Source organism: Danio aesculapii, chromosome 3 (genome assembly GCF_903798145.1).
Source record: "Danio aesculapii chromosome 3, fDanAes4.1, whole genome shotgun sequence".
Classification (NCBI taxonomy): domain Eukaryota; kingdom Metazoa; phylum Chordata; class Actinopteri; order Cypriniformes; family Danionidae; genus Danio; species Danio aesculapii.
The window spans coordinates 46,278,524-46,350,612 of NC_079437.1; the positions used below are offsets into that span (position 1 = coordinate 46,278,524).

Genomic DNA, 72,089 nt, shown 5'->3' on the forward strand with positions numbered 1-72,089 from the left:
TAAAGACATGTAAAAAAATATTTTTTTTGTAAATATAAAAAAAAACTCATTAGTAATTAGTAATATGCATTGCTAAGCACTTTATTTGAACATATTTAGATTTTGTCAACATTTATATTTTTTCAATATTCAAATAGTGTTTCAGCTAAAAAATGTCCTATCCTAACATACCATACATTTTCAAAAAAATTACCCTTATGACTAGTTTTGTGATCCAGGGTCACATATGTCTGTGTTCAGTTCTGCCTTTACTGTATATTTCCCAAGTGTGGGTCTGCGTTATAAATACTGTGCCTCAAACATCTTCCCACAGGAATAAGCAGTTTCTCAGCACTCATTCTCTTGCTGTCAGCAGTGTATAGATTGAGAGTAGAATAAGAGGAACCGCTCTAGGTTTCAGGAGTACAAGATAAACACTGGCAGAAAACAACTTGACTGACCTAACAGATGTTTTGAATGCATTTGAACTTTTAGATGGTTTGAACTCTACGGGCTCCATTTTAACAATCTAGGCACAAAGTCTAAAGCACATGGCGCAAAAGCATTTTAAGGATGGAAAAATTTGCTCTGCGCCATGGGAACATGGTCTAACAGGGTCGTACTTATTCTCTTAATGAGTTATGGGTGTGTTTTGAGCATATCGTGCAATAAACCAATCAGAGTCTCACCTCTCTTTCCCTTCAGGCGCCATAGTGCATTTGCTATTTACATAACAGACTTTGTAAGTAGAAAAACTGAATAGAAGATGATTCACTAGAGAATGCTTCGCTAACGAGAAACCAGTTCAACAGAAAATCATTCATTCATTTTCTTTTTTTGGCTTAGTCCATTTATTAATCTGGGGTAGTCACAGAGGAATGAACCACCAACTTATCCAGTGCATGTTTTACGCAGCAGATGCCCTTGCAGCTGCAGCTGTGTTCTTTACGCTTTACTTTGCTACTTTACTTTTGTGGTTAAGAAAACGGTGTTATACGCACTCCACTGAAGACATCCATTAGCCTATTTTATTTTGTTATAAAAATTTTAATCCTCAATGAAACAAAGAAATAAAAGTGCAAAATTAGAGAACTGTTTTTGACATTGATAGTAAGAAAAAAAAATCTTTATTGAGCAGCAAATGATTGCTGAAGGATCGTGTGACACAGAAGACTATATATATATATATAGAAGAATTCATATATATATTTTAATAATTTTTTTTGACATTTAGGATTAATTAAATTGGGTTTGTTCTATGGCGAAAGGGTGAAGTAAATACAATTTCATATATATATATATATATATATATATATATATATATATATATATATATATATATATATATATATATATATATAAGTAATGACAAAAAGGCAGTAAAAATGTTTTGTTGAAGAAAAAATTTTATATATTTATGTAGTTCGAAGACACTACAGATATAAAAAAATATAAGGAGTATACATATATATATATATATATATATATATATATATATATATATATATATATATATATATATATATATATATATATATATATATATATATATATATATATATATATATATATATGAATAATATATTTATTTTCTCCATGACTTGTTGAATATTTTTAATTTTAATATATAGGACAACAAAACTTAATGGTATAGTGGTCACAAAAAACACAAAGTTCAAAATACAATTCCATTATACAATACTTCTATGGTTATTTCTTATATAGCATTTTTTATCCAAAAACTCCTTTGTATTTTATTTTAGTCTAACAAAAATAGTCATTTAACTATTACTTTAAGGTAAACATAACTGCGCACCCTAAATAGGTCTATCCTTTTTTTCACAGCTTCTTCAAGTAAAGCCAAACTTATATTTTGACGAGCATTAGACTGACGTAGTTGATGTGTGTACGTAATGACGACAGTTTTTCTCAAATAAAACAATTAAAAACCAGTAAAATGAATGTCTGGAGATTAAATTTAAAAAATAAAAGTCATGTATTGGGCCTTTGTACTGCTTATATGTTGATTTAATTCCTTTCTATTTGTATTAATGATCAGTACATTGTGTTCTGTCAGTGTGTCATCCTTCCTCTTTCAAAGCAGCATCTCTATGCTTTCACCTCTGTGCTCTTTTTGAGTGCTTATATAGCGTTTAATTTTAACCAGGAACTACCCAACATCCACCTCTTCCTCAAAGAAAACCACAAGACCAATATGGTGTTCTGCTTCACACTTTGTGTGTTTTTTTTTCTGAGAGCAGAAAAGTTAAAATTAATCATGATGCGATCTTATGTTTTAATACATTTTCCCGAAATCTACTACTGTGACATTTAATGATGTACACAACCATTTATTGTTTGTTTTATGAGGAAAATTATTGTTATTCTGATTGCTTTCTCCAGATTAATGCTGTGGGTTTTCACTTTTAATTGCATTTCTAATGCAGTGCTTGAATGGTTTCGGTGGTTACTTGGGTGCACTGGTTGGTTGGTGGTTGCTAAGTGTTTTTAGTTGATTCAGGTCAACAGTACACAAACCTCAAGTGCCTTTGAATTTGACCTTTAAATATATGACTTGTGTCGATAAGTCTGTGGGATTTTTTTTAATTGTCCACCAGGTAAATGCATCTAATTGATTAGAAATGTGATTATATAAGCGATTATATAATTGATTATAAAAGTGTTAACATTTCTCTGCTCAAAACAATGAATGATATCCAGGCCTGTAGCCAGCCTGGTGAAAGGAGTGGTTATTTTTTTTTTCCAAAAAAATATGAACCTTTTTGCATGTTATTAGCCTCATTTTCTATTTAATTGTGAGGTTTAAATACTTTTAAAGCACTTTTGTTAGCTGCATTAGCCTGACCATTAACCAAACATTAACATTAAAAGATTTATAAACATTAAAAGACTTAGAAGAAAAATAATATGAGAATAATACTTATTTTTCAAATACAAATTATTAAATAACATATCATTAGAAAAAAAAGATTTTGTTCATGTTTTAAATTAAAAACAAGTCTTTAGAGGAATTACCAACCTACGTAACACATGACGTCACATGGGTTCCCGGTTGAAATTGCAAACATGTCGTGTTGTGCGGTAGGATGCCAAATTCGAAAAAGTAGAAAGTAGTAAAGTCCAAAAATAGAAAACTTAACTTTTACCGTACCACACTGCTTTTAATGCCAACCGCAGACATCTTTGGCTAAAAGGAAGCTGAATGAAGTGAGGACCTAATTAAAATTGCTTGACTCTGCAGTTCTCATTTCATATAGGTAAGTTCACGCTATGCTAAATCATACACATTACTCGTTTTGATTGCAGCAATGATTTCAGCAAAAACAGTTACACATGGTTAATTAAACTGGGCACACTGTATGCGAAGAATGAAACGTGAAAGTTTAAGTTCACATACCCTGCCGTAAGTGCAATTCGCTGTCAGAATGGAGTTTTTTTTTGCTTGTTGATGATTACCCAGGCCTTGTACAGTTCTGTCTTTTTTCCTTGTCTTTGGCTAGGCAGAACCTCGGTTTTTAGCACTACAAAGTTTTGAATCTGGTAATCATGGAACATTAATTCTTGCATATGACCACACGGAGCAAAAATGTTGGCATAAAAAGACTTTTAGGCCTTTAACTTCTCTCTTGTAAAATTACTTGGAGTTTCATGAGAGTTGTATATTTCGGGCTGGATGCTTGGCCACTTCGTCTTATCAATATCCATTGGGAGGATGCTATCGCAAATGGACCTGTCAGACGAAAGCTGCTCCCTTTAACATAAATTTTGCCAAATCACTGTGCTTATCACTGGCATTATTAAGCATTATGTACATTATATATAATATGCAATCAATATAACTTATATCTAAGACAACAACAAACTCTGTACTGCATCGGATGTCATTCCCTTGCTGTAAATGCTAACGCTCCCGTTTTTTTTCTGCAACCTCACTGCACGTGCATCCTGAATGTTTACAAACATGGAAATTTCTCTATTGTCATTTATAAGGTGAACACAAATTTTCCAGCACATTTACAGTAACTTTCCTCAGTCACACTGAAGCAACAGCTAAAAGAGGATTGCTCTTGGTCTTAAAGCCTTCTTCAACAGTTATTTTCACAAATTATGATAGCATAGCAGTCAAAATAGTACAAATGAGCTTTTCTATGGGACAAATTTCGGACCTTTGTCAGTGAAGGGTGGTTCTTTCAAACCACCCGAACCCCCCCTGGCTATGGGCCTGATATCATTCGTGCCAAAAACACAAACACTGCAGGTCAGAGTTTGACAATTACCGATATTTTGTTTAAAGTATAGGCTATTTTGTTACTAAGTGTGAGCAGTGGTATGCACTAGCAGTATCCATTTAGTGAGATTAGCACAGTTAATAGTCAAAGGCCTTGTTTTACAGACATGGTTCATACTAGAATTAGGCCATACTATGACATTTAAGCAATTTTGTATACATGTGCCTTTAAAAATGCTTGATAGAAAACAAATGTAGCCTACTGATGCAAGTTTCTTAACGTTAAAACTGTTCAGATTTACATTTTGTCTTGGGACTAGACTTCAGACGAGGAGTAGTACAATATGTTTGCGTATTTACTGTTTACCAAACAAAACTCCTTCCTGTTTTCCTGCAGGTTATTGACTTTTTGAACATTTAGAGTGAGGAAAGCTTAGCTTATTTAGTTTCACTTCAAATTGTATCTTCTCACCCACAGAGAATGTCCATCCTTCATTCCTCTCGTCGAGTGGTTGGGATATACGAAGAAAGGTAACCTTTAAGCAGCTTGATAACATAAAACCGCAGATAAAAAGAAAACACGTTTTTCAATCTCACATACGTGACAACAGTGCCTCCTACAGGCACTCAACTGTCAGAAAGATCTGATGTTTTACAGCCCCTCTGCTTTCATGTCACAATAGGGTGTACCGCTGGGTCATTCCTACTATTTAGTGCAATTTCAGAGTAGTAACCAAGATATATTATAATTATATATTATAATTTCAGTTGAAGGAGCACTTATTAAACCATAAGATAGGACATTGTCATATATTTTAAAACGTGTTTAAAATAAATACTGTAGTTACTGTAATATTTACATTTTCTAAAATGTCCCTTATTTACCTTGCAATATTAGTTTTTAAAAGGTATTACTAAACAAGAATCATCTTAAAAAGACATGTTATGATTTATGGCACATTGTAAATTTAATGTATTTCATTTAGTATAAAAAAAAAAACTTCAATGCAATTAAGTCCCATTTTTAAGTGACTTCATTTTGTTAGTTCTTTGGATGCAAGTAACAGGAAAATACGTGTATATGTTCATTCTATTTAATTAATATAAATAAACGACATAGTTAACAGGGTGAACAGAGAAGAAATAGGGTAAACATCACAATAAGAACTAAGGCAACTTGTTTGCCACACCCTCCTTCAATTATAAATAACAAAATGATGGTTACTGAATTATCAAAAGAAAAAACAGCAACATTTTTCAATGTCATATGTAAGACATCACATCAATTGACAAAAAAGCCAAATGAAATACAAGAAACAATTTCAAATTTCATACAGATAGTACAGTAAAAAAGTGAAATTAATACATGATTGCATGTAATATTTATCATATTATTTACCTGTTATTATATCGCCTGTCCTCAGGTCTTTACACTGGCCCCCAGTTACATTCATAATAGATTTTAAAGTATTATTACTGGCCTATAAATCATTTAAAATCCATATAAAATCATATAAAATCTATAAATGGCCTAGGACCTCAATACATTACAGATATGCTCACTGAATACAAACCTAATAGATTACTCAGATCTTTAGGATCATATAAACTAGACATTCCAAGAGTTTAGTCAAAACAGGGTGAATCGGCTTTCAGCTTCTATGCCCCTTTCTGCTGGAATCAGCTTCCAGAAATGATCAGATGTGCACCATCAGTAGGCTCATTCAAATCAAGACTGAAAACACATCTGTTTAGCTGTGCCTTAACTGAATGAGCACTGTGCTACATCCGACAGATCCCACTATTATGTTTTTCTCTTCTTTTTTTCATTCTTTTATAACACATTTTATCTGTTTTTGTGTTTTTTTTTTTTTTTACCATTTTTATTATTTGTTTTTATTTCTCTTATACTTGTTTCTTTTATTCCTGTGTATGTAAAGCACTTTGAATTGCCACTGTGTATGAAATGTGCTATATAAATAAACTTGCCTTGCTTTGTTTTATTGAATGTATTTTTTTTGAATTTTTTTTTTTTTGTGGAAGTAAAGCTGAATTTTAGGCATAATTAATCTTCAGTGTCATGCAATCTTTTAGATCTTGTATCATGATCTGCACAAGAATAAACTATTATTAATTATTATTGTTGTGTTGTCAGTTTTGGAGACATACAATACTATTCTAATGTATCATATATACAGTTGAAGTCAGAATTATTAGCCCCCCTTCGAATTTCTTTTCTTTTTTAAGTATTTCCCAAATAATGTTTAACAGAGCAAGGAAATTTTCACAGTACGTCTGATAATATTTTTTCTTCTGGAGAAAGTCTTATTTGTTTTATTTTGGCTACAATAAAAGCAGTTTAAAATTTTTTAAAACTAATTTTAAGGTCAAAATTATTAGCCCCTTTAAGCTAATTTTATTTTCGACTGTCTACAGAACAAACCATCTTTATACAATAACTTGCCTAATTATCCTAACCTGCCTAGGTAACCTAACAAACCTAGTTAAACCTTTAAATGTAACTTTAGGCTGTATAAAAGTGTCTTAAAAAATATCTAGTAAAATATTATTTACTGTCATCATGGCAAAGATAAAATAAATCAGTTATTAGAGATGAGTTATTAAAACTATTATGTTTAGAAATGTGTTGAAAAAAAATCTCTCTGTTTAACAGAAATTGGGGAAAAAAAATAAACTGGGGGGGGGGGGGGGGGGGGGCTAATAATTCAGAATATATATACATATATAATTTTATTTATCAAAATAAATTGTTTAAGAGTGACAGTAAATACTTTTATTATGTAAAAAAACCCCATTGCAAATAAAACTATTATTTTTTATTAAATTTTTTATTTTGGTGCCCTGCATCATCTCTGCATCATCTCTCCTCCTGGCGGGGTCAACCTCGTATTCCATCCAAGGCGTGCAGGTTATCTGCCTCTCTCGGGGCCAGAGCCTACACAGTCATGGGCCAGGCTGCTTCAGCCTTGCATGCTATGGCCACCTACCACTGTTACCAAGCGCAGGCACTGGCCCAGCTGCAAGAGGGTGGTTCCGACCCAGGCTAAGCTCTGCCTACCACCAAGTGGGCTGTTTTTGACAATGGCCACATTAGTGGTCTAGGAATGCCACATCTGGCTAAACCTGGCACATATGCTCGACGTTGACAAAGTTTGCTTTCTTAACTCGCCCATACCCCAGGCTGGCCTGTTCGGCAACACCTTCTGTGAATTCACCCAGGAGTTCACAGCGGTGAAGGAGCAGTCGGTTGCGATGGGCAGAGTCATCTATCAGCGGGACCGTAAGACCGCTCCCCTTGCCGAGCCATCCACATCCACTGCTCCTTGCCGAGGGCACCTGTGGCCTCAAGACCTTCTCCGCCGCCTCCGCCTGCACCTCTGGTCAAGCGGCAGCACTGAGCACCCCGCAAGCGTCCAGCGCCCTCGTCCCAGGGCGCCATTAAGTCCGGCAAATGGACAGCGTAGCGTCCCTGAGACGGGCCATCCGGAGAAGAGGGAACTTGCTCTTTCCATGTCGGAGGGCTGGGCTCTTTATCATCAAAAAACATCAAAGGCATTTTTCAACGCCACCAAAAACTCAAAGAAAGAGCATTTTTCCCTGCCAGTCTTGGATGCTATGCCTTCCAGCTTGCAGGATTGGTGCACCTCGCCAATGGCTTGTGGTCCCCTTTCTCTCACACTTCCAGCCCCTCCTCCGAATTCTGGGTGCGAGACAAGAGTGAATCTCTTGCCTCTTGTCTTCCTTGGGACCCCAGCTCTCTCCGGTTGAGCCCACCCACTCCGCGCTGCCCCGCTGCTGGTGCGTTAACGATCATGTGAATGAAGCGAGGGCTCTGCCTGCCTGGTTAGTGCATGCCAGCCCATCGGCCCATCAGACTAAGCTACGCGATTCAATTATGAAACGGCCTCCCAAGTTCACTGGTGTGTATTTCACCAGGGTCAGCCCTGTGTCTGCACCTGTTTTCTGAGAGGAGAATGCACTCCTCCTGGCAGTACAAAGTCCTCCCCTTCGGGCTCTCTTTGTCTCCGCGGGGTTTTCACCAAGCTCGCGGAGGGTGCCCCAGCGCCCCTTCAGCTCGTAGGCATCAGCATACTCAATTATCTCAACAACTGGCTAATTTTAGCCCACTCGCGGGAGCAATTGATTATGCACAAAGACAGGGTGCTTTGGCATCTCGACCTGTTGGGGAAATCTCATGTCTTAGCTCACTAGCTGTCTGCTCCTCTGGAGTCATATGTGTGCTGAAATTGCTAAGCGGCGTTCATATTCTGGGCGAGCTCAACCGAGCGGCCAATGCGCTCTCACGGCAGCTTCTAGTTCCGGGAGAATGGAGACTCCACCCCAAGTCCGTCCCGTTGATATGGGCATGCTTAGGAGAAGCCCAGGTCGACCTGTTTTTTTCCTCAGAGAACACTCATTGCCAGTGGTTCTTTTCCCTGACTGAGGGTTCCCTTGGCACGGATGCACTGGCTCACAGTAATATGCGTTTCCCCTAGTGATCCTGCTCGCGCAGTTACTGTGCAGGGTCAGGGAGGAAGAGGAGCAGGTCTTGTTAGTTGTGCCTCTCTGGCCCAACCGGACCTGGATATCAGAACTCTCCCTCCTCACGACGGCCCTCCCTGGCAGATCCCTCTGAGAGGAGATCTCTCTCAGGGACAGGGAACCATCTGGCACCCTGGCCCAGATCTATAGAACCTCCACGTGGAACCTAAAGCACCCTCTACGAGGCATGCCTACGCCCTGAAGTGGAGTCTATTCACTGAGTGGTGTGATTCTCGCCGAGAAGACCCCCGAACTTGTCAGATCAGCGTTGTGCTTTCTTTTTTTTCAGGATAGCTTGGAGCGGAGGCTGTCACCCTCCACATTGAAAGTTTACATGGCTGCCATCTTCACTCATCATGACGCGGTGGATGGAAGCACCGTGGGAAGGCATAACCTCCTCATTGAGTTCCTCAGAGGTGTGAGCCAATTAAATCCTCCCCGCCCCGATCTCATGCCCTCTTGGGATCTCACTGTAGTGCTTGCGAGCCTACGCGGAGATCCATTCGAACCACTCAACATAGTATCCTTGAGATTTCTGTCCTTGAAGAGAGCTCTGCTGGTCGCGTTGGCATCGATTAAGAGGGTCGGGGACCTGGAGGTATTTTCGGTCAGTGACTCCAGCCTGAAATTCGGGCAGGCCTACTTTCACATTATCCTGAGACCCTGGCCTGGGTATTTGCCCAAGGTTCCAACCACACTATTTAAGGACCATGTAGTGAGCCTGCAAGCGCTGCCTGTGGAGGAGGCAGACCCAGCCCTTTTATTGCTGTGTCCTGTTCGCGCTTTGCAAATCTATGTGGACCGCACTCAGAGCTTTAGATTCTCTGAGCAGCTCTTTGTCTGTTATGGTGGTTGGCAGAAGGGAAGTGCCGTATCTAAACAGAGGTTGGCACACTGGATAGAGGATGCGATCTCCCTCGCTTACCAAAGCCAGGGTGAGCCTTGTCCTCCAAGGGTAAGAGTGCACTCCACTCGGAGCGTCGGATCTTCTTGGGCGTTTGCACACAGCGCCTCTCTAACAGACATCTGTAGAGCTGTGGGCTGGGCAACACCTAATAAGTTTTCAAGATTTTATAATCTGCGAGTGGAGCCAATTTCCTCAAAGGAGATCAAACCCTGATGAATAAGGAAATATAGTTAGGTGCTGCGCCTTTCTCTCTAACACAGAGATATGTGCGATTTCTCGCTTTGTCACTTTGCGAACCCTGCAGAGTTCCTTCGAGGCCCCCAGCATCTGTCTCAGCGGAGGACATGTTGGAAGGCTGCGCCTCCTGTGATGCAGGTGCGCTCATGCTGCAACTTGGCATGCCCCTTACCAGAGACATGGTAAGTTTCTTTCGTTGTGGCGTTTTCTATAGATTTCCCCATAGTGGAAGTTTCCACATAGCACTGAAGTTCTAAAGTAGCCCTCATTCCCCGAGGGGGGAACGGAAATGCTATTTTCCTTCGCCACAACGATTGCCCCTTAGCTGTTAGATGTAAAAGGCTCTTTCAGCTAGAAAAGGATGTCTGGCATGGCACGAGCTGTGTCTTTATACAAGATTAATTGTAATTGATGCCAGCTGACACCGCCAACTCATTGGCATTTCATTGGCCCGTTTTTATACTCTTTCAGATGACTGGATTCTGATGAAATCCTCATGGTGGAAGTTTCCACGTAACATCCCCCTTCACTCTGGGATTTTAAACAAGTTTATTAAACTGCATTTCTCAAAATATATATAGCTTCTCCTATGAATATGCATAACAGGGTGGACTTGTTATACTTTACACCAACAGAACAGAACAGAACAACTCTGAAATGTTTAAAATAAGAGAAAATAAAAGGGTGAATTTCAGATCATTTCTCTCCACAATTGTGAGAATTCATAAGACTAGAGAAGCAATCAGTGGCATGTTCATGGGCATTACAATTAAAGTAACTATATATATATATATATATATATATATATATATATATATATATATATATATATATATATATATATATATATATATATATATATATATATATATATTTACACAGTTGAAGTCAGAATTATTAGCACCCCTTGGATTTTTTTTGTCTTTTTAAAATATTTCCCAAATGATGTTTAACAGAGCAAGGAATTTTTCACAGTATGGCTGATCATTTTTTTTTTCCAGAAAGTTTTATTTTGGCTAGAATAGAAGCAGTTTTTAATTTTTTAAAAAACATTTTAAGGTCAATATTATTAGCCGCTTTAAGCTATTTATTTTTTTCGATAGTCTACTGAACAAACTAGCGTTATACAATAACTTGCCTAATTACCCTAACCTGCCTAGTTAACATAATTAACCTAGTTAAGCCTTTAAATGTCACTTTAAGCTGTATAGAAGTGTCTTGAAAAATATCTAGTCAAATATTATTTACTATCATCATGGCAAAGATAAAATAAATCAGTTATTAGAAATGAGTTAATAAAACTATTATGTTTAGAAATGTGTTGAGAAAATCTTCTCCCCTTTAAACAGAAATTGGGGAAACAAATAAACAGGCGGATAATTCAGCGGAGCTAATAATTCTGACTTCAACTGTATATGTGTGTGGCACTATGTGGCACTGAACAGTAGGAATGACCCAGCTAGTGTTTTCCCCTACCAATTTACTTCTGGCAAATGGTTAATGTGACTTTTTCAATTTTAAACAGTTCCTTTTACAGCAACAGTGTTGTAATGTAATTAAAATACAATCAGTTAAATAGACTTAAGCATTAGTTTAACTGTTCAAGTGTAAAACGAGATAAAAAACCCGTCAGGTTCAGCAGGCTATGCAGAAACTCCATTGAAAATACTGGGGTAAAATAACTTTTTTATATTTTAAAGACATGGAGTGGAAAATAGGATATAATACAGTGCTTCTTGTACATTCTGGGACCCACTTTATATCGTATATATCAATCAGGCAGTAGAGATCATTGAAGAAAACAGATGATTTTGGTCATTTTATAACTGCTTATAGTTCACCAGAAGCGCTTTAACTGGGCTAATAAAAATTAAGTCCTTCTGCATATACCCTGTCCTCTGATTTTCATCCTGATTTTCAGCATAACATTCCAATATTAACATTCCACAAAAGTTATTTTCAGTAAAAAAAAAAAATCTTTAGATTATGAACATTTTGGGGAACCAAAAAAGTTTCTTCTAAGGCAGCAGCATGAAAAACACCTTTTTTTCTTCCCTGCAGTTTTATCTTAAACTCAGTTGCAACACACTGTTTAAGAAAAACGATTTCATAACTTTATCACACTCACTTTCCTTTAGCTTCATTACAAGGGGTTGCGAAAGCATGTGATGGAATAGATATCAATTATATTTAAATACTTTTGCAAACTTTCTTTAGCAATGGGGAAATGAACGTGGACGAGAACACAGCAATATGATCAGCTATGAAAAGGGGCATTATACTGCTTTATGATAGTCACATACTTATTTTTTCATGTTTAAATAATATAATACTGCTTGTGTAGTATGTACGATATAACAGGGCCTGAACGGGGTGTGAGATAGATGGCTCCCAAATTTTTTAAGTTACACAAACCACTGCAGTACTTGTAGTGCAAGTAATAAAACAAAATTGATTGTAATGCAACAAGTTTCATCAATTTCCAAAATGAAGCTTTTAATTTACAGTGTGGGAGAGTTACATACAGTATATAGCCATTGTTAAATCATTTTCAGTATAATGGCCCTAAATAATTCCTGTACATCTCAGTACATACATATCTTATAGTATAGTACATAGACCTTAATGCAGCTAAACAACTAATTTTTGACAAATAGTTATTAAAAATAAGGGTAGATTTGTTTTCATGCAGGTAACGATGGCAACGAGGTAGTCGATGGACACTGTACTTTAGCTAAATTTGGATTGATACTGTGTTAAGCTGTAGGCAATTTTTGTAAAGAGTTTCAAATAAAATGTAAAAAAAAGAGTTGATATGATTTGATATCATGACTTTCAACAATAAAAACATTATATTACAGTATTGACACTAAAATAATATAAGTGCTGTATAAGATGTTAGATAGTGAAAGTCATAGCTGGCATGTTTAATATGCAAATAATGATAGAACGTCACTTCATTTGCAGACCCTGAATTGTACTGTCCTCTGTGTTTTCTGAGAACCAATTGATGTTCTTGGGTTTGAGTCCACAGGAAAGAGATGTAAAGAGTTTCCTGTACTCTTGCATGATCTGGAAAATAATGAAAGATTATTTAAACCTCTAGTTAAACATATTCATGTTTTATTTCCCAACTAATTACTTTCTGAAAATAAATGGATGAAAAAGGCAAAATCCCTGATCGTACACGTAGAATGTTTGTATTTATATTTAGAAGACTTATGTATCAGAGTATTTGTCCATCTGCAAAATGTCTATTTGATGTTTATTTTTGGAAATTAAATAGATGTTTAGAATATCTTTAAAAATTTTGAATATTCAAAATTTGAGTTCTTACAGATGACCTTTAGCCCTTTGAGCACAGCAAATGTCATCCAGATCAAAGAGCGATAACTTTGTGTTAGAGTGTGATGTCTGACCCCTTTATTGAGGACGCAGTAGATCAGGAAGATGAAGGTTCCCTGCTGGGAGTTCAAGATCAGGAAGAGAATCTCCAGCACTTTACTGCTATTAGTGAAGAAACCCAGAATCCAGGAGCAACCGAGAACCACAAACTGAGCCAGGGTTTTAAACATTATAATCCTATGGAGGAATCAAGAGTTAATCTTTATTGTCCACATTATATTTACTATAGAATGATCAAATCAAAATGTTTGTTACTTGGTTTGCTTCAACTGTGAAACGTCAGCGTTCAGTTTTTTGAAGGCTGAGTTCAAACTGATACCGATGCTGATGAAGAGAATTATGTTTAACTGCAGAATAAAAAACACTGTTTTAATCACATTGTTTTCCTTATAAATAAAGGTCATGTTAAAAAATAAACAAGTTTACAGCTAGTATGACGGTAACAGGTCCCAAAAAACTCCAGATGAAGCCTTTATCCATTTTAATCCAGCATCTGTTTGGAGGAGGATGCAGTCAAATGAACACTGAACACAAACATGGATGAAGAAGGTGGTAAGAATTGAATCATTTGAAGTAAACTCACTTTTCACTGCCATAGCCATTGGGAACCACTGCAGCAGAAATGCCCACCACAATCAGAGCAACCCCATATCCAATCACACACAGGAATATGTTGCGAAACACATTCTTCTTTTGGGAGCTGAGCTGGGATAGGTTCTTCACACAGATGAGGAGCAGCACAGCTTCAATAAACATCCACACAAACCCGGAGAGAAAGAGGAAGTGCAGAACGCGTGATATCAGCTCACAAAGCACCTGGGGAGCATGAGAGATGGTTATGATGATTCTCATTAAAGTCAGCATGAAATCAAACTTTACAGTGTTTATAGCCTACCAAAAAAAAAAAAAAAAAAAATGAATCCTTGACAACAGTCAATAGATTGGAATGGGCAAAAAAAAAAAAAAAAAAAAAAAAAAAAATTCAAACAAGGGATGTCTTTGGGGCTAGAATTTCTTCACCTTATCAAAGCAGCAGGTCAAAGCAGCAGAACTTCAGATTGAATCTTAAATTTAAGTTGCAATATTCATTTGTGCTTTCAGATTTAAATCAGTTTCCAGGTTTTTGTGAGGAAACAACAGAATGTTAACATTTTCTCCTTTAGCCGATTTCTTCTTTGATTGATCAACTCCCCTGCTTTGGAAAACAATCTCTCAGAAGGGACAGATTATGCATATAATATAATATTACAAAGAATTATATATAATGATTCTACCTCAGCATATTATATTTATAATTTGTGTGTGTGCGTGTGTGTGTGGGTGTGTGTGTGTGTGTGTGTGTGTGTGTGTGTGTGTGTGTGTGTGTGTGTGCGTGTGTGTGTGTGTGTGTGTGTGTGTGTGTGCGTGCATCTGTGTGCTCATATGGACATATATCAGATTTAATCTTAATATAAACTGGCTGTCTGTTTTAAACTCGACTTAACTTTTTGTATTAAAATAATTCCCACTTGATACCTGGATAATGACCGGATTTCTTAAAGGATTCTGCCAAAGAAGATTGGGGGCTGTGCTGCTGAAACCTCCTCTGCACACCTCTTGATGAAATGCAAGAGCTGCATTTCATCATGTTCTAGAGGATGTTTTGCTTTTAGATCCTTTGTCATATTGGGGGTAATGTTACTGTGGCGAACGGTTTTGTGACAAGTATCACTCGAAGCCTCAGTATTATTTACTGGAGTAAAATAACTCCTGATTTTACTTCATTTATGTTCAGTCATGATGACCACAGCTCAGCTCTTGAGTTTTACAACCTGCACTGGCTGTGTGTAGTGTCTGTACTACTGTGCTGTGAGCTAAAGCTAACCTATTAGCAGAGATACAACAGAACAATATTATAGTTCCCATTTGTGTTCCTTTTTAAGTAAATATTTGAATAATATGCGGTGCTATAATTATTGAGATATTCTAAAATCTCTGATCACTCAGTAAGAAAAAAACCTGAAAAAAAAATTACTTTTACTCAAGGATCGATCCTTTTGAGACATTCCCAGTATCGAGAATACCGATACTTCAGGGAAATGAATTCTTGTAAAGTGTGCTTGGTGTTCTTTCTTATTCTGTTATTGTTTTGTTTGATTATATCAGGTTGTCTAATTGGAACAGACTGACCAAGCTGATTAAGACTGCATCCAATGCCATTGGAGTTCAACACACATTGCTCCAAGATATTTTTAAAGAAGGGTGGCACGGCGGCTCAGTGGTTAGCACTGCCACCTCACAGCAAAATGGTTGCTGGTTCAAGTCCTGGCTAGGCCAGTTGGCATTTCTGTGTGGAGTCTGCATGTTCTCTCCGTGTTGGCGTGGCTTTCCTGCAACCAGTATCACAACGCTTGTCTTGCTTCATATGAAATCACTAGACCACCTAAAGCTGTTGGCAGTGCTTCTTGCTCTCTGCCACTTTTACCAGTTTTAGAGCAGAAACACGGGCTAGTCAGGACAGACAGCATGGCAACGGTGAGAAGACACCCTAACTTGCCAGATTAGCGTTGTATTATCCTTCCTTCAGGATAAGCTGGAGCAAACGCTGTCACCCTCCACACTGAAGGTTTACATGGCTTCCATCTCCACTCATCATGACACGGAGGATGGAAACACGCTCAGGAGGCATAATCTAATAATTCATTTCCTCAGAAGTGCGCTGCGGTTAAATCCATCCCGCCCCTCTCTTATGGCCTCTTGGGATCTCGCTATAGTCCTGGTGGGTCTGCAGAGAGATCCACTCTAGCCACATAATTTGGTATGTTTGAAATTTCTGTCTATGAAGACAGCTCAGTTGATCGCATTGGCATCGATCAAGAGAGTCAGGAATTTGGAGGCATTTTCGGTCAGCGAATCATGCTTATGCGCTCACGCTATGCTTTGCAAACTTCACATTAGGAGTGTGACAGGCTTAGCTGCTGTGGTGTTTTCCATACACTCTTCCATAGTGTCTTTCTCAAGACACATGACAGAGTTCTCATGAAGGGGAACGTCTCGGTTACGAACATAACCCTCATTCCCCGAATAGGGAATGTAGATATGTGTCTCCAATGCCACAGTATCCAGCAGTTAACTGAGTGATCGGCTCTACAGCAGGCAAAAATCTAAACGCTCGCTTCACAAATGCCAGCTGATGTACTCAAATGCAAATCAAATTTTCTAAAAGATGAATAACCTAACTCTATATAAATCTCCTCAACCATGCCCCCCTTTCCATTAGTTTGCTATGAGGGAAGGATGTGCAAATGAAAGCCCCCTTCCAAATATTCCATTTGTGTTGTTAGTACATCAACATACTGAAATAAAGGTCCCAGAAACTTTTTGTTCACGCGGGCTTTAAAGTTTGTGCTGAGTTGAAGCGTTTCTTCTTCATTCTCACCTTCTGGCGCCGAATAAGGCTGAGGAACTGTTGTGTGAGCAGGAACAGAAGGTGAGCCAACAGCAGACTAATGCAGATGTTGATTCGAGCCACATTATTTACTCCAGGACTCCACTGACAAAGAGCAAAGGTCAACAAGGCCAAAATGAAGAACAGCAGCCCCACGATCACAAACACCACATTCAGCAGATTCAGCAGAGAGTCGTTCTGAGGAAATATGTCAGAAAGCACAGAAGAGTGGCAAAATCAATTCATTTCAATTTCAAAACCTTATTGTCTATCCCAGTGCTTAATTAGTGAATTTCGAGGTCCTGGAACAGATCCAGGTAACAGATCCGGCATGTTACCTGAGCCTGGAGAGGTATTGCGCACGAAAGTGTATAGCGGTGTGGGGGGGTTTGGGGTTGGCGGTTGTTGCGGTGGATGGTGGAGGGAAAGTGAAGAGGGTTAGGGAGTCGCGGAAGAAAGTGAGAGTGTGCAGCGGACAGGGGGGGAGGGTGGTTGAGAAGGGGGACCGGTAAAATTTGTAAAATGAGGTGCAGGATCAGATTTCAGAGATGCCAGATCTGGAAAATTATTGTAAGGCAAAAACTCACACACAAAAATACATATACAATAGAAAAATAAAGTAAAATACAAAACAACCAAAAATACATTTAGGCAAGGCAAGGCTAGTTTATTTATATAGCACATTTCATACACAGTGGCAATTCAAAGTGCTTTACATAAACAGGAATAAAAGAAACAAGTATAAGAGAAATAAAAACAAATAATAAAAAATAAATAAATAAAATAAGCATAAAAACAGATAAAATATGTTATAAAAGAATGAAAAGAAGAGAAAAACATAATAGTGCAATCTGTCGGACGTATCAGTGCTCATTCAGTAAAGGCACAGCTAAACAGATGTGTTTTGTGTCTTGATTTGAATGTGCCTAATGTTGGAGCACATCTGATCATTTCTGGAAGCTGATTCCAGCAGCGAGGGGCATAGTAGCTGAAAGCCGATTCACCCTGCTTTGACTAAACTCTTGGAATTTCGAGTTTTTATGATCCATAAATCGGAGTGATCTGTTAGGTTTGTATTCAGTGAGCATATCTGTAATGTATTGAGGTTCTAGGCCATTTAGTGATTTATAGACAAGTAATAATACTTTAAAATCTATTCTGAATGTAACTGCGAGCCAGTGTAAAGACTTGAGGACAGATGTGATGTGCTCTGATTTCCTGGTTCTGGTCAGAATTCTAGCCGCAGCGTTCTGGATGAGCTGCAACTGTCTGACTGTCTTTTTGGGAAGGCCAGTGAGGAGGCCGTTACAGTAATCCAGCCTGCTGCTGATAAAAGCATGAACAAGTTTCTCTAAGTCCTCACTAGAAACAAAGCATCTATCATTATCAGCATCTTTTCTCATTATTTGGCTCAGTGGGAGCATATAAAGGTTAAACAGGAGAGGTGCTAGAATCGAGCCTTTTGGGACTCCACATGTCATGGGTGTCCACCTTGACCTATGGTCACCTGTACTGACATTGTAACCTCTCCCTTCAAGGTAAGATCTGAACCATTTGAGGACCGTCCCAGACAGCCCAACCCAGTTTTCCAGCCTATCCAGAAGTATGCTGTGATCGACAGTGTCAAATGCGGCACAGAGATTGAGCAATAGCAGCACTGTTAGTTTGCCTGAATCTGTATTTAGGCGTATATCATTGATGATCTTTATAAGAGTGCTCTCTGTACTGTGGTCTGAAACCAGATTTAAAATTGTCTAAACATCTCTTGAAGTTTAAGAACTTGTTAACCTGGTTAAAAACAACTTTTTCAAAGATTTTGCCAATGAAAGAGAGATTTGAGATTGGCCTGTAATTGCTCAAAAGGGTGTTATCCAGGTTGCTCTTCTTCAAGAGAGGTTTAACAACTGCAGTTTTAAGTGAGTTTGGAAAAATCCCTGAGAGAAGTGAAGCATTTACCACTTTTAGAAGATCCATTTCTAAACAGGTAAACACCGTTTTAAAGAATGATGTGGGGAGCGTGTCAAGACTGCTGGTTGATTTTTTCATTGCTTGCACAATCTCTTCTAAGATTTTACCATTAATTGCTATGAAATCAGACATAATGCTAGTCATCTTCTTGGCTTTAACAGGAGCAATGTCATTTATGACATTCTTAACTTTAGAGTTAAACAAATCAAAGAGAGAATCAACAGAGTCTGCAGATATGCTTGGTGCTAGCGAAATGGCCTTCATAAACTGCTTACTAGTGTTCTCATTTATGCATCTCTTTCTGACAGAGACAGATCTGTCTTTAATAGCTGGAGTGATCACTATGTCAAAGAAAAGACAGAAATGATCAGATCAACATCCTTAACAACAGTCGATGAAATGTGTAAACCCTTAGTTATAAGTAGATCAAGAGTGTGTCCACGATTGTGTGTGGGTCCTTGAACATGCTGAGTCAGATCAAAAGTCATCAGTTCTTTTACAGCATTGATATCAAAATCCCCAGCAAGGGTAAAATAGTCAAATTCAGGGGTTACTATTGATAACAGCTCTGTAAAATCATCAATAAAAGTTGGAGAATATTTTGGAGGTCTGTAGTTAATGATCAGTAAGATACGTGGAGCACCTTTCAGTGCTATACTCAGATATTCAAAAGACAAATAGTCACCAAATGACACTTGTTTACACTCATAGACATTTTTAAACAGGGCAGCGATGCCTCCACCTCTCCTATTAGCTCTGCAAACACTCAAAAATCAAAGTTTAAAGGAGCTGTTTCATTCAGAACTGCTGCGCTACAACTCATCTAGCCAAGTTTTATTTAAAAGCATAAAATCAAGGCAATTTGTGTTGATAAAATCATTGACCAAAAGTGACTTATTGTTAAGTGATCGCATGTTTAAAAGTGCTAACTTAACAGTTTTGGCTATTTTCGCTACAGTAGTCTCAGATTTATATTTAATCGACACAAGATTTGAGTGATTTGCTATACGGCCTGAAGAAGTCTTTGGTTTTCTGTCACGTAACACAACACATATCTGGGTAGAGAAAGCTACAGGCACACTGGGTTCCTGCTTGTTTTGTAAACATTTGATAAAGATACTGTTATTCAAGCAGGCCCCCGACACACATCACTGTGAGCTGTTGTGTTCACCAGCTGAAGATGGTGTATTGTTGTTTGGGCCCTGGCGGTGGGGCAAAAGTCGGAGGGCTCTTCCAGGTGGGCTCAGAGGTGGTTGTGGAGCAGGCCGCTTTTTGGTTGGTAACTGGGGGCTTGCGGCAATGGAGTGTGAAATTTTAGTTCAAGCATACACCAGTTCCTCCATCTTTTTTGAGAAACCCAAGAGAGGCGAGCAAGGTAACAATGAGAATGTGTCTGGTGGCAGAGTCTGTGGCTCTGGAGATTCTGGCTGCTGAAATATGTTTTCCTTAGGAACATTTTTGAGTGACGAGACTTCTGATGTTCTGATGCATCACAGTCTGTCTGTGTTGAGCAGAGGGCCAGTGACAGTGTCTCTATCAACAGTGGGTGTTTTGGCTGCGTGGCGTTATCACTGTCCATGGGTGGTGCGTCAGCCCTAAGTCCACTCAAGAGCTGATTTGAGGTCCTTTGGTCATCCGGACATTTGCTAGGTGTGTATGTGCCATTTGGATTGAGGTCAGTGGCACACACAGCTGATGGATGATGGAGGGAGAATAAGATATTGTCCTTTAGCACCTTTGCACCAAGTTTGTTTGGGTGAAGGCCATCTGATGTAAACAGCTGTCTTTGGTTCCAGAAGAGATTGAAGTTGTCAATAAAATTCAGTCCTTTCCTGTTATATGTTTTCTGCAGCCATACATTTAGACCAAGAAGACGTGAAAACATATTAGTCTCTCTTGCTGGGAGTGGTCCACTGATGAACGGCTGAATTTTCAATCTTTCAACTGTTTCCAAGAGCTCACAGAAATCTCTCTTGAGCAGTTCTGACTGTTCCTTTCGAATATCATTCTTCCCCACATGGATGATAATCCGTTTTGCAGTCTTGTGTTTTCAGAATTTCCTCAAGTTCTTTGTTTACATCAGAAACTGTTGCACGAGGGCAGCAGTATGTCATTGTAGAATTGCTCCTAAAATTCCTGATTATTGAATCTCCAACAACTAGTGTTCTTATCTCAGGTACGAGCGGAGCAGAATGCCGCTGTCTAGTCGGCCTTGAGACTCCATGCAGAGTTAGCTGCTGAGTCATGCAATCTCTGTCTGACTGCATTTGGGGATTCTTCACCCATATTACTCAATACTTCTTATCTGTTCTGAAGCTGTATTTGAGTCTGAGCTGTATTTGGAAGACACTAATGTACCCTTTGGTTTCGCACCTTGTTTATGCCAATGCTCATTTTCAACAGTTTTATTCAGTTTTTCTGTGCTCAAAACAGTGGCAGGAATAGATTTATGGGACTCACCGGCTATATGCTGTGAGCTTCCACAATGAAGCTGCAGTTCTTGTCGTATCGCAGGTAACTTTGTTTCAAGAACTGCAATCTTTTGTAGAAGTGTGTGGCAGTTTGTACAGCAGTGAGAATCTGATCTAATCTGATCCAGAGGCATTTTCACAGCCGTGTTTTCCCATCTCAGGAATGTGAGCAGCTGATAGCTAGTAGCAGGAGGATTGTTTAGACGATAATTCCCCTCTTGTTAGTAAAGCTATATTCCAGAAAGTTTATAGAATCGATGCTGATCTTCAAGCTGTGTCATTTGAGCACTGTGCTGATAGGCTCAAGTTAAAATTAGGGTATAAGATATAAAAGCAGGTGGGCAGAGAGTGGAGCAGTAAGCAAAGACGTCTGAACAGTAGCGAAGCAGGAAGTAAAACCACAAATATTTTTTTAAGATCCTATTTAAAATCAACAGTGGCGGTTGGAAAAAGCAGTTTCTTATACTTGGTCAGACAGCAGTAACTGAAAGGAACCATGTAGCAGAGTCTTCTGCAACGATGGAGGCTTTTTCAACAGTATCTGGATTTGCAAGCTGACACTGCATATCTCAGACATGCAATGTCAGACACAATGCACTCAATGTAGCTAGTGACGTCACTGTGAGGAGTAGGGTTAGGGGTGGGGTTAGGTGAGCACAGTAAAAGTATTGCATGCAGCTTGGCAACTGCAACGAGTCTGCTTAAACAAACCTCTCGGCTTTTTAAAAAAAAATCACTAAAGTAATATGTTTGTCACAACAATTATTTTACTCGCTACACTTATACCTCTTAGAAGTTTGTTTTTGGTTTTATCCAAGAGAGAAAGAGAGAGAGAGAGAGAGAGAGAGAGAGAGAGAGAGAGGGGGAAGGAGGAAGGGAGAGAGAGAGAGAGAGAGAGAGAGAGAGCATTCCATACTATAATGAAAACATCTTTGAGACCATCCAGACTTAAATAATCCACGTCCAAGCCCAGTGAAGTGTGTTGCTGTGTGGAGATCTCAAAGCTAGAACAGGGTCCTTAACTAACTATACCACAGTGGGAGTAAGAACATATTTGCACAGAGTTATCAACAAAACAGTGTAAATGTCTCTAGGAATAACTCTGATGCCCAAATACATAACAACGGAAACCTACTTGAGCTCTGTCGAAGCCTCGGTCTGTATCTGGTCAGTGGCAGGGTGAGAGGAGACTCTCTGGGCAGATACACCTACAGCTTATTTCTCGATAGCTCAACAGTTGACTACATGATCACAGATTTTAATCTTTTCTCTTTCAGTGCATTCAACTGTTAAACCACTTACACCTCTATCAGATCACAGCCAAATTACACTTTATTTAAAAAGGTATATATTAAAGGTATAAAATAATATATTTTCACAATCGGCTGCACGGTGGCTCAGTGGGTAGCCATTCACCTCACAGCAAGAAGGTCGCTGGTTTGAGTCTTGGCTAAATTGTCTGTAGTGTGTGTGTGTGAATGAATGTGTATGAATGTTTCCTAGTAATGGGTTGCAGCTGGAAGGGCATCCACTGCGTAAAACATATGCTGGATAAGTTGGCGGTTCATTCTGCTGTGGCAACCCCAGATTAATAAAGGGACTAAGCCAAAAAGAAAGCTAATGAATGGATTTTCACAACTAGTAAATTGTATAACATTGTAAGGATGGCTAAGTCTCTCCATAATATCAAACCCTGAGAACTGTTGTGAAAATTCTATGAGATGAGACCACGGGAATTGTCAGGTGCTAAAACAATAAACTTTCTGATCTGTTCAACTGTTCTATTCAAATCATCCTGAGACTGTTAACAATACAAGCATGGGCTGGAAACACAGAGCTACACCTCACCAGGTGGGAATGCGAGAAAGTTCACTTCTCTCCTTTCACCCCAAGCCCCCCTTCTTGACCTTTGAGTTTAAACCTTCTCCATCAGAACAGATCATTCACATTTCACATAAAATGTCCAAGGTTTTAACATGGTGTATCTTGTAGCGCTATATTCATATTTGGTCTCATTCTAAATGTCTCTGTGTGATTGGTAAAATAGTCTTAAAGGGCACCTATGGTGAAAAATCTACTTTAAAGCTGTTTGGACAGACATGTGTGTAGATGTAGTGTATAGACAGTCATATTGGGGTGATATAAACACATCCAGTCCTTTTTTTTCAAATTTAACAACATAAAAACAGTGGACCAATTGGAGCAGTTTTCAGATCGACCTTAACTTGACGTAGGAGTGCGGTCCCCCCGCCCACCGAATTGATTGACAGCTGTGCATATTAACATGTCCCGGTAGTCACGTGTATAATCATATCAACAAGACCAGACGTGCGCAAAACAACCGGGAATAAAAGGTCTGTTCAGTTTGCTAGGATCATCAATCATCCTCAAATGTGATCAAGAGTGAGTTTTACAAGTTTATAATGTTTTAAAACAGTGCATGTGTATAATGAATTACAGCGATTTAGCTTAGCTTTACTTCATCAGCACAGCCGCGTGTCAGAACAATTATAAAGAAAGACACTTCAATCCCTGTTTGTGGATGTTAAATCAGATTTATTTTGTTGATTAACATAACAAATATCCATACAGCAGTGAGGATTAACCTGCATCCTGTCACATGCGCGTGCAAACAGAGTGCAAAGCTAAACGCACTCTCTCTCTCACTGTGTGTGTGTGGGTGTCTGCGCTATTGGTGTGTGTCTGCGCTATGTGTGTGTGCGTGTGTGTGTGTGTGTGCGTGTCCTCGCTGTGTGTGCGGGTGAACTTTGTAATGACATTGTGTGTGACTCATAGTTGCAACTCACAAAAACTGCATCAAATACTGATTGGTAATGTTCTTACTGTAGTATTTCTCACAAACAACATGAGATCTGCTTCCTGAGGCAGGCGAGAGTGGCGACTGAGGCATGTTGCTGACAGGCACGTGGGAACGGTGGGCGGGGAGGACTAGCCTTAAAGACCCAGTACAAAGAAACAGCAACCAAGTTTTACCGCCTATAATACAGACACTTCAGACAGCTATAACAATTACTCTGATGGTTGTTTTGAGCCCAAACTTTACAGACACATTCTGGGGACACAAAAGACTAAATATTAAATCTGAAGGGCTAACCTAGGTGCCCTTTAATTTCTCTGTAATATTTCACTGGTATATGTTGATTTGGTTTTCGGCTTTGATAAAATCTTTGCCAGATGCTCCCCCCTATAGAGATGATTAACACCTCAAACTCATTACCAGGCAAGGAAGATTTTGTCGTTTTGAATTTATGGCCGTTTTTTGCGTTTGTTTGTATGTGGGTGTGTCGTTTCATGCGTGTATTACAGGTACGAATGGCATAGGAGGATCGGCATTTCATGCTGATGACGTTGGCCGCTTATGCTGGGTTTGTGCCACCAATCGCTGGTCTGCGTAGCGTTTAAAAGCCAAGCCCAAACTGCAATAGAGATCTCTCTCTCTCTATCTCTTTCCATTTCTCGCTCTTATTGTTTCTGTGGGTCTCTGTGAGGACAGTCTCTCTTGCGAGGGCTAGTCTGAAAGAATGTGTTTTGCTTGTGTTTAATTCTCTTGTCTAAAGTTTTAAGATCTGAAAGTGCAATGTGTTTGCTTGTGAACTTGTCCAGTTAACTGATGTATTTGAGTGATACCTCGGAGAGGTTGTAGGAGTGAGTAAGTCACGCGATATACATATACAACACCGAGATTCATCTTTTGTATTAGTTCATTAGGTTCAGGAGAATGTGCTGCTTTGTGTATGTTTTGTTTTTAGTTAGAGTAGTTTAGTTAAGACGTTTGGTACGTTGAAAATGTTTCTTTTCATGCTTTTTTTTCATATTTAGTTTAGTTTGTTGAAAACAGTTATTGAGTTTTGTTAGATTTATTTCTTTGATTTAAGCACATCTAATTACTTCCTCTCCCCCTCAGGTAATTCATTATTTATTTATTGTAAATATTTTTCTTTCACTGTATAAAATATTTTCACGGGTTTCACTGGAAGTATGGGCAATAAACAATTGCAGTGATATTTGGTTATTCAGTAGTTTCTTTCTCCCTCCATTTGTTACACACACACTCAACTATTATATGTTATGTCATATACCCTTAGTTTAATATTAACATCTAAAAGGACGTAACAGAATCTTGTAGCCAGGATACCCTGTTGCAGTGTATGAATAGACTTATATGCTGCAACGTACTTTATACATTTATAACTCTTAGATTTATCTTTAAGTAATCAATTTAATACATTTCTGAATTGGCTTTTTATTCTTTGATTCTGTATATTGGTATGCAGACCTGAAACACAAAGCACTATGACAAGTATCTCAGATCTGGAAAACAAAATGTTAAGTTTTCATTCATTCTGAATTTACCTGAAATCTTTTATATCTAGTAGATTAAGTGGAGTCTGCGCTACCATTATGATACGACATAGTTAGATTTGATTAAAGATACATTTGACTGTACGGAGCAGTGTACATTAACATTCCTCAAGAACATAAATGTACCCAAATTAGCTAAAAGGTTAGTTTGTATTGGTTGTCCCTTTGCCAGATGTTATAAGCCTATAAACCAATAAAAATTGAATTTCAAATTATAAACAAAACTCAAAACATTAATGTTGATGAGTCTTTTTAAAAACTGCCCTTCAGAGCTTATTGGACAAGTTCTCATACCTTTGGTGGATGGCTGCTGGTTTGCATGATGAGAGCGAATGTGGACAGATGAACACAGGAACACATCGTAAAACTGCTGTTGGTGTTTAACACAGAACAACCATCTACAATCCACTCGCTGATATTCCAGTACACACAGTGCATAGAACCACTGGAGTCAAACTCCTGAAAGAAGAACCAACAAGAAAATAATATGAATGAATATTAGATGTTTTCAGCTGCTAAGAAACACATTTCAGTCTCTCACTCTGATGTGTCTGAAGGTGAAGTTGACTGGTTTGCTGAGTGCAGTGTTGGTAGTTTTGGGAAGAGTCACTGAGATCACAGAGGACATCATGGTGTTAACTGTATTATTTGTTGCGTTGAAGAAGTCGGCCTTCAGTAGATTCTCCATTGCGGTGTAGCCCAAAAAAATCACAGCAGCTGATCACGTGGGACAGAAACAGATGCATAAATTCAAACAACAATACAAAAGCTGTAAAGCAGGGCTGCCCAATCCTGTTCATGGAGATCTTTCTTCCTACTTTCATCATGGAGATCTTTTTTCCTTCTTCCTAATGATCAAGCGCTCCATCAGGTCCACACAAATATGGGTATTTTCAAAATCACATTTTTTCAATGCGGTTTTGCTGTTTTTTCACACAAAAACACAGACTTCTGAAAACTCTGGCCAGGTTGAAAATTTTCAGAAACTCCAAGTACAGTGTACTCATATCTTCATGACCTTTCTCCTTTCTGATTGTCCAACACAGTAATGGTGCGGCACAAGATTTTGATGGATGAATTTGGGTGCGGGCAATAAGGTCCTTGTATATGTGTAGGTTGTAGAAGAATACAATTACTCTGGGAACTCTCACAAGATAGAAATATCTTAAAATTAATTTACTAAATACAATTTACCTGTTATTTATCTACTGCATAAATACAACAAGAATGACAAAAAAAAAATTACTTACAGAGGATTTTAAGGCCTACATTTTTAATTAGTTAATTCAGTTAATTTTTATTTTTAGCCAAAAAAAAAAAAAAAACTGCCTTATTTGTATTTATTGAGAAATAAGGATAATATATGTTCAATGTTTGAAATGATTTTCCATAATTTCCAATTGCTCTGGCTGTAGTTCTATGCTCTGAAAAGCTCCTCATTTGTGTCCATGTTTATTATTCCCTTTAATTAAACTCAATAAAACAAAACCTATTTGTTTATTTTTTTCAATTAATATCCAAAAGGGAAGCACATGAAACAAATAACAGAGTAGGTGGAAAAAGCAGTGAAAATAAAACTACTTAGGCCTATATGGTTACTTGCAGGCTTTTGTTGGTGGGAGTGGGATAGTATATTATATTATATAACAATAATAAATAAAAATAGTGAGTACTATAAAATAATACATAATATAATCAAATATATAATATATATTTGTGGGAACATTCACACCACATTTTCAGTAAATGCATTAGTTATTCAGCATTGCTTGCACATAATCATCCTCGGTTCTCACATTTGCATTGATTTGTATGAAATTTCCTTGCGAAAATAATTAATTCCCTGTTTGATGTGAACCCTGCATAAAAGTTTTATTATCTCAGACTGTTGGTTCGTTGTGCCTTAACATGCAATTCTGTGTTTTCATGTAGACAGAAAAAAGGAAAGCAGGGAAAACTCAAAACTCTAATAAAATTACCTGTGTATGTGTGTACATGACCTTAATTGAGCTGAATTCTGTTGGAAGGTAGCTCTCTAGGAACTGAATTGGGCATTCTTGCTGTAAAGTGTTTTTGATACATATTTATTTACTTTTCTTCCTATTAATTCACACAGAACTTCACATACATGTTTCGTTGTTGTTCTTGGCAATGCCAATGAGATCAATGTCAATAGAGCAGGTTGTTGTGTGTAGTCGAGGAATTTCAACTAAAGTGACATGTGGTCCAACCATAAAGACTCGTCCCTCTGATTAAAAACAAACAAAAAGTCATGAGCCACTTTACTTTAAAACTAGTATTCATTTAGATATTTATCTCGTCAATTAATCAATAAAAATGTCTATTTTCTATAGATAAGCATTTTACACTATTTAGTAAAATAACCTTTTCAGGTCTCAGAACCTTAAAACCTCAAGGTTTTATATTGCGCATATGCGGCACTGCGATAACAGATATTTTCAAGGAAAAATCAAATGGTGAATTTAATCATAACAATGATAAATATTTTTAATGAAGCCTGAGTCACGTTTTTAGTTGTTTTCCACCTTTGATTTACCACTTCTCATGATACAATATATAACCTCTTATTCATCTTGTAAAATAAATAACAGTGTCTGCACTTACCTACACCAGTAAGAATAAAACTGACATTGGCACTTGTGTTTGTCGGCTTCACTAATGTAGACATGAGTTCCTCATTGCTTTTTAACAAACGGTTTCCATATGAGGTCAGTTCATTTGGGTTGGCTGATGATGATGACACTGAAATATTTACTGCAGCATCAAGGACCATATTTAAAAGGCTGGTCACCGTCTAAATTATTCATCAAATAAATAAAGTTACATGTAAATGTCAAGACAACCAATAAGACAAAAATATGTAAGTCAATATGTAATTGACACAGATTTGATTGTTTTCTTATTTGTCTTCTGAAGACTTGCATTTAAAGGAAGCTCTTCATCTTTAATGTTCTCAGTCTGCTCAAGAAGATTTTCAAGACATACTTTAGAAGTTTGATTCTGAAATCACAATAGCAAATAAAGAATTTGATGATTTTGATCATGTTTATATATTAAAGATCAGGTCATATATCATATTTATAATGATAGGTCAAATATCTTATTTGCAGTTTGTAATTTGGCTCTTAAACTAAAGTGTTACTTTAAATACATATTATGAAAATTGTACAAAGTTTTCTGACCTAAACCCGAATCTAAAACTGCTGTAGGGGACTCCAACATAATATTAGGACACTTTAAGATACCATATGACCTGCTCGTTAATAACAAACAGAGAGTTGTGCAAAAACCATAAAGAATAAATAGAAATAGTTATATAGTCATATTTCACAACATCAAACATGTTCATAATGAATATCCTTTGCACTGCTCTTGCACTAATTCAACTTACTGTGCATCCTTCCTCCAATGCTATTTTTAAACCTGCAATTAGAGAAATCAAAATGAAGACAAGAACAAGTAAAGCAATAAAGCTGCTACTGGCTGTCAAAACAGTCCAAACACAGCCCTTTGCATAATTGGTGTTGGAAATAAATCAATATTGACATTGAGGAACTAGTTTAAAACTGATATTAAAGTCTTGCAAAATTAAACTTAAATGTGAAACAATTGGCTTTAACAACCATTTGTCAGTGTAGGATTAACATTCTATTTTCACCCATTTACCAATGACATTGCTTTGCAAATAATAATAACAAAAAATCTGAAGAAAAAATAGCAATGGAACTTTGGTGCTTGCACCCCTAAAACGTTAACTACAAGAATGTTGTTAAGTTCACTTAAAGAAAACATTTACAAGTAGCAGAAAAAGTTAAGAATAAAATAGTTTACTGAGAGTATACTTCTAAGTGTACTTTCACAAATTACAAAAAGTGGCACAAGAATAAAAACAGTCACCTATCAGCAAATCATTATGTTCACGTACAGTAAAGTTGAAGTGCAAATGAAAATGTAGTTGTAACAAGTACGTAAAGTTTACTACACTTCCAATTAAACTACTCATAAAATGTATTAATTATAAAGGTAAATATGGGCCAGAATCTTTATTTTGCATGTGTTAAAGCCCCTCAAACTCGTCTCAATAACATTTTCCTTGATTTAACTTTGTTTTGTAAGTTGAATGTGGTAACTTTGTTCTACAGTATCAAACTAAATTTCATAGTAATTTCATGTAATTACTGCATAAAAAATAAAGACTTGGATTTAATTAGGTAATAAAATAGAACGACACAAATGCCAGTTTCTCACCATCACACTGAACTCCTTGTCCTACAATAAATGTTTCGTTTTCATTGTTGGGAGTGTAGCCAGTTCTACATATGCAGGCATAACCTCCTTGATTATTGACACATTCTGCATTTGGACCACAATTAATGCTGGTATCCACACATTCATCAATGTCTAAAAATTAGATCAATAGAGATTAAAATGTTGTTTCTGCCACATGAAATACACCACATCACATTCTGTGCATTTTCTTGCTTAAAATGACTATGTTGAGTAACATACAACAATTCCCAAAGTTGGTACATTGTGTAAAATGCAATAAAATCAAGAATAGGTCATTTGCTGATTCTCTTTAACCTTTATTTATTCAACCAATGTACAGTTTCATGGTTCTAAATTGTATTTTGTTAATATTAACAAAATATTTGTTTTGATGGCTGCAACGTGCTCAAAAAATTTGGACAGAGGGATCCCTAACAAAAAGTGTAATATTAGTATACTTCTTTAAACTAAAAACAAGAAAGTAAATTTTAAGTATACGCACTTCTCTAAAAATATACTTCCTTTATAAAAAAAGACATTTAAGTGCATGCAGTTAGTTTACTTCTTTTAAACTAAAACAAGAAAGTTTATTTTCAGTGTATGCACTTCTCTAAAAAAATTTTCAACATTCCGCTTAAATATGCCTAATACATGAGTTATACTGACAGAAATGTTTTAGTATATTTGGCTTATACTTGTTCATTGACTTGTTCGATATAGTTAAAAGGTAATATTACCTATTCTAAGCATACTTGGCTTGTAGTTGCTTTTACTGATTTACTGAGTGGCCTTTAATTGTTTTTTTTTTTCACACCACCTATCAACGCTGGAGAATCCAGTATGCTATTAAGTCCGGTAAAAGGACCACGAAGCAACCCTGAGACAGGCCACCCAGAGAAGAGGGGACCTGCTCTTTCCTTGGTGGAGGGCCGAGGACTACAGTCAACAAGATTGACTTTAAAAAAAGACTGACATTACTGATGGGGGTTTTGTGCTGTGAATTAAAAAAAAATAGCAACATATTGAATTCAAGAGATATTAAGAGTCTAGCAACTGCTCATAATTCAAAAAAGGTCATAGTTTATATATATATATATATATATATATATATATATATATATATATATAACCAGTACATGAGGAGTGAACGGTTACAGTTTTGCTTCAGAGATTCTCACATAAGACTGAAGAGACCATGAGATCTGCTGAGATGTACAAATCTGTAATTCCACAAGTGCAGGCGACGATGCATACAGAGGTGGTTGAACTGGGCTCCTTTCCTGTCCCCTGGGCATTTCACTGGTGGCTGAAAGAGCAGTTTCTACTAGGAGAGCAAAATCCACTAAGAGAGCAAAACAGTCAAACAACGCTTCTTTTTAAAATGCCATTTCGACCGTGTGCTTCCGGATGATGGGCACGAGTACTGCATCACTTGTCTGGGGTTCCAGCATGTTGAGGAGGTGTTCACGGACAGCTCGTGCTCTCACTGCAACTAAGGTCTAGCCTTAGTGCTCTAGCCTTAGGGCGCATAAGCCCTGCTGCTCCCCACAAGTCGGTTAACACACGGGCAGGCCTGAGGGTTACAGTTGATACTTTTCCGTCGCCTTGGGCTTGCAGACTCCTCACTCCTCTACAGTCTGCTCTTTCCAAGCTTTGCGTGAGTGTGTAAGTGCATCCCCCAGGATGGCCGCGCTCTCATTAGATGACACCGGGTACGAGAATCCGGTACGCCGTTAAGTCCAGTAAATGGACCACAGGCGACCCTGAGATGGGCCACCCAGAGAAGAGGGGATCTGCTTTTTCCTCAGTGTAGGGCCGAGGACTGAGATCGAGCAATAGCAGCACTGTTAGTTTGCCTGAATCTGTATTTAGGTGGATATCACTGATTATCTTTATAAGAGCGCTCTCTGTGGACTGTCTATCAACAGAGCTCCCAATCATTCCTGATAATATTCAAATAGTTCAAATAGTGCCATTTAAATATGTGAAACGTTTTAATATGTGTTAAAACAGTGCTTAGTACAATCGTGTCGAGTTCACATGATGAGCAAGAACAAATCAGCCGTAAATGGCCCGCCAATGACGAGAACCAGTGTAGTTGGCAAATTAGGAACGATGGCTAACGCTGCCAAATCTGAAGAAACCCATTCAGACGATGACGGTGTATCAATGAGCCAACTCGTAGCAAAACTAACAAAGCAACGAACCTCGATAAAAGAAGACATCTCAGCTCTGATTCAAGAATCTATAGTGTCTCTTCAGACATCGGTCAATGCTTTAATGGAAATGATGGCGAGTTTCCAGTCCCGTCTATGCGTCACAGAGACACTCGCGAGCGATAACTTCTCAGCGCTGGCTGCGGCCGAAAAAACTATAAAACCCTGAAAAAGCAAAACGCGACAGTATTGGATCGAGTGGATGACTTGGAAAACCGGTCACAAAGAGCAAATCTCAGGATCTTAAATGTCCCGGAGAACAGCGAGAAAGGTCAGCCGACTGTTACATTTGTGTCCGAGATGCTAATGGAAATCATGGGTGAAGAAATCTTCGAAAAACCGCCAGAACTGGAACGAGCACACAGATCGCTCGGTCTAAAACCACAGGATGGCCGACCTCCTCGACCATTGATCGTGTGTTTTCACAGATTTCAAGAGAAAGAAAAAGCATTAAGATGGGCCAGGCAGAATGAGGTAAACTACAAGGGCTCAATTGTGAGGATTTATCCAGACATCTCTGCTGTTCTAACCAGAAAGCGTGCAATGTTCAAAGACGTCAAACAACTGCTCTATCAAAAAAGGTACGATTCCAGTTACTGCATCCTGCACGGCTACGAGTTCATTATGAGGAACAGACATTCCTTTTTGATACACCAGAGAAAGCGCAGCAATTCTTCGATCAGCGGATTACAACACATGATAACTCTTGACTTCACAAATATTATGAACTACTGAAGAAGGGTCACGTTGACTTTCTGACGCTGAACTTGTATGTTACATAATACGTTTTATTTAACAGGGTTGCTTTGCAGATTGTTTAACGTTATATATTCATGATGAACAATTGCGCAGTAAGTTGGAATTTGTTTTAATCAACTTTACTAGTAGGCAAAACTGTTTAAATGTTATTTTAAGATCTTTTAATACTCTTTTTTTTGTTCATTACAATTTTATTCATTATTGTATCTGGGCACCTTTTTGAGGTACCAGTTGTCTTGGTCAATGTTTATGCACCCAACTGGGTTGATGTTAACCAGGGGCGTTGCTAGACATAAAGCTTTACTGGGGCACGTGCCCCCTTACCCCTTAATCGCACAGGAATATCAGTATATTAATATAGGCTTTGCTAAAAGGCTGGTCAAATGCTTCTGTAAAAAAAGACATTTGACCAGCCTTTTAGCAAAGCCTATATTAATATACTGATATTCTTGTGCCAGTTTGACACTGTAAATTAAACTGAGGAGAGTTTAACTACTTCACAACACTCCGTCACCTGAACTCAGCGTGAGGGAGAAGGAGAAAAGTGCAGCGCTGAGGTAAAATTATATTCTCAAGTCATAATCTTTAAAATAATTATAAATTATAAATAAAAGTATTCTTATTATTATACATTATTTCTATATACATATTATTATTCTTATATACATATTATTATTATTCTAAATAATCTTAAATGTAACTGGAAAACAATGTTAAGACAACTGGAGTGATGCTAAGATCATTTAAGAAATTACTTTTGCATAAATATTAATTTCATATTAATGAAATTGACAATTCAATAAAATACAAAAAAAAAAAAAAAAGATGTGTTATAGGATTATCTGTTGTAGACTTGACACATGGCAGATAATTAGGTTTGTTAAGTCTTACCTCCCTGACTCCTCATCCCTCCTTTTTGCTTCAAACAAAAAAATCTATCAGGAGGCATGCTTAGTAAGATCACCATCATATTGTTTAAACTTTAGTTTTGTCCACTTGCAAAACAAAAAAAGCTGTTATGCTGGTTTTACAACAAATGAGCGGAGCGTAACAAGCAGGTAGCCGTCTTTTTTGGCCTGTTCTCTGCGCACATGCAGAGATGCGTCAGTTTGCTTTTTGATTAAACACATTGCTTTCACCAGCGTTGATTCGGTTGCACTTAGAGAATAACGTCTTTATTTCGGAATTACCACTCTTAATAAATACACTTGCATATGAAGTAAATCATATCTCAATGCAATTACTGGGGCACTGGAGATTTTTACTGGGGCACGTGCCCCAGGGAATTGGGTCTAGCGACGCCCTTGATGTTAACTTTGTGAAAAAACTATTTTCCTTGTTACCAGATTTAAACTCTTACCATCTTATACTTGGTGGAGATCTGAATTGTGTAATGGACACAACTATGGACCGGTTCAACCCTAAAAGTGCATCTCTTTTAAAAATGTCTCAAGTATTTGCCAGATATATGACTCAAATTGGCTGCATAGATCCATGGAGGTTTTTATTTCCTGATTAAAAGGTATTCTCATGTTTTTCAGATAGATTACTTTTTTGCTGATAGAAGACTTATTCCGGCAATAAAAAACATAGAATACTCAACTATTATTAAATCTGATCACGCCCCTGTAAATTTTGATATTTGTTTTTCGTATAACTATACGACAAGACCAGTATAGAAGCTAAACACAACCTTACTCTCAGACTCAAACTTTTGCAAATTCATATCTCGTGCAATTGACAATTTTTTGTTAGATAATAAAACAGACTCTATTTCACCATCACTATTATGGGAAACGTTTAAGGCGGTAATAAGGGGAGAAATAATATTATATTCAACCTCACGTAATAAGGAGAGAAAACTAACACAAGAAAAACTTATTGAATCTATACAGAAAATTGACCACCAGTATGCCGATACTCCAACACCAGAACTGTTTAGAGAAAAACTTAGTCTAAAGACAAAATATGATTTATTATCATCAGAAAAAACAGAACGTGACTTATTTTTTGCACGGGCTAGATTTTATGAACATGGCGATAAAGCAGGCCGTCTTCTCGCCCAACAATTAAAAAGCAAATCAGCATCTCGGCTCATCCCAACAATTAAGAATAAAACACAAGAAATTACAGTAAATCCCCAACAAATAAATAAAAATTTTAATAAATATTACTCTGATTTGTACACTTCAGAATTCCAACAAGAGGACAGTTCCATGTCAACATTTTTAGCTAATGTTAATCTACCCACTGTTAAAACAGACCAAAGAAAGGACATGGACAAACCTTTACAACTTCAAGAAGTGGAAAATTCCATCAAAGCTATGCAGAGAAGTAAAACCCCAGGACCAGATGGATTTCCCATTGAGTTTTACAAAAATTTTTCCTCACAAATATGCCCTTTGTTACTGAATATGTTTAACCACTCGTTTAAACAATCAAAATTACCACCAAGTCTTACACAGGCCCATATCACAGTTCTCCTTAAGCCAGATAAAGATGCCCTCTACTGTAGCTCTTATAGACTCATTTCCTTACTAAATGTTGATGTCAAAATTCTATCTAAGTTGTTGGCCTCAAAAATAGAGTCCATAATACCAGAAATTATTTCACAAAACCAGACAGGCTTTATAAAGGGACGGCACTTATTCATTAACATTAGAAACCTCCTAAATGTTGTGCATTCTCCTGCATCAGAAAATAATCCTGAAGTGATTGTCCCTCTGGACGCAGAGAAGGCATTTGATAGAGTTGAGTGGAATTATTTATTTGGTGTATTGCATAAATTCGAATTCGGCTCAAAATGTATTTCTTGGATACGCTTGCTTTATCATCAACCAAAAGCAGCTGTAGTCACTAATAAAATAGTGCCTCAATATTTCTCCTTGTCCAGAGGAACACGACAAGGATGCCCCCTTAGCCCTTTACTATTTATTTTAGCTATAGAGCCATTGTCAACAATACTCAAATCATCACAATCCATCAGGGGTATTAAAAGAATGGGTGTGGAGTATAAAGTCTCTTTGTATGCTGATGATCTGTTATTATATATAACTGACCCACTATCATGTACCTCTGATATTGAGAAACTATTAAAAGAATTCGGCAATTTTTCAGGTTATAAATTAAATTTCTCTAAAAGTATATGCTTCCCTTTAAACAATATGGCAGACCAGATTGCAGATACTGACTTGCCCTTCTGTATCTCCAAATCAGGATTTAAATATTTAGGAATTAATATTACTCGTTCATACACAGATTTATTCAAAGCAAATTATAGTCCTATACTTACACTAGAATCAGATTTCCAAAAGTGGAGTGTTATTTATTTATCTTTAGCGGGTAAAGTCAATTGTGTTAAAATGAATGTAGTTCCCAGATTATTGTACTTGTTTCAAAGCCTTCCAATTTTCTTGCCAAAATTCTTTTTTCAGTCAACTAATAGACTACTGTCTTCCTTTATATGGGGGGACAATAAGCCAAGAATACGCAGAGACTTTCACGAAAGACCCAACGGAGATGGAGGACTGGCTCTTCCAAATCTGTTAAATTACTATTGGGCAGCAAATTTACAGAAAATAATTTATTGGTTACAGTTCCCACATACAGCATGGTGTGAAGCGGAGGCTAAGCCTTGCAAATCAACTTCACTACCAGCACTGATTACAATGAAGTCACCTTTCTCACCAACACAATACTCCTCAAGTCCAGTGGTAATTTCAACCCTCAAAATATATAATCAATTAAGACAAGCATTTCAATACACAGAATTTTCTTTAGAAAGCCCCATATGTAATAATCATCTTTTTCCAGCAGCCAAGATAGATGCTACCTTTAATGGCAGGACCTGGGCATACTCACATGTAGAGATTTTTTCATTGATAATATTTTTGCCAATTTCAATGACATGATTAAAAAATTTAATCTTCAAAAAACAGACTTTTTTCGATACCTTCAGGTTCGTCACTTTATTCAGACCCAGTGCTCTGTATTCCCTCAAATGCCTGCTGAATCTGGACTGGACTTCATTTTAAAGACCCCTGTACACCCCAAGGGCCTCATTTCCAAAATGTACATCTTGATTATGACATTCCGTAACATAACGCTAGAGAAGATTAAAATGGAATGGATAGAAGAACTAGGAATTAATATTTCAGAAGAAACTTGGGATAAAGCAGTTGAAATTATAAACAAGACTTCATCATGTGCGCGTCTTAATCTGATTCAGATGAAAATTCTTTACCGTATTCACTACAGCAAAACCAAACTGGCTAGAATATACCCCAATATAGATGAAACATGCGATCGTTGCAACTCATGCAAGGCAGACCTAACCCATATGTTTTGGTCATGTGATAAGCTGAGACGATTTTGGTCTTCAATATTTGAGATTTTAAACTCGGCCTTCAATTTAAGAATTCAACCTAATCCGGTAATGGCTTTGTTTGGAGTACCAAATGAGGACATGCATATAGCCAAAGAATTAGAAAACGTCTTCGCCTTTGCAATGTTAATAGCCAGAAGAAGAATTCTTATAGAGTGGAAATCACCAATGTCACCTAAACTGTCACTTTGGCTTAGTAATGTAATGCCATTTTTGAAAACAGAAAAATTTTTATATTTTCTCAGAGGATCAACCAAAACATTTTTCAAAACATGGGACCCTTTAATAATTCATATTGAGACTAATGTATTCCTCCAACCATGAATACCCCCCATCCCCCAACACCCCACCCCCGTAGGTTTTTTTTTTCTTTTCTTTTTTTTTCTTTATTATTAAGACTATTTTACTATAATTTTTTTGTAATCCATTTCTTTTTATTAATAATTTTTATTATGTTCATTTGTTTCTGTGTAGTTTAAAGAAAACAAAAAAATTAAAATACCTTTGTCATCGAATACCTGTAATGTATTGTACTTTTTGTCAAAAACACAATATAAAAAAGAGCGCTCTCTGTACTGTGATGTGGTCTGAAACCAAATTGAAAACTGTCTAAACACCCCTTGAAGTTTAAGAACTTGTTAACCTAGTTGAAAACTTTTTCAATTATTTTGCCAATGAAAGAGAGATTTGAGATTGGCCTGTAATTGCTCAATAGGGTGTTATCCAGGTTGCTCTTTTTCAAGAGGGGTTTAACAACTGCAGTTTTAAGTGAGTTTGGAAAAATGCCTGAGAGAAGTGAAGCATTTATCACTTTTAGAAGATCCATTTCTAAACAGGTAAACACCGTTTTAAAGAATGATGTGGGGAGTGTGTCAAGACTGCAGGTTGATGTTTTCATAATTTGCACGATCTCTTCTAAGATTTTACCATTGATTGCCACGAAATCAGACATAATGTCTGAATTCTTAAGTTGTGGTTGAGCTTGTCTGACTTCGACACAACTTGGCTGATTGGATGAGCTGACTGCCTTTCTGATATTATTGATCGTATCAGTAAAGAAATGACATATGCTTTCAGAGAGTAGTTCACTGGAAATCCTACTGGAGGGGAGGAGGGTTGTGAGTCTCTCTACTATTGCAAAGAGGGTACGAGCAATATTTATGCAGCTGTTTATAAGGCTTGAAAAGAAAGTCTGCCTAGCAGTGTTTAGTTCCACATAAAAGCATGAAAACTGTCTTTATAGATGTTATAATGGACTACTAGTTTCGTCTTCCTCCATATACGCTCAGCTTTTCTGCATTGTCTTTTCATCATTTGAACTGCTGTTGATTTTCTCCAAGGTCCTTTTTGCATCCCAGTCCTCCTTCTGACTTTTACAGGAGCAATGCCATCTATGACATTCTTAACTTTAGAGATAAACAAATCAAGGAGAGAATCAACAGTGTCTGCAAATATGCTTGGTGTTAGCAATATGGCCTTCATAAACTGCTTCTCATTTATGCATCTCTTTCTGACAGAGGCAGATCTGTCTTCCATAGCTGGAGTGATTAATATATCAAAGAAAATACAGAAATTATCAGATCACAAATGGTCACCAAATGACACTTGTTCACACTCATAGACATCTTTAAACAGGGCAGCGATGCCTCCACCTCTCCTATTAGCTCTGCAAACATTCAAAAATCAAAGTTTAAATGAGCTGTTTCATTCAGAACTGCTGCTCTACAACTTTAAAAGAATAAAATCAAGGCAATTTGTGTTGATAAAATCATTGACTAAAAGTGACTTATTGTTAAGTGATCGGATGTTTAAAAGTGCTAACTTAACAGTTTTAGCTGTTTTCCCTACAGTAGTCTCAGATTAAATTTAATAGACACCAGATTTGAATGATTTGCTATACGGCCAGAAGAAATCTTTGGTTTTCTGTCACGTAATAAGACATATCTGGGTAGAGAAAGCTACAGGCACACTGGGTTCCTGCTTGTTCTTTAAACATTTGATAAAGATACTGTTATTCAAGCAGGCCCCCGACACACATCACTGTGAGCTGTTGTGTTCACCAGCTGAAGATAGGGCGTTGTTTGGGCCCTGGCGGTGGTGGCAAAAGTCGGAGGGCTCTTCCAGGTGGGCTCAGAGGTGGTGGTGGAGCAGGCTGCTTTTTGGTTGATAACTGGTGACTTGTGGCAATGGAGTCTGAAAGTTTATTTCCAGCAAACAACAGTTCCTCCATCCTTTTTGAAAAACCTAAGTGAGGCGAGCAAGGTGACAATAAGAATGTGTCTGGTGACAGAGATTCTGGCTACTGAGATAAGTTTTCCTGAGGATCATTGTTGAGTGACGAGACATGATGCTGTTCTGATGCGTCACAGTCTGTCTGTGTTGAGCAGAGGACAAGCGACAGTGTCTCTATCAACGAGAGGTCCGCAAGCCCGAGGGCGGCGGATTTACTCCCACTGTAACCCTCAGATCTGTCAGAGTGCCCACCGCGGAGAGAGGGACAACAGGGGTGGGTGGCCCTTTTGCAAGAGCAAGCCGCGATTTTAACTGCACCACAGACATGCCACCGCAGTCATGGCATGCACTACCCGCAAGCACAGCATTAACATGCTGGACCCCCGGACATGAAACGCAGTGCTCGTGCCCATCATCCGAGGACAAAAAAAACACTGCATCCAGAAACACACAGTCGGAGTGACGTGCTGCACAACCATGTTGCTCTTTTAGGAAATTCACACCATTACATACTGCTCTGGAGGACTGGACTCAAAGAACACCAGTCAAGGAAGAAACCCAGTTCGACCATCTGCCGCCGCGTATCACACACTTTGGACTGGGAGAAGCAGCCCGCTTTATCGTTCTCTCTATCGTAACAGCCGGAGAAAACCCTCATCGACTAACTCAGAAGCTTCGTGAAAGGATCTGAAGCGAAAAGGATGCCTCTGGCTTGGCACGCACTGCACTTTTATTCCAAATTGATTGTAAGTAGCGACAGCTGTGCATACTGACGCTGCCAACTTATTGGCATTTCATTGGCCCGTTTATATACTCTTTCAGATGTTTGTACAATGGGTCATTTCTTACCAAAGCACTGAACTCCTTGTCTTACAACAAATATCAGCTTTCCATTGTTGGCAGTGAATCCAGTTCTACACATGCAGGCAAAATCTCCTTCATTATTGATACATTCTGCATTTGGACCACAAATATTGCTGCCATTCACACATTCATCAATGTCTAAAATGAGATGAACAGAGATTCAGATGCTGTTTCTGCAGCACAGCTGTCACATGAAATACATCACACCACATGCATTACATTTGCCTTCTTGAAATTGCTAGTCATGTTGTTTTTCACTGTGAAAGGCCTTAGTTTAATTAGGCCATTTCAATATTATTTGCAAATATTGCATTAGAGCCACAATTAGTTTTTCATCATCTGTCTCTCATTCAGTCATCACATTCATTGATATTTGAAATCAGATAAACAGATTCAGATGCTGTTTCTGCTGTTGATGATGGGAAATGTATCACATCAGGCTCTGCTTACCTTTGCACTGAATCCCATCTGCTTGTGTGAAATTAAAAGGTTTTTTGTTACCCTCAGCTCTGAACCCTCCATGACACTGGCAGTAGTAGCTGCCAGCAGTGTTGAAGCAGTTTGCATTTTCTCCACAAACGAGGAGTTCCTGCTCACACTCATCTTTATCTACAATGAAAGCAGAAAATGAGCGAACAATCATTATATCAGCAAGTACTTCTGCTTAAAGTAAAGAGTAATTGTGAAAAGAATAATAATGAAGATATTCATTCATTTATATAATGCCTTTATTCTTACCTACACACGTTCCTCTTTGTTTTTTATAACCAGCTGAGCAGTCTTGCATCATGATGTCTTCTATTACTACAAACAGAAGACCTGTAAGCACAAATAAAGTGTTACTTCTTATTTAGTGTCTTTGTATATTTCCACATAGAAATCTAATATATGGCAATATATGCAAATCACATTAAACATATATGTTCATATTTGGATTTCACAGATATAAAAAATAACACGTACCATACATATATACATTCAACATATATTTTAGAATATTGCAGAAATGTCAATGTTCATATATGTAACATATTTTTCCAAATACACATACAGTATATGACATATATATATATACCTCCGTGAAGTTGGCACAACATAAAAACAAATAATCCCCAAAACTATGCTATTTGTTTATGCTACATTTGTGCTGATTTGTGCTGCAAAAACAAACGTTTGTGCTGGTTTGGGGTCTGAGATATTAAGCTTTTTTTTTTTACATTATTAGCATTATTATTTTTTTGTGACGTCACTTTCCACCCCATGTTGTTCAAATGACTTCAAATCAGCATAGGTTGTTTGCGCTAGATTTGTGCTGTCAAAACAAACACTGTATCTGTTTTCCTCGTTTTGATATAAGCAAAATATTTCGGGGGCCGTGACGTCACCCCATTTCCTTTAAATTGTGCCAAATTGGTGTCATTCATTTGTGCTCGATTTGTGCTGGTTTGTGCTGTTAACCCAAACACTTGATCTATTTTCATTGTTAAGATATAATATTAGAAACCATTACCTGTGAAAGTTTCGTTAGTGCTGCTTCTTTTATTAAAATATGAAATATTGAATTAAAGATAATGACATGACACCAGCCACCCCACATGTATGATATTCTAAAATATTTTAATTTGTTTGAGCTGATAGAATTTTCGTTTGAGATGCTTTATTTTAAACAAAGATGCTTTGTTGAGATGCTTTATTTTAAGCAAATTTTGTTTACCCAATTCACTTATATGGCTTTGGACTGTGGGGGAAACTGAACCACCCAGAGGAAGCCCATGTGATCACAGGTAAAACAAGCAATCTCCAGAATAAAAATGCCTGCATGTTGGTCCAGATCTGAGTGAGTGTTATTGGAATATCAAATGGCAATATTAAACAACAGAGGCATTTCGCACCTGTAGCAGCCTCTCTGTGAAAATATAGCGAAAAGAATACAATAAAATAGTTTTTCATTCCTGAAGAAAAGCCTTTAAATAAGTTTTATTCATAATAGCATAAATTTACCTGCCACATAAGCTTGTAATGTTTGTTTTTAAACTCCAAGAAAATTATCTGTTGAATAAGCTTATGGTATAAATAATAATAATAATAATAATAAGATAAATAAAGATAACTAAAATATGACAAAACCAGCAAAACCACAAACCAGCACAAATCAAGCACAAACAACCTGTGCTGATTTGAAGTCATTTGAACAACATGGGGTGGAAAGTGACATCACATGGTCAAAAAAATAATGCTTAATATCTTAGACCCCAAACCAGCACAAACGTTCGTTTTTGCCGCACAAATCAGCACAAACGAATAGCATAGTTTTGGGGATTATTTGTTTTTATGGGGTGCCAACTTCACGGAGGTCATATATATTTGCATAATACATGTTCATATATAGCTAAAGGATATTTATACTTGTGTTCATAAAAAGTATATAGATGCATTTATAGATAGATGTACCCAGAGGAAACCCATGTGATCACAGGTGAAACAAGCAATCTCCAGAAAGAAATGCCTGTTGGTCCAGTTGGGACTCGAACCAGCAACCTTCTTACTCTAAAGCTAACATGCTAAATACTTAGACAACATGCCACCCATTTTTAATTACATTCACAAGTAATCACAGATGAAGGGTAGCATTTCATTCTTCTGAATTAAATGTTCAATCCAGTTAAACAACAGAACAGACATCAGAATTACCAGACACTCTTTCAATATTAAAATGTACTTAATACTAAAGAAAAATGTAGTAAAATTTCAATCCTGAGGGTTTCTTTTGTTTCTTTTCTTTTGTCTGCTACTTGACGTTTAAGGGTGTATACCAATACAGAAACACTTTTGTCTTGTTTCTAGTCCAACTATCTAAGAATTCTATGTTAAAAAGCATTTCCTAAACAGGGAAAAAGTACATGTATGTTCACATATATTAACTATTAAACTATTTAAATTACAAATATGTCCATATTTGCTGACATATATTAACTATCAAGTTATGAGAATTTTCAAATATGAACACAAATGTTCGCATATTAATTGTCATTTACTTCATGTTCACATATTGCCATATATCACTGTATTGGTTGAACTAAAAAAAAAAAAAAAAGACTGAGACCATGAAGAAAATGAGTTCTCCACACTTTCAATGGCTGATTGCTTTAAGCTTAGGACACAAAAATGCAGCCCATGCAGCAATTCGTTTTGTTACTAGTGCACCATTTAATACTCATTATTGTCAACTGTATTCTTTATTGAACTGGCCATCTCTTCAATCACGTGGACAATTTAATTGGTTTCTGTTCATTTACAAAACTCTTATTGGAAAAACTCCACTATATTTACAGTCACTTTTTAACATTCAGGAAACACGTCGAAATCTGCACTCTAGTAGTTTTATTAACCTTTGCATACCCAAAGTTCGCACTTGATTTGGTCGCTACTCGCTTCAGCTTTTGGAATAATCTGCACCAGACCTTAAAGCTCAGCACTTTTTATTCCACTATCATATTTTAAATATTCAATCCAGTCAATATTACAAGATCACTGTGCTTGTTTTTAGTTTTCATTGGTTTTATATGTTATTATCTGCATTTGTGAAATTGTTATTGTATTGTGTCCCTGCTGCTTTGTACTGTAACTGCTTTTTATGTTGCGTTTTGGCCAGGTTGTCATTGTAAATGAGAACTGGTTCTTAATTGACTTACCTGGTTAAATAAAAGTTGTTAGAAAACACAAACTTTGTGACTTTTGTGTTCGAAGTTAAATACTGAATTTGATAACTTTAAATGTCCTCAGAGCTGTGTGTAGATTGTTTATAGGCAGGTTATGCAGCATTATTCAGCCACAGTCTTACGTTCAAATCGTGTAGTATCACCAATAAAGTGGAAACGAGATAACAGAGTCAGTGTAAAGTAATGATGGGGTTTGTTTCAGCCCAAATTTAGGTAACATAGACAAAACCAACCACTGCTGCCACATAATTGCTGAATTGACTATAATAGGAATAACAGTTTTAGAAAATACTTTTAGTAAACTGTTTTTCCCTCCTTGGTCTTAACCTTTAAAAGTTTTTATTATTTATATAAGTAAAATACAGAAAACCCACACAGTCCATATTCCGGATGTGTACATATTCTACCCAAATATCTGTTGAAACAACCCAGCAATTTTCAAGTGTCTACAGTGAGTTCACTTGTCACAGGAGGTGAATGTTAACTATTTTTAATAAATATATGGCACCAGGAGCTTGAGGCAACTGCTGAGAGCTTAGCATCAACCATAAGCACCAGCAAGTATCATGATGCTCCAAAGAAGGCAGTCTACTTTATTAAAGCTGGAGAGAAAGCCCAGGCCTGCCCACAATTATCAACAGTCTTCCTTCACAAAGCCTCAGTCTGGCAGCTGCAGGTCGACCTGGGTAATCAGCTGAGGTTCCTGCATCATTTTGCAACAACAAGTGTCCACTCAGATATGATAGTTATGTCTGAAGCTTCAAAACAGCTCATCATTCTGGAGCTTACGGTGCCTTGGGAAGAGCGTTTTGAGGAACTCAATAAAAGGAAATGCCCTAAGTACCAGGAACTGGTGAATGAGCGCTGGGAGAGAGGCTGGAGAACTTTTTATGAACCCATAGAAGTTGTTTGTAGAGGCTTTGCAGGGCGTTTACTTTGCAAAGTCCTCAGTGGTTTGGGCATTATAGTGGTGGCGAAGAAAAGAGCCATTTGATCTGCAAGCGAAGCCACAGAGAGGACCACAAACGGCTTTGGATTAAGAGAGCTGATCCGTGGACTGCTACTGTGACACAAGTCAGGACTCAATCAACCCCGGCTGGGTCACCTGGGTGAGAGTATATGATGTTGATAGACCTGAAACACCCAATATTCCCAGGATGTGTTCCAGTGCATCCATGAGATATTTCTTCCATAAGTTATAAGTCGCCTACTAACTATGCATATATTGCCCATACATGAATTGCTCATGTCCCAGATAGCATGCGAATGTGGGCCACTTTGGGCAGTTATGGGGCACTGGTGGTATTCCTTTGGCCCAGACAAAATAAATAAATTTGAGCCTGAAGTGGCCCACCTGTACAATGGCCAAAGATTCAAATTCATATATGCGCCATTTAAGGCAAAGATTTGGCACTTATGGCAAAATGTAATCTGAATGTGAGCCTAATGTGATCCATATGGAAAATGGTAAATTTGGCCCAAATGATGGAGGACAAATGTCAGCCACAGTTGGCAAACATGTGGCATAGTCATTTGAGGGTAATCTGTGCCTAAACCTAAAGTGTCTCTCACATGTAAGTGCAAATGTGGCCCAGTTATCTTAAAACATATGTGTGCCACTTTTGGCAAATATTTGGCACAGTAAGCAAAACGGTGTTTACCTGTTTAGAAATGGATCTTGTAAAAGTGGTAAATGCTTCAATTCTCTCAGGCATTTTTCCAAACTCACTTAAAACTGCAGTTGTTTAACCCCGCTTGAAAAACAGCAACCTGGATAACACCCTATTGAGCAACTACAGGCCAATTTCAAATCTCTCTTTCATTGGCAAAATAATTTAAATAAATGTTTTTAACCAGGTTAACAAGTTCTTAAACTTCAAGGGGCGTTTAGAGAATTTTCAATTTGGTTTCAGATCACATAACAGTACAGAGAGTGCTCTTACAAAGATAATCAATGATATCCACCTAAATACAGATTCAGGCAAACTAACAGTGCTGCTATTGCTCGATCTCAGTGCTGCATTTGACACTATCGATCACAGCATACTTTTGGATAGGCTGGAAAACTGGGTTGGGCTGTCTGGGACGGTCCGCAAATGGTTCAGATTTTACCTTGAAGGAAGAGGTTACCATGTCAGTATAGGTGACCATAGGTCAAGGTGGACACCCATGACATGTGGAGTCCCACAAGGCTTGTTTCTGGCACCTCTCCTGTTTAACCTTTACCTGCTTCCTCTGAGCCAAATAAAGTGTTCCGGAGAAGATATGGCAAATGTGGCCCAGTTATCTTAAAAGATATGTGGACCACATAGACTAAATTCACCATGATGGAGATAAGTGTTTGCTTTAGTTGGGCTCAGCCCTGAAACTCTTAATATAAATTTTCTTTTGGAGTACAGAAGTGACGTAATAACATGCTTGCACATGCCACAGAATTATGAAGGTTTATAAGCTAAAACAATTCTATGGTTCAACTTCTGCTCACAGAGACATCAATATTCAGCGTATGAACCTCAACAATGGTGACAATTAACAAAATTAACAAAAATCACAAACAGGATACTAAAAGTGACAAAATCAACAACGTCAGCATAAACAGCAGAATCAAAAGAAAATAATGAAAACTGTAGCATCAATAAGATATATAATGTTTTCATACTGCAATGCATGCTTGGATTTTTGTACTTTGCCACACCCAGCAAATTTAAGGTGTAGGCCAGATCTGGGCCAGAATAAAAGCAAACTGTGACCCAGAATAGGGTCAGTTCTGGTTTATTTGGTTGAATTCTGGCTGATATGTGATATTGCTATGGCTTAATTGTGGCCCAGATCTGACAAACAGGAGCAGACCGCCCAAGTGCCATCATTCCATGCGGCAAGTGTCTGGTGTGGGTCGGATTTGAGCCACATGAATTTTGCTAGCTGGGGTTAGTAAATTGTAAAATCCCAACTGCCCGTTTTTCCTGCTTGCTGGGTGGAAGCTGTCAATACAAAATCTATTTGACCAAATATTTGTACAAATTGTTAAAGTTGGTTCCAGATATCACCTGAATATTGTTCCAAACCTCATTTTTCTTTCAAAACCAAAAAGCATTTTACTACTAGCATCTGTTCATTGATAAAAAGTGAGACTCACCCAGGGTCAGCAGATACACGCGCCTCATGATTAGTGAAGCAGACCTGCAGATGAAGAAAAATAATTCGCTTATACAGACTGTCTGCCTTTCTATCTGATTTTGGATATTGAGGAAGCTTGAAAAAGTTTGACAGTGCAGTGCAGTCCAGCCCCCGCTTTAAATGTCATGAGTCATGTAAAAAAAAGGCTTCATGATAGCATGCAGTATGTGTTATAACACAAGGACATTTAACAAAAGGACATTTTTACCCTAATTCAGCACACTAATATTTACATGTACGGGTCTCTTTTATTACCTAAATGCAAATGGTTACTATTGTGAATGTCTATTACATATTTAAACAATTTATTTTTACATTATTATGACTATTACTATGAATATATATATATATATATATATATATATATATATATATATATATATATATATATATATATATATATATATATATGTGTGTGTGTGTGTGTGTGTGTGTGTGTGTGTGTGTGTGTGTGTGTGTGTGTGCGCAACAGCAGGACATGCACAACAATGCACATTGAGATTAAATAATCACTGGTCACTTTAGAAGGTACACTTTTTCAACTAACTAATATGTTAGTTCCTTGCATTTATATAGTGCTTTTCTGGGAACTCAAAACACTTTACAAATTTTTGCAGGGAATTTCCTCATCCACCACCAGTGTGCACATCCACCTGGATGACATGACAACAACAATACTGTGCCAGACTGCACATAACAAACCAGCTTATTGTTGGAAAGGAGACAGAGTGATGAGATGGAGACAGAGTAAATTACACAAAAAAATATGTTTACTGTTTATTCAAACTACTTATTTAAAAAGGAATTGAAACAAAACAATTGTTAAGTTTTTTGGGGGGGCTACTTTACACTCCAGTTCAATCCACTTAAATGTGTAAAAACAAACCAGTTAACTTAATTCCTTTATGTTGTCCTAACACAAATTGTTTGTGTGGAACCCAGAATTTTTTTTACAGTGTAAGAAATGGGATGGTTAGAAGGTCATAATGGACGAAGGCCAGTGGGCAAATTTAGGGATTTTTAATGACCACAGGACCTCAATTATGTGCATAATTATGAAACATATAAGTTTACTGAAGTCTACAAACAAACAACAGGGTTTTAAAGTAAAGTAAAGTCTAACGGTTTTAAAGTAAAGTAACTAAATGCTTTTACAATGGGGTAAAAATATCTCATTAACTGCTTATTGCATCTGAAGTCTGTTTTCATCAGGACGCCACACCACAACTGACAACTAAAACTAACCCCATTCTGAAACTTGACAGTGAGTTCACTAGACTCTAATGGACTCCACAGTCAGCAGATCTCAATAGAGCATCTTTCTATTGTCAAAATGGACTAGAATCTCAGAGAAATGCTTGCAGCACCAATTTGCATAGTTGCTTCTTTACACATACTGATTAAAACCAAATGCACCATGTTTCATTTCCTGTGTGTAGGAATGGGTTTTAAACCACAGTGGTTCGAACTGTAGTTCTGCCGAATGACTAAAAGTTATCAGTATTGATGGTAAAAAACTGTACATTTTAGTCAATCCATTCTTCTGCAATCTTATACCGAAAACAGAAATAAGGGCAGTATTATTAGCTATAAATGTGGGAGAGCATTGATATTATGTGATTGTATTGTATTGCAATATGGAGCAATTAAGTGTTGATGTTAAATCAAAAGTAATTCACAAATACTTCAAAATTAAATTATTTAATGACAATAATTCTCTATGGTTACAACTGAATTAGTTACAAAATAACTGTATAAAATATGAAATGATAAAGCATATGATATAAAACGTATCCAGCTTAAATGTAAAATTAAAGTTACAAGAGGTAGGAGAGACACAGGGGGAGGGAGAGAGAGACAAAGAGAGCAGGCCCAGAAGTTAGCCTGATTGTAGTAGAGTCAGAGAAGATAGACTCCAGAGGAGGAGAGGAGCAGAGCAGGAAAGCGCAGACCAGGAAAAGACAGGCCAGGAAAAGACAGGCCAGGAAAAGAGCGGCCAGGAAAAGACAGGCCAGGAAAAGAGGCAGAGCAGCGTTTTACCACCTATTTTGTATCTTTCTTGACCATGTGACTAAAGCCCAAATGCTGAGACATTCAAACTGACCAATCAACATGTGACCACATCGTAAAACCCCCAAAGTCCACACACCAGGCCCTGATCTTATCAGTATCTGCCTTTGGAGTCAGTATGGACCTTCTTGAGTCAAAAAGACATGTTTTGTCATATAAACAAAAGCATATGATAATTTACCCTCTTACACGTGTTTCTTCCTGTAGAGGACGTTTTCTTTCCTCTTTGCTTTTCTTTATGTTTTGATATTATGCTCCATTTTTTTGTTGCTTGTCACATAAGCTACTTTAGTTTTTCAAACAAGTTTGGCTTGATGAGGTTGTTATAATCTGATCCAGTGTTTAATCATCTTGCATGCGAATAGTATCGAACATCTCCCTGAATGTACTACAAATCACTTAATAATTGAACAACTCACTAAACTGAACTCAAAATGGCTTAAAATTATCCTTAAAAATTATACTTTAATTTCAATCTTCTCTCTCAAATTCAAATTCAATTCACTATTGACATGACACACGGTTACATACAGTGCATCTGAAAAGTATTCATAGTGCTTCAAAAAAAAAATTTTTTTTTTTAATGTTACATCCTTATTCAGAAATGGATTAAATTAATTTATTTCATTAAAATTCTACACATAATAGCCCATAATGACAATGTGAACAAAGTGGTATTTCTCGCCTTAGCCTTACAGGTCCATCCACCTGTTTTTATGTGCATATCCAAAACAATTGATAGAAACGCCAAGATGCGCATAACTTTTGAAAACATGCATCAAAAACATATGTGCATAACTGAGTAGGATAAACATTTAATTCAATAAGAAAAGATGCACATAAAATACAATGGAAACACTTTTACCGAACAAATTCCAGTATGTGTATCAAAAAAGGTTTGTTACAAGAGTTGTGTGAATGGACAAACCAACAGGCTGAGCACATTGTGAAACATCTTAAATGTTATTTTGGTCATTCTAAAACACTTAACTGTTTTAGGATTAATGTTATTGTATTAATAATTACCTCCAGAGCATCTGGAGTGTGTCAAGAGTGTCTGTTCTCCGCGTCTCATGGCGTCAAACGCCACCACGCATTTATTGTGTGTCGGCATTGTCCTCTGAGGTCAAAGTCATTTATTAAATAAAAAAAAAAAGATTCATGCAGCTTCTTCTACCGCAGTAAATTCAGTTTTTACTGTTGATATGTGGCGCCAGGTAATCAGGAAGTGCCGATTTTGTTCTCTTTGATTCGTTGGATGGAAATGCTGCTTTATTTGCATATCTTTTATGCAATATTCCAGTTTTGCACATACATTTATTTAGCATTTTTGGATGGAAACATAGCTATTGCCTACATTTCAGTCACACAAAGAACAAAGTCACGAGAATGGCTTGTCCTTTTTTAATGAATAATTAGCTTAAATTCACTGACCCTCTACAGGGACATGTACAGTAACTAGATTAATAGAACTATTACTCGTCCCAAAACTATTTTTTGGTACTGCTTACATTCTACATGTCATATCATCCTTCACCACTTGGTTAATAAAAAAGGCAGACACACAAATGCACTTTTACATCTATTAAAAACGTAACTTTAGAAATGTTATCTTAAACTTGTCAACGTGTGTAACAGTGGGAACCTTAAATTAAACATTTCCACTAAACATTAAGCTAAGGTTATATGTGTTCTTGTTTTGTCAAATTTGTTGTAGAAACTATGCAGTAGCCTATTACATCTGAAATAACTTCAAAATTACGACCAATTCCCCATGTTTTCAAGTGAAAAGTCAATAAATTGACATTACATTACTTTTTTAATTATACTCAAATATTTTAATATTTTAAATATAAACTTACGCATTAACTTGAGCAGCTGTTTTCCCACACTAACTGTCTCTGTTTCTCTGATGCAGTGGTGTTGCTTTTTAAAATATATGCTCATATTTGCTATAACTTTGCATGAGCACATCAAGTTCAGCTGGACAAAGAAATGCTCATCTCTTTTTTTTAAATGTTGCCATGGTCACTTGTAATATCTGCACTCTATTGATAATGCCTTTTTATAGTCGCTGTGTGTGCGCACTTAACTCTGAGTTGGTCTACTCAAAGTTGATTGACATACACAGATCAGCTATTCTGAAACTGAAAACTCGGAGTTTTTAATCTTCTATGTGAAGCTGCTTTGACACAATCTACATTGTAAAAGTGCTAAAGAAATGAAGATGAATTTAATTTAATTTAATCTCTCGGTAAGTCAACTCACAGTTCAAGTTTAAACTCCGAGTTGGTTGAACCTCCTTACTGAAACAGGCCCCAGATATTCAGCCAGGCTGTATTCCCTGTTTAGTCTTAAATAGCATCGAAGGCAACTCTTCTTTCTTTGGTTTGTTCTTTTCAGTGCTGTATGTATGAATCTTTCTCTGTCCATATAGTTTAAGGCTTATAGATTTTTCAGCATCTGTGAATTTGAATGACTGGTTGGTCAGTTCTGACACTATTACACAAAGTAGACTTTTTTGGCCATTTTTTGTTTGTTTTTACAGCTTTTAACTAAAGAGAATCTCCACACCTGGAGTTTAAGTGAATGTAGAACTTTAAAACTCTTGTCTTAATGGTTAATATAAGTGGGAGACTAGTGGGTTCTGCAATGCAAGTATTATTTGTTTGTGTTTGTAGTTTGTATTTCCATTTGTTTCTGTTTCTGCAGAACTTTACATGCAGAGCTTCTGTAGAGTGTTTGTGCCAGTGCTGGCCGCTGCTGAACCCCACACCTTACTGCCATACAAAGCTATAGGCAGGACCGCTGTCAAAGATCTTAGTCCAGGGGCCCGTTTCAGTAAGGAGGTTCAACCAACTCAGGGTTTAAACTTGTGATTTACTGAGATTTTTACAGGTTAAAAACTCATGGTATCAGAATAGCTAATCTGAGTTGGGTCCATCATCTTCGAGTAGACCCACTCAGAGTTAAGCGTGCGCACCATGACAATAAAAAAGCATTATCAATGGGGTGCAGATATTCCGAGTGCATGGCAAGAACTGAAAAAAGAGATAAGCATTTCTTTCTCCAGCTGAACTTGATGTGCTCATGCAAAGTTATAGCAAATATGACCATATATTTAAATAGCAACACCACTGCATCAGTGAAACAGAGACCGTTAACGTGAGAAAACAGGTGCCCAATTTAATGCGTAATTTTACATTTAAAGTATTTAAATATTAATTATAATAAAATAAGTAATGTAATGTGTGAAGTTTATTACATTTTTACTTGGAAAAAGCGGAGAATGGACTGTAAATTTGAAGTTATCTCAGATGTAATTGTATTAAATTACATACACTGCATAGTTTCTGAAACAAATTTGACAAACAAGAATGCATATAAACTTAACTTAATGTTTAGTGGAAATGTTTAATTTAAGGTTACCACTTTTACACACGTTGATCAGTTTTAGATAACATTTCTAAAGTTGAGTTTTTAATAGATTTAAAAGTGCACTTTTGTGTCTGCCTTTTTTATTGACCAAGTAGTGGAGGTTGATATGACATTTAGAAAGTAAGCAGTACTAAAAAATAGTTTTTAGAACGAGTAATAATCCTATTAATCTTGTACATGTCCCTGTGGAGGGTCAGTGAATTTAAGCAATTTTTTTATTTAAAAAGGACAAGCTATTCTCGTACGTGATTTTGTTCTTTGTGTGACTGAAATGTAGTCAATAGCTATGTTTTTATAAAAAAAAAAATATTAAATTTATCCACAAAACTGGATTATCGCATAATAGACGTGTGTGCATAAAGCAGCGTTTCCATCCAACGAATCAAAGAGAACAAAATTATTACTTCCTGGCGCCAAATATCAACAGTAAAAACAGAATTTACTGTGGTAGAAGAAGCTACGTGAAAATTTTCTTCCTTTAATAAATGACTTGCGCCTCAGAAGACAATGCCAACACACAATGATGCGTGGTGGTGTTTGAAGCCATGAGACGCTCTTGACACGCTCCAGACGCTCTGGAGGTCATTAATAATACAATAACATTAATACTGAAACAGTTAAGGCGTTTTAGAATGACCAAAATAACATTTAAGATGTTTTACAATGTGCTCAGCCTGCTGGTTTGTCCATTCACACACATTTTCATCACCACATGATCATCTTATAACAAACCTTTTTAAATACACATACTGGAATTTGTTCAGTAAAAGTTTTTCCATCGCAGTTTATGCGCATTTTTTTATCGAATAAATGTTTATCCTACTCAGTTATGCACATATGTTTTTGATGCCTATTTTCAAAAGTTATGCGCATCTCGGCTTTCCATTAATCGTTTTTTATGCTCATATCCAAACTGCTCATAAAAATAGGTAGGTGGAAACGTAAGGCTAAGGCGAGAAATACTGATTCATCTTTAAAAAAGGAGAGGAGACCGACAGACACTCTGAGTTTAGAGAATAAAACTTGCTCCTGACTAGGTTAGGTTCACAGAGAAAGTTACCATAGTAACTGACTCTGAGTAAAAGTTACCTCTCTTTCAGAAACAGACATAATGAAGTTTGGTGTTGCTTACAGCAAATATAAGCTTATGTTCTAGAATCGTGTGTGTGTGTGTGTGTGTGTGTGTGTGTGTGTGTGTGTGCGTGCGTGCATCATCCTTCCTCTTTCTTAGCAGCTTATCATGTACTTTAATTTTAACCAGAAATTACACAAGAATGTCTCTCAGCTTCACACTTTCTGAAAGTGTGATGGACAAACTAAACATTATGTGATCCTACAATCTGATGTTTAAAGGAATCTTTTAAAAAATGTAACTATGTAGATTCTCACAGTTACTGATATAAACACAGACTGCATTTTATTTGTTTGTTTGTTAAAGGAGAAATGTAAGTGCATTTCTCCTGCTGGATAAATAGTGTGGCTGTTTTTTGGATGGTTTCTTGGGTTTTACTTGCATGTTGTGTGTGTTTGCTAAGTCTTTATTGTCTGATGTCAACTGAGCCCTGTATCGTTTTCTTGAGATTTCACAAGAGGTTTAACTAATCATTCAGTTACAGTATGTGCATCAACCATAATTAGACAGGAAGTCAGCTTTTAAAGGTTCTTTACAGAAGAAAAGGTTTCTTCACATTATTAAAGTGTAAACAGGTCATCAAATGGTTATTTGAGAAATCAGAAATAGCTATGTATTATTATTATTTAAAGAGCTTTGCTAATAGGAGTGTGTATACATTTATTTAAGATAATGTTTTGTATAAATTATACTAATACATTATCACAAATATTAATTACCATAAAATATATAGGAGTGTGTGTGGATGTTTCCCAGAGATGGGTTGCGGCTGGACGGGCATCCGCTGCGTAAAACAAATGCTGGATAAGTTGGCGGTTCATTCCGCTGTGGTGACCCCAGATTAATAAAGGGACTAAGCCGACAAGAAAATGAATGAATAAAATATATAGAACCACAATTAGAGTTTAAATGAGAAAAAGATTTTTAATAAAAAATATAAAGACATTCAAAAAAATGCAGAAAAAAAACTGTCCAGTTTAAAAGATTGTAGCCTGAAAACTGAACATCATGTACAACATTTTAACTAGCATTTTATAGTTTTAAGACCATTAACTAATAAAATAATAAAAACAAATTATTCCCTATGCAAAAAGTGCAAAAAAGCCAAAGTCAACCAAAATCAGTTGGTGATTCAATTTACTCAAAATTTAATTTACTCACTTTACTTAAATGTATGTCTTTTCACAGAATGTTGTTTCACGTTGAAAGTGACAGTGATTAAATTACCGATGTAAACTCTAAAACTAAATTGTGAAAATAGCCTCTATCCTCTTAAGGCCCTAGGTGTTTTTTTACATGCATTTTTTATTTCTTATTGGCTTATTGGAACCTAATTAGAATAAAAATCGAAGTATCATCTTTTGATATGATGTACTTTTAGAGAAAAGTGATGTCCACATTTGTGAACTCGTAGTCCTGATTTAAATAAAACACTTTTTCCTAAATGTTTTTATGCATATATAACTTAGATTTTTTTTTATTTGCTTTGACTATCAGAAAGTAAAAACATCATTTTTCCCCATTTTGGACAGTTAAAAATAGGGTTTGGTATTTCATGTGCTGCAAAACAGTTGCAGGATGACACTGTTGTCTGTAACAAAATCTAAAACAAGTATTTTAAATAGCCACTTAAGAGCTAAAATGTGCTGTTCACGTATGTGGACACTCAAGCCCTAGGAGGCTATTAACAGTCTAATCTATTAAGAAAATATTTTGAGACCACCAGTTTAGATTTGTGACCAGTGAAATAATAATTCATTCATTCATTTTCTTTTCGGCTTAGTCCCTTTATTAATACGAGGTCGCCACAGCAGAATGAACCGCCAACCTATCCAGCACATGTTTCATGCAGCGGATGCCCTTCCAGCCACAACCCATCTCTGGGAAACATCCATACACACTCATTCACTACGGACAATTTATCCTACCCAATTTACCTGTACCACATGTCTTTTGCACCCAGAGGAAACCGATGTGAACGCAGAACATGCAAACTCCACACAGAAATGCCCCCAACTGAGGCTCGAACCAGCGATCTTCTTGCTATGAGGCGACAGCACTAACTACTGCGCCACTGTGTCGCAATGAAATAATCAAAAAATGCTAAAAATAAACTGTGTAAATAACCGCATGCAGTTTATGTCTAAACCAGAAGGCCACTGCATATTTTGTTTGCATTGCCCTTTAACAACATATGCAATATTAGGCATAAATACATGACATAGTCATGATATAAAGTTCACAAATCTACTAGGAGTCTAAAAGCTAAGAAACTGGCAATTTACTGGGAGAAAACTTTAAAGTGAACTCATGGTAAAATGTGGTATTGAATTCTAGTAGCATACAGGCCAATTAGTTTCCTTGTAAAATAGCTGCAGTATAAATGAAAATTATTTGCAAAATAGATGTTTTCTCGAAGTTTACCGCTGTTCCACTTAAAGTATTCAATAAAAAAAAAAAATATATATATATATATTATAGGTGGGCATAGATTATTATTTTTTTATCTAGATTAATCTAGATTAATTTTGAAATTAATCTAGATTAAAATGGCTCATTCGAATTCTGACGAAGGCATTCAGAATATGTGACGCATTAGACCAGGGGCTCATCTCCTATTTCCAAAATGCATCACAAACTGCTTGAGAAACTGTTCTACTATGATAATTGGTGCTAAAAATAAATTATGTTCAATAAGATGTACTTGTGTTTACTAACTGTTTATTCAGTTAAACATGAATTATGAACTGTAGGCCTACATAAGCTCCAAACAGCGATTTCATACTTGCTTTTGATGTACATACATACAGAAAATGCTGCTTCTCAATGCCAAGTTCACAGAGCCCTGACGGTGTGTCAAACATTGCATGTTTACATGGGCAACAATACTTTAATATGATTTTAATATGATTAAAACAATACTCTGATTAAGAGTCTACCATGTAAACAGAGAATTTTGATTACCTTAATGCGACTAAAGTCATAACTGAACTAAACAGAAATGGAATTAAGACATGTGGAGTATGCATATATTAGTGGCATTACTGAAGTAAACACTGCAATCCAACTATTTCCGTCGCCATATTTTTCGACAAGACACAGGCGGGTGTCAGTAAAGGACCGCACACAAAACACACACACACAAACACGCGCGTGCACACACAGCATTACATTCCATAACACTCTCACCAGTCCTTACCCCTTATTTGCGTCTAATACCCCAGTTTGTCACGACGGCATGACTGAAATATTCATGAGTTTAAGTGAAACCGATTCTGCAGCTAAAGTCAGGCATCTTGCTGGTTTTGATTCACTTTGATTCACAAAGGGCACTTTGTATGTCAGACGGCTCACCGGTCAGGTATACATCCGCGCTAAACTATTAAGGTGAAAGTCATCATAGCTTGCTTAGAATAGACCCAGCTCCCAACCCAACTTTGAAAATAGATTAACGACGATATTTTTTTTATCACGCGATAAGAGTCTCGTGTTAACGCAGCCATTAACGCCGATAACGGACCAGCACTAATATATTTACTGTACTTCAGGCCACACACAAAAATATGTTTGTTTCCACAACCATTTGATATTTATATGACTGCCTTTGATAGAAAATAATATGTGCAAATTATAGGCTTTCCCTGAATGTCCTTTCTATCTTTTTCTGGGTTGACGAAGTAAAGGTTGGTTTGGAGAACTTTTCCTATCTCTAAAGCAAAAGTCTCTGCAGCAAAATAATGTGAGTAACCAGATGAAACTGAACCAGAGGGACATTTTTGATCATGCTATCTGACTGGTTTATGTCATAGTATGGGTTGGGTTTAGGAACGGGCTTAGATAAAGGGGGGTCATTTCATTGCTTGATTTAGAAACACCCACCAGTTTGAAAACACCCACAAAACCTGAAATGCCCACTTTTACTCTACTGGCCTAATTATTTTCTCTTTTGGTACTGTGTGGTATCTTATCACACCTTGAGTACAAACTCTTAAAAGCTTTAAATTGTTTATTCATGTTTTTTAATATTATTTTACTGCCTAAAATTCCCATTCTTGTTTTTGCCATTTACTTTATTTTTGGTCTGCCAATAAAAAAATAAGTGCTGACGAAAAATATCTTTGAATTGAATTAATGTATTTATTTATGTATTTGTATGAAATGTTGAATGAACAATTTATACACTATATACAGATGTTACTACTTCAATGTGTTTCTTTTGCCGCCATTCATACCGCGGCGACAGCGGTACTTGGTGCGCCAGCAGCTTTTGACCGCTGGGTGGCAGTTTAACCACAGATATTCAGCTTTGCCTTTCCACAACACTAAACAGACTTTTCTGTGCGTACCTTATGTGATCAGATGTGTTCAATTAAAATATAATTTTGATTTAGTTTTCTTAGTAATAAACATGATCTTACCAGGGCTTAAAGTATTCCGGCACCATGCCAGATCTCCAGCGTGCGGCCGTGAGAGAAAAAAAAAAATAGAGCTTGCACATGCGGTTTAGTTGGGGATGCTCAAAATAACCGATTAAGCAATAACCGAAAGGGCGCGTTTGTAACCGATGAATGGTATCAGTTAAACGATTGAAATATGCTTTATACATTTTTAAAGTTTGGCTGCATAAGGGGCATCTGTTAAATGGTTTACTGACTGCAGCCAGTGTTTTACGCTCTGCTTATGCTCGCTCAGCGCGCTTCAAGTTTTGCCGTTGTGTGCTGTGTGCTCGAGCGGAAAAGCATGTTACTTCTGTTTCAATGTTCAGTCAAATGAAAGCACTGCAGGGTTTCTGTTGAGGTGACAGCGGGGTTTGGGTTGTCAATGTGAGTATGGCAAACTTTTAAAGATGGAGGAGAGTACTTGTGGTCGCTGTTTCAAGTTATCCAGAGTTGTATTTATAGATCTTGAATATCACAATATTATTAAAATTACAATTATAACATCGATAGCAACTCGACTCGCGCACACCAGCTGATTCAGTCGTTTTCTAGTGACATACAAAAGAGTGCAGGGCTTCTTTTTTTTTTGTCAACCATAAAAGGCAGCGCGGTGCGCCGCGCGTTTTTTGAACGTAAAGGCATGCGCTTTGTGATCGGCCACTAAATGTACAACAAATATTTGTTAACTCTTTGGATGGTAACACATGCAAACACACGTTTCTACAGACGCATATTGCCAAAGAAGCAAATTGAAAGAAGGATATTTCTGGTCACAGTTTCACACAGAGTTGACATTAACCAGCGCTGATGCAGATCACCTCTGTGCTGTCTGGAGCCACTTTATAAACTTAAAAAAGCAGGCTGTTGATGATTTAGGGTGGGCTACAACCAACAAACCCCTTTTTTATTTTATTTATTTTATTTTTTTGAAAATTACAGTTATTAATAGTTCTTATATAATATCAGCTTTTAAAATAGCCTACAATCTACGAATCAAACAAATCCAAAGATTTTCTTGATTTTGGTATAATGATAACTCCGCACCAAACTGAGGCTTTCATTTTATAGCTTATAAAACATGTATGCAATGTCATATGTAAGGGCTGTGACGGTCACCGTGATGACAATCACTCTAGAACACACGTTTTCTGTTTTGTTGCCAAGTAGCCTATACATTTATAACGTTAACTTATACGTGATACAGCAAGTTCAAGTTCAGCCATGAACCTCACTGGAAAACTTATATTACATCGCCAATCTGGAAACATTTTGGATTCGTGGCGAACGAGAAAGACGAATCAATAATTAGGATGAAGCTATTTGTTGGGCTTGTTTAGAAAAAACAGTGTTAAATGGACAAACACGTCGAACTTCCAGAGCTGTGGTCATGTCACCCAGCCCATGAAATGCGGAGCCAGCTCCGGTGTCGTCTACTGAACGCAAATGCCCAGCTAGTCCAGCCAGGTATGGCAGAGAGGCCTTTTCAAAAATGGCCAAATACAAGAGATAAACTGATAAATAGTAGACGTTGATGAGAAATGGAGCAGCATATTTGGTAGTTGAGAATGCGCCGCTTCGCGATGTAGAGCTGGTTTCCGAGAAATGCAGGCGGCGGAGCAAGATACCCTCTTTGCCACGGTTGCGAAAAAGTATCTGCATGCGCTACAGGCACACCGTCTCAGTGCTGCTGGAAACATTGTAATCTCAAATAAGTCTCCGCTTAAACCGAACAAAGTCAACATGTTAGTTTTTCTGGCAAAGAATTTAAAATATGAATAGAAAACAAAAGGCGGAAGGACGCAGTTTTTTTTCAACATCTGACTTATGTTGTTACAAGCCTAGGCTAATATTTTTGTTCTTCGTTACTATTTATATTATTATTGATTAGTATTTGTGAAGTTTCTAAAATGTAACGTTTACTGTTTCAAGCAGTTAAAGTTATTTCTATTTAACTAGCCTACATTATTATAGGCTGTATTGTGTTGTTTTATCAACGAAAGTTAAACAACAAACATTGTACGGATATTTAGCATAATACTTTGGTCTTTTTTGATTTCTTAATTTTTACATGAAATGTAAATTAACTTAGGTAGGCTACTTGGGTACAGGGGCGTAATTTGTTGGTAGTATACCGAGGAATGCTTAGACAGTGAATATTGTCATCATTCTTTAAAAAAATTATAAATAAATAAATAAATAAACAAATAAATAAATAAATAAATAAATAAATAAATAAATAATTAAACACCTTACGGAAAGGATGAAATAAAGGAAAAGCATGCTCTTAATCATTCTTCATAATCTGATTCGTAGCTATACATGCAATAAACTTATATTGCGCCGACAAGAACAAGCTCTAAAAGGTAAAGTCTAAAGCGAGAGGAGTTATTGATATTAATGTTAGTTGTTAATATGATCGTAAACACTGCGTTGTATAATTAACGCCGTCATTGTGTCGTGTCTGCGATTTTTTTTTTCTCGTTGAAGAACAGAAAATTCATGTTATCGCCGTCTTCCCAGCCAGGTTTTCATGCACAGTTTCCATTTTTGTTTCTTCTCAAACAATAAAGTTTCGCTATAGCAGGCCCGGCGGCAGGATATCATAAATGAGGGCGCAAGGGCGATGTTTTTATATGACGTGCTAAAATTGAAAAATGAAATTTATATAAAGAGCTTTATTAGTGAAAAGCTGCCGAGCGCAACGAAATGGGCTATAAGCTATATTTGCTCTTATGTGCTGAAATACTTAACACTTTTCTTAAGACCACAGAATAATATGCAACATCTAAATGTCATATAGCCAATAAGGAAAAATTAACATGTTTCAGGTCTCTCCAGTGCATTTGGACTGAATATTTGACTGTGTCTTACTGGATGTCTCCAGTAACTCTGACAAACATAGAGGCACAAGCAGACTAGAGGATTCATTCATTAATTCTTTCTTTTATTTATTTATTGTCAACCATATATATATAAATTAATATGTGTGTGTGTGTGTGTGTGTGTGTGTGTGTGTGTGTGTGTGTGTGTGTGTGTGTGTATGTGTGTCAGAGTCCAGAGGTGCGAGGGGAGGAGGTGCGTGGGGAGGGAGCGGGGAGCAGAGCTGGGAGAGAGTTCAGCTTCCTAACAGCCTGATGGATGAAGCTGTCTTTCAGTCTGTTGGTCCTGGCCTGGAGACTGCGCAGTCTCCTCCCTGATGGCAGCAGACTGAAGAAGTTGTGCATTGGGTGGGTGGCATCTGCTGTTATGCAGAGGGCTTTACGGGTAAGACGTGTACTGTAAATGTCCTGAAGGGAGGGGAGAGAGACACCAACGATCTTCTCAGCTGTTCTCACTATGCGTTGAAGTGTTTTCCTGCAGGATGCATTGCAGGTTCCAAACCACACAGTGATGCAGCTGGTCAGGATGCTCTCAATAGTGCCTCTGTAGAAGGTGTACATGATTGGGGCTGGTGCTCTTGCTCTTTTGAGTTTGCGGAGGAAGTAGAGACGCTGCTGTGATTTTTTGGCATCCTCAGTGCATTTGTTTATGTAGGCTGTAACAGTCTCAGCATACTCCTGGAGGTCAGTGGTGTTGTTGTAAGTGGCAGCCTGTTTGAACATATCCCAGTCTGTGGTATTGAAGCAGTCTTGTAAAGCCTCTGAAGAACCTTCCGGCCACACTTGTATCTCCTTGCAAACCGGTTTGGTGACTTTAACGATCGGTCTGTAAGCAGGCATTAGCATGACAGTTAAGTGGTCCACCAAGGTGGGGGAGGGGGAAGGCTTTGTAAGCTCCTCTCTGTGTGGTGTAAACAAAGTCCAGTGTGTTATTGCCCCGTGTTGGAAAGTCTGTGTTGTTGTATTTTTGGAAACACACTCTTTAGGTCTGCATGGTTAAAGTCCCCTGCCAGGATGAGAAAAGCATCGGGGCTGTCTGCTGCTCACTAATGTGCAGTTTCCACATTAACACAAAAGCACAACAGTAAACACTAAAGCACAACAGTCCTTTACAGTCCTATTTGATGAACGAAGTAGACGGATGTAGTCCAGTTTGTTGTCTAGTGAGCGTACGTTCGCTAGAATGATGGAGGGGATAGCGGGTTTGTGGGGGTTAGCCGCTAGCCTTGTTCGGATACCCCCACGCTTACCCCTCTTCTGCTTCCTCTCGCACCGCTTGAAGCGCCTCCATTGTGGGCGAGGTGGTGAGGTGGGGGTCGGAGGATGGGTAGGCATCCGGAGCAAGCCGAGATCTTGCAGCTCTTCAGTGTCCACGGAGTTTAACTTGTGAAGTTTGTTTCTACCGATGTCGAGCAGAAATGTTCGACTATATGCGCGCTTAAGGACAGATAAACGTAACGTTGACGTTGACGCACAATAACACTGCGACGTACAAGACGAAGAACAAAAAACCAAGTTTTTAAATCAATAAGCAAACTGACGCATCTCCGCGTGTGCGCAAAGAACAGGCGCGCCTCTTGCAGGCGCTGCTCTGAGAGTCCCGGTAGTAAACATGCACGCCAAAAAAGACGGCTACCTGCTTGTTACGCGCCGCTCATGCGTTGTAAAACCAGCATAACAGCTTTTTTTGTGTGTTGCAAGTGGACAAAACTAAAGTTTAAACAATATGATGGTGATCTTACTAAGCATGCCTCCTGATAGATTTTTTGTATAAAGCAAAAAGGAGGGATGATGAGTCAGGGAGGTAAGACTTAACAAACCTAATTATCTGCCATGTGTCAAGTCTGTATTTATTTGAATTGTCAATAGAATTTCATTAAAATGAAATTAATATTTATGCAAAAGTAATTTCTTAAATGATCTTAGCATCACTCCAGTTGTCTTAACATTGTTTTCCAGTTACATTTAAGATTATTTAGAAGAATAATAATATGTATATAAGAATAATAATATGTATATAAATAAAATAAAAGTGAAATATACAGTTTCGAATATTGAATCTTTGTTAACTGTATAATCAAAAAAAAAATGAGCAGCCTATATTATCAATCTTTACGACAAACATCCATTGATCGCTCAGTTTCGCTTTAGTTTAATCAAAGTGTTTGAACTTTTTGATATTTTAGTCAAAGTGGTCTGCATAACCAATGAATTTCTCCACCTACGACCCACCCATAATTAAACATCATATAGGCGAGCTGGCTTTGTGATTACCTGAACCGTGTATTAACGGCTGCACCAGCATAAACCGAGATCTGCATATTAATAGCAGCACCAGCAGATATAAGAGAGTTTTGTCACGTGCCCCAATAGAGCTTTATGTCTAGCAACGCCCCTGGGTATCAACAAGAACAACAAAACATTTGAGGTGAGTTACTTAAGACTTGCTTCATTTTATAGGCCTATGTAGTGTATTTTTTGTTCAGGTGTCAACAAGAACAACAAAACATTTGAGGTGAGTTATTTAAGACTTGCTTCTTAAACAAAAAGGCCAAGACTTATTGTCAGGATTTGTTTAAATAATTAAATAAGCTATAACTGTGGAAATCAGTTAACATTTAGCATGGGCTTATATTCTATTATCATTTTAAAAGGCAAAACAATATTGATATTATCATTAAATGTTTTATTTTTCTATCTTGTAATAGGCAGAGGTTAAACTAAATTTTGTTTAGCAAAGCAGCATATAACCTAACCTTATTTAACCATAAGACATCTGCTGCAAATTCACTCATGCACAAATTTATAACACTGCAAACCTAACATTGCAGGCCGAATTTGCAAATGCCACCAATTAGGCTATTTGTTTTAACAAATCTTATTTGTTAAATGTCAGAATCCTATTTGTTTTTTTACATCAAAATTTCATATTCACTTATGTAAGTTTTCTTGAAAAGAATTACATCAGTTCACAACTGACTATTATAACGTCAATTCCATTTCAGTTTCTAATGACACTATCACGTCTTTTTCAAGAAAACAGCTGCTTTAGAACTTCAAATGTTCAACAACCCTAACAGTATTATATGTCTTAACAATAAAGCTGAAGAAATAATAATAATATTATTTACTTCGGTGAGGTTCGAACACAGGTCGGCGGAGTCCTAATGCAACGTGCTGACCACTGGACCACATATAGCACTGTTACGTATAGAGCAAGAACTTATGCTCAAATCAAGTTATGTCAGATTTATTGATGCACTGAATCATCTGATTTTCATTGAGCAGGTGTAATATTCATTAATATTAATTATTCAAATTCTTATTTTCACTAAGGTGCCGCTGTTTGAGCCGCCAGGGGGCGCAAAGGGACGGGATGCGAACGGACAGAAATAGCCCACACAGCAGCCTTAAATATGCTATTGTGCTTGTAAATGAGATTAAACAATAAATCAAAGCATTATAATTCCTTTATTAATCATTTAAAATTTGTTAACACGCTTTATTGTTATTCTAAACTTTTTAAGTGCAAAGAGGATTCTTTTTGAAAAATAGAATTGAAAAAGTTAAAGACAACTGAAATGAAAGCACATTCAGTACAAATATTCTAAGTATGCCTAAATAAAAAATAAAGCAGTCTTTTAGCCTAAATGTAAAGAGATGTTCATGTGGTGAAACACTAAGAAACGGTCAGGCGCATGGTCTAAAGCAGTGGCGCAATTCCCGGGGGGGACAGGGGGGACATGTCCCACTCACTTTTTTTTTTTAGATATAACGTTAGCACAGGCCCAGATTGGATAATCGGGAGGACCGGGAGAATTCCCGGTGGGCCGGTCCGTGTTTTGGCCGCGAGGGCTGGGTCCCTAGCTGCTCGCACTCTCAGCCGTCGCACTTTTTTTCATTCATTAATTTATTATTTGACCATAGCCTCACTCTTTTTACTCGTTATTTTGCCGCAGATTCACTCTTATTTTTTATTTTCTCGCAGCCCCGTGAGCAGGAAAAAGTCAAAATTATGTGCTTTTTTTTTTTTTTTTAATAAAAAAAGCTCAATAATCTGTCAATTAGGGTAAATAAAAGAATATTGTTTTTGGTTTTAAGTAAGATTATTTTACTTATCTCATTGGCAGATTAATTTGTTCACTTTACAGAAAAAAAATTCACTTCATTTAGAATTATTATAATATTACTAGATATTTAGTAATATATTATATGCGAATACGTCTACAAAATGCTTCCTGATTTAATTTGAATTTGATGTAAACAGTTTTAAGCTATTAGAACTACAAAATGCTTTTTTTTCAGTGTTAACATTTATCCATTTTTAAAAAAATAATCTTTATTGTCACTATTCTTGACTGTTTGGCAGCGTTTTGTGACTGAATAATAATAATAATAATAATAATAATAATAATAATAATAATAATAATAATAATACGTATGCTATTGGCTACTTCCAGCTGTTTTTGTTTTTGTCAACATTAATTACAGCTAAGATTAATGTTTCGTGTCTAATTGTTTAGTTTTGTGGCAAGTAGTCATATAAAAAGTGGGATCAATAGGCAGTTGTTTCTGCAGTATAATATTTAGAATTGTCTTTAAACATATTTTATGATTTAAGTAACACAGCTACAGCAAATAAAATCGATAATGCATGTTTAAATTTACAGTGTACGAATAATCAAGGATCTATGATAATTTGTCACATTGTTTGCACCAAGGGGGCCCCAAATAAAATCCTGCTTAGGGCCCCCTGAAGGCTTGGGCCGGCCCTGGTAAGGCTGTTGCATAAAATAATAAAATTGCATAAAATAACACAATTTTAATTTATAAGTGACTTTGCTGCGTCCCCCTTGATGTTTCAATAACGCATAATAATCTTTACACCATATTAAAGACACCTAAATAGTCTACTTAACACTTTCCTTAAGATCACAGAATAATATGCAACATCTAATTCCGGGGAAGTTCTGGGGGCAGGGTTTGCGTGACATGCTGCAAGCTAGCCCGACAGTGAAAACGTGACATGATTTCGGCCTCACTGATGCCCATTAACACCTGACAGACAAGCTTTTGGTTATGAGAAGGGGGAAGGGGTCTCCACTCTTAAGTGTTTTTCACAAACACGAATACACAAAATCCAAAACTCCGACATAGGACGGATGGCGTAACAAAACCTATGCGTTTAAAAACGAAACCGCATTAAATATGGGGCCTTATGAAAATGAATGTTTCTATGCACAACACCTTCTGAACTGAACTAGGCTACCTGTTATTTAAAATATCTATCTAAATATCTATCTAAATATCTTAATATTATTTTTAAGTAAAAACACAGAACATAGCTGAATAGACTGTTGCCTGCTTTAGACGATGGGTTAGTAATTATATTATAAATGGTTATGTTCAGGTCAATGAAATAATAACTTTAATAAATAAAATATGTTCGTAAGAACGTGGTGGGCCAGTGATTCTGTCGCTGTCATCAGTGGTTTAATGAGCTCAGGAGAATTCTGCTTTGCATTTTTCTATGCATTACTAACATCACTAAACCAGAAATTTGTTTTATAAGTTAACCAAATATTCGCAGAGATTCAGCAGTTTTTTTTCTGACGCGTTTGCCAGTCATGCCAGTCAGTGAAAAAAAAAGTAACCGTGGCCCTGTTTGCAGGTATTATTATTCGTTTTTTCGTCAATCTGATGCAACTTTTTTTATTTATACAGGACGTTAAAATGCAATTAAAAGTTTCAAATCAATTAAACTCAATTTATAAAAAGGGCTAGCCTATTTTATGCATTAAATCTAACTAATTTCCTTTATTTCTGATTAGACCATGCATTTTAGACTATTTTACAATTGTAATATGTGCATATGCTTTTTTAAAATAACATTCGTTTAACAAATATTTTAGCACATCGAAAGTAATTAAGTGACCTGTTTTTTTTTATTAAAACCTTTATGCAAAAGGATCAGAGGATAAATTATCGTAGGATAAACGTATCTTATGGAAAAACACCAATTGACGGGCTCTGCTTTCGGTTTTAAAAGAATCAAGCAGCTTTAAAAAATATAATTTGCTGAAGAGAAATGACAGGAAAAAAAGAAAGAAAAAGATTTAAAAAAAAGGAAAGAAAAAGATTAAATATACAGTGACTGTTAAAAGAACATTTCTCTTTAATATATTCTTTCGACTCCGAAACATCAGCTAAGATTATGATGAATGACGGAGTTTCTCTATTGCCTGCTTCAGCAGTGCGTCCCGGTCCCGCTGGTTATGAACGAGGAGGCGGAGAGAATGCGCTGTTTAGTTTCGGCTTGATATATTTAAATAAAAACTAACACCGAACTGCTTTTAACGCTCAAAAAGTTAAACTAAAATGCACAACTCTTGTTGGTTGCACCCGCGGGATGCACAATGAACCTAACGCGCCATTATTTTAATTCTATATTCGTGAAGAATGAGCCATGAGATTGAGATTTTTGAAGGTGCTCTCTAGCGGCGAAGTTCCTGGCAGAGTAGCGAGTGAAAAAATGTGCATAAAGAAATTGGACAAGAGGAATAACATTTTAAATTATATAACAAGCATCGTATTCTTTCTAATCCTCGCTCAGTTGTAATACAAGTTGTGTTTTTTTAATATTTGTGGCTGGGAAGTTTATTAAGAATATATTTATATTTATATATTATTAAATAATTACATAATTATATATATATATATATATATATATATATATATATATATATATATATATATATATATATATATATAGAGAGAGAGAGAGAGAGAGAGAGAGAGAGAGAGAGAGAGAGAAAAAAATTATTTTTCATTATACTTTTAGTGATCTGCTTAAGGTAGGTCAAATTTTTTTTTTTTTGCTTTTGATCAAGCAGCAATTAACTTAAGCTCTTTAGACCATGCCCCTGACCGTTTCTCAGTGTTTCGCCGCAATATCTTTAAATAAATTATTTATTTAGGCATATTTTCATTATTCGTTTATTATTATGTACAATAATTCAGACATAAAATAAGATAGTAAAATATAATCAGCAACGAAAATGTAAATAAAAACATAAATAAAAACATAAATGAAAAAGTCTTGTCTTAGTCCTATCAAAACGGCAAACACTGAACATTTAGGCTAAAAGACTGCTTTATTTATTTATTTAAGACTACTTATTTGTACTGAATGTTTGTGTTTTTATGTTAGTTGTCTTTTATTTCTTCAATTGCAAAACGAGTCCTCTTTGCACTTAAAAAGTTTACAATAAAGTGTGTTAACAAATTTTAAATGATTAATGAAGGACTTATAATGCTTTGACTTATTGTTTAATATCATTTACAAGCACAGTAGCATATTTAAAGCTGCTGTAAAGGCTATTTCTTTCCGTTCGCATCCCGTCCCTTTGCGCCCCCTGGCGGCTTTTTCACAAACTGCGGTCCTACACTAAAAACAGAGCAGCAGTTATTTCAAACGGCGGCGGTATAAGGCACGGCGATAATAGTCACTTTGAACTCTCACCTACTGTAGTTGAGGAATTTCATCTAAAGTGACATGTGGTCCAACCATGAAGACTTGTCCCTCTGATTAAAAACAAACAATGAGTCATGAGCCACTTTACTTTAAATCTAGTATTCATTTAGATACTTAGCTCGTCAATTAATAAATAGTTAGTCTATTTTCAGTAGATAAGCATTTTACACTATATAGTAAAATAACCTTTTCAGGTCTCAGAACCTCAAAAGACCAAGGGGTTTCAAGGGTAGACATTGAACAAGTGAGGCATTGTGATAACAAATATTTTCTAGAAAAAATCCAATTCTGAATTTAATTATGACAATAATAAATATTTTTAAAGAAGTCTGAGTCATGGTTTCGTTTTCCATGGTTTTTGAGGATGAATTCACTGGCCGTCTTAACATCTGTCTAATTTAATTTGATAGACAATTATATAGTTGTTGAAGATTAATTTGTAATTGTTAGCCACCTTAGATTTACCACTGTTCAGGATATAATATATAACCTCTTATTCATCTTGTAAAATCAATAACTGTGGCTCCACTTACCTACATCAGCAAGAGTAAAACTGACAGTGGCACTTGTGTCTGTCGGCTTCACTAATGTAGACATGAGATCCTCATTGCTTTTTAACACACGGTTTCCATATGAAGCTAGTTCATTTGGGCTGGCTGGTGATGATGACTCTGAAATATTTACGGCACCAGCGAAGACCCTATGTAAAAGGCTGGTCACCATCTAAATTATTAATTAAATAAACAGTCACATGTAAACATCAAGAGAACCAATAAGAGAAAATAGGAAAGTTAGTATGTAATCGACACAGATAGTGTTCTTATTTGTCTTTTGAAAACTTACATTCAAAGGAAGCTCTTCAGCTTTATTGTTCTTAATCTGCTCAAGACGATTTTCAAGACATGCTTTAGCAGTATGATTCTGAAATCACAATAACAAATGCAGAATTCAATGATTTTGATCATGTTTATGAATACAATGCAGGTCATTTGATAGTTCAAATATCTTATTCTCTGTTTTGCCAAATGACTTTATTGCACTGTGTGTGTATATGCACAAACATACACACACATACTATGTATACAGTTGAAGTCTGAGTCCTCTCGGCTGTTTTACAGCCAAACTTCTGAATATAGACTTGAGCGCGTGTCTGCAGTTTTCTCCACCGCGTCTATCATGGATCAGCTGTGATTGCCGCTGCCGTTTATCAGTGTTTAAACCAGGCCTTACTCACCTGTGAAGAGCGCAAGCACGTAGAGCCAATCGCAGCTCTTTCAGTTGATCGCGTGAGCAATCAAAGGAGTGTAAGAAAGAACTTGTTGCTAGACAGGACTCAGAAAGATATTTGCTATAAATGCTCATGTTGTTGAAAGGTACAGTTTAAATTTGACTGTTTGTATCAAATGACAAAATTGTATTACAAATAGTATAAATATATTTATACATATTAATACAAGAATTGCTGTGCTGTGAAGTAAAATATAAAACTGTATGGAAAGCATCGTCAATGCACCGTGATTAGATTAGATTAGATTCAACTTTATTGTCATTACACATGTACAAGTACAAGGCAACGAAATGCAGTTTAGGTCTAACCAGCAGTGCAATAGCAGCAAGTGCAGGATACAGGTATAAGTTATAAAGTGCAGTTATAGAAAAACTATGGTGATATTTACAGATGGATGTACTATCAACATTATATACAGGTTGTATTAGCTATGAACAGATTTACAATAAATGAATACATGTACAGGATGCTATTAATAATCAGGAGTGGCAGATAGATAAACATAATTACAAATGTCCATGTGCTGTGGGTATGTCCAGTTCAAGTAAATGAATCAGTGCAATGAATATGTGCAAACTTTAAATGTGCAAATGTTGCTGCTGCTGGTTTTTGTCCGGGGGAGCTTGAAGCGCCTGCCGGAAGGCAGGAGAGAAAACAGTCTGTGAGCAGGGTGAGAGGTGTCCTTAAGAATACTGCGTGCTCAGCGCAGACAGTGTTTCTTCTGGATGTCCTCTATGGTTGGCAGTGTAGTCCCTGTGATGCGTTGGGCAGTTTTCACCACCCGCTGCAGTGCCTTACGCTCAGCAACAGAGCAGCTTCCATACCAGACTGTGACGCAGTTGGTCAGGATGCTTTCTATTGTGCAGCGGTAGAAATTCACCAGGACGGCTGATGAAAGCTGGTTCTTCTTTAGTTGCCTCAAGAAGAATAGGCGCTGATGAGCCTTCTTGACCAGGCTGGAGGTGTTGGTGGTCCAGGAAAGGTCCTTAGAGATGTGGGTCCCCAGGAACTTGAAGGATGAGACAGGCTCAATGGCCATCCCATTAATGTGGATGGGATCATGCGAGCCTGTTCGTCCCTTCCTGAAGTCCACAATGAGCTCCTTGGTCTTGCTGGTGTTAAGGAGCAGATTATTGTCGGTGCACCAAGTGGCCAGATGCTGTATCTCCTCCCTGTAGGCAGTCTCATCATTATTGCTGATTAGACCAATCACTGTGGTGTCATCTGCACATTTGATGATGGTGTTGGATCTGTTCACAGGCCTACAGTCGATGGTAAAAAGGGAGTAGAGGAAGGGGCTCAGCAAGCAGCCCTGTGGTACACCAGTATTGAGTGTGACTGTGGTGGAGCAGATGTGGCCTGATCTAACATTCTGAGGTCTGTTAGTCAGAAAGTCCATAACCCAGTTGCAGAGAGACGCGTTGATATCCAGGTCTCTGAGTTAGATCAGTAACTTAGAGGGTATGACAGTGTTGAATGCTGAGCTAAAGTCAACAAACAGCATTCGTGCATAAGTGTTTTTATTGTCCAGGTGTGTGAGGACAGAGTGCAGTGCTATGGAGACGGCATCTTCTGTGCTCCTGTTGCCACGGTAGGCAAACTGATGTGGGTCCAGTGTGGATGGCAGAGAGTCTTTCAGATGTGCCAGGACCAACCGCTCGAAGCACTTCATGATGATGGGTGTGAGTGCTACAGAGCGGTAGTCATTCAGGCATGTTGGGCTGGAGTGTTTCGGCACTGGCACAATAGAGGTGGTTTTAAAGCATGTTGGCACAGTTGCTAGGTTAAGTGACAGGTTGAAAATGTCTGTGAATACCCCAGCGAGCTGTTCTGCACATGCTTTGAGGACGCGCCCAGGGATACCGTCTGGTCCAGCAGCCTTACGCACATTGATCCGACTCAGTGCGGTGAGTGGTCGGTTGAGGTAGTGTTCCTGGTGTAGGGTTCTGTATTGTCTCTTTCAAAGCGGGCATAAAAGTCATTTAGCTCGTTCAGGAAGGAGACATTTGTGGCTGTGGGTGTGGACTGGCTGGGTTTGTAGTTGCTGATGGCCTGGATGCCCTGCCACATGCGCCGAGG

The 72,089-nt window shown here is 37.2% G+C and overlaps 1 protein-coding gene across 4 annotated transcripts; it reads right to left on the bottom strand.

The window, feature by feature from the left end:
* Positions 1-12,435: 12,435 nt before the first annotated feature.
* LOC130221582 (adhesion G protein-coupled receptor E1-like) lies at positions 12,436-51,279 on the bottom strand. Of its 4 annotated transcripts, XM_056454123.1 has the most exons (18): positions 51,163-51,279; positions 47,190-47,233; positions 41,073-41,153; positions 40,785-40,943; positions 40,320-40,472; positions 29,859-30,011; positions 29,002-29,033; positions 28,533-28,610; positions 28,215-28,404; positions 27,718-27,837; positions 26,131-26,306; positions 25,884-26,048; positions 16,759-16,965; positions 13,924-14,156; positions 13,767-13,833; positions 13,596-13,687; positions 13,355-13,517; positions 12,436-13,007 (listed from the first exon to the last, which is right to left on the bottom strand). In XM_056454123.1, exons 2-18 carry the CDS (start codon positions 47,215-47,217, stop codon positions 12,888-12,890), a joined length of 2,217 nt encoding a protein of 738 aa, XP_056310098.1. In that variant the 5' UTR covers positions 47,218-47,233; positions 51,163-51,279; the 3' UTR covers positions 12,436-12,887. The 4 variants fall into 4 exon arrangements, with proteins under 4 accessions (XP_056310098.1, XP_056310100.1, XP_056310101.1 ...); XM_056454125.1 differs by lacking the exon at positions 29,859-30,011; XM_056454126.1 differs by lacking the exon at positions 16,759-16,965.
* Between the last annotated feature and the right edge of the window lie 20,810 nt (positions 51,280-72,089).

Coding starts and splice junctions, on each gene's coding strand:
- LOC130221582 (XM_056454123.1), bottom strand. CDS start 47,217: ATGAGGCGCGTGTATCTGCTGACCCTGG. Junction 26,307..27,717: donor CAAGAACAACAACGAAACAT/GTATGTGAAGTT, acceptor CCACGTGATCAG/CTGCTGTGATTTTTTTGGGC. Junction 26,049..26,130: donor TCACCTTCAGACACATCAGA/GTGAGAGACTGA, acceptor TTCTTCTTTCAG/GAGTTTGACTCCAGTGGTTC.